We start from the raw sequence: 72,089 nt of genomic DNA, 5'->3' as shown, positions 1-72,089 counted from the left end.
CGCACACACTCACTCGCACACACTCGCACACAAACTCGCACACACTCACACACACTCACTCATACACACTCGCACACACTCACTCGCACACACTCACACACACTCGCACACAATCGCACCCATTCACTCGAGCACACTCACACACTCGCGCACACTAGCACACACTCGCACGCCCACACTTGCACACTCTCGCACACATTTGCACACACTCACACTCACTCGCACACACTCGCACGCACACACTCACACGCTCGCACAAACTCGCACACACACTCGCACACACTCATACACAATCGCACACACACACTTGCACTCACTCGCACACTCTCGCACACACTCGCACACACTCACTCGCACACACTTGCACACACTCGCACACACTCGCACATACACTCATACACACTCACACACACTCACATGCACACAAACTTGCACACACACTCACACACATTTGCACGCACACACTTGCACGCACACACTCGCACGCACACACACACTCGCAGACACTCGCACACATTCGCACATACTCACTCGCACACACTCGCACACAAACTCACACACACGCACACACTCACACACACTCACTCATACACACTCGCACACACTCACTCGCACACACTCACATACAATCGCACACACTCGCACACACTCACTCAAGCACACTCGCACAAACTCACACGCACACACTCGCACACACTCACATGCACACACTCGCGCACACTCGCACACACTCGCACGCACACACTCGCACACATTCGCACACACTCGCACTCATTTGCACGCACTCGTACGCACACACTGGCACACACTCGCACTCACTCGCACACACACACTCGCACACACTCACACACACTCGCACACACTCGCACGCACACACTCGCACGCACACACTCGCACACACTCACTCGCACACACTTGCACACACTCGCAAACACACACTCGCACACACTCACACACACTCGCACGCACACACACACTCGCACACACACTCGCACACACTCACTCGCACACACTCACTCGCACACACTCGCGCACACACGCACACACACACTCGCGCACACTCGCACGCACACACTCGCACGCATACACTTGCAAACACTCGTACACATGAGCACACACTCACACTCACTCGCACGCTCTCGCACGCACTCGCACGCACACACTCGCACAAACTCGCACACACACTCGCACACACTCACTCGCACACACTTGCACACACTCACACACACACTCGCACACACACACTCGCACACACACTCGCACGCACACACTTGCACACACTCGCACACACTCGCACACACATGCACACACTCGCAAACACACACTCGCACACACTCGCGCACACTCACACACACACTCGCACACACTCGCACACACTTGCACACACTTGCACACACACTCATACACACTCACACACACTCGCACATACAGTCCTACACACTCACACACACAATCGCACACACTCGCACACACACTCGCACACACTCGCACACACACTCGCACACACAGTCCTACACACTCACACACACACTCGCAAACACTCGCACACACACACTCGCACACACTCGCACACACTTGCACACACTTGCACACACACTCATACACACTCACACACACTCGCACATACAGTCCTACACACTCACACACACAATCGCACACACTCGCACACACACTCGCACACACACTCGCACACACTCGCACACACACTCGCACACACAGTCCTACACACTCACACACACACTCGCAAACACTCGCACACACACTCACTCACACGAATACACTCGCGCACACTCGAACACACTCACACACTCGCGCACACTAGCACACACTCGCACGCCCACACTTGCACACTCTCGCACACATTTGCACACACTCACACTCACTCGCACGCACTCGCACGCACACACTTACACACTCGCACAAACTCGCACACACACTCGCACACACTCATACACAATCGCACACACACACTTGCACTTACTCGCACACTCTCGCACACACTCGCACACACTCACTCGCACACACTTGCACACACTCGCACACACACACATACACACTCACACACACTCGCACACACTCGCACATACACTCATACACACTCACACACACTCACATGCACACAAACTTGCACACACACTCACACACATTTGCACGCACACACTCGCACGCACACACACACTCGCAGACACTCGCACACATTCGCACACACTCACTCGTACACACTTGCACACAAACTCACACACACGCACACACTCACACACACTCACTCATACACACTCGCACACACTCACTCGCACACACTCACATACAATCGCACACACTCGCACACACTCACTCAAGCACACTCGCACAAACTCACACGCACACACTCGCACACACTCAAACGCATACACTCGCGTATACTCGCGCACACTCGCACGCACACACTCGCACACATTCGCACACACACTCGCACACACACTCATACACACTCGCACACACTCGCACATGAAGTCCTACACACTCACACACACACTCGCACACACTCACGCACACACACACATTCGCACACACACTCACACACACTCGCACACACTCGCACGCACACACTCACACACACACTCGCACACACACTCGCACACACACTCGCAAACACTCGCACACACTCACTCGCACACATTCGCACACACTCACTCGCACACACTCGCACACAAACTCGCACACACTCACACACACTCACTCATACACACTCGCACACACTCACTCGCACACACTCACACACACTCGCACCCATTCACTCGAGCACACTCGCACACACTCGCACGCACACACTCGCACACACTCGAACACACATTCACACACACTCGCACACACTTGCACACAGTCGCACCCACACACTCGAACACACTTGCACACACTCGCACACACACTCACACACACTCGAACACACATTCACACATACTCGCACACACTTGCACACACTCGCACCCACACACTTGCACACACTTGCACACACTCGCACACACACTCATACACACTCGCACACACTCGCACACACACATGCACACACTCTCGCACACACACTCACACACTCGCACAAGCTCGCACACACTCACACGCACACACTCATACACACTCGCACACACTCACACACACACGCACATACTCACATCCAGTCACTCGAGCACACTCGCACACACTCACACGCACACACTCGCGCACACTCACACGCACTTGCACACACTTGCACACACACTCATACACACTCACACACACTCGCACATACAGTCCTACACACTCACACACACAATCACACACACTCGCACACACACTCGCACATACAGTCCTACACACTCACACACAATCACACACACTCGCACACACACTCGCACACACACTCCCACACACACTCGCACCCACTCACTCGTGCACACTCGTGCACACTCGGGTACATTTGCACAGACACTCGCACACACACTCGCACACACTCACACACACTCGCACACACTCACACACACTCGCACGCACACTCGCACACACACTCACACACACACTCGCACACACTTGCACACATTCGCACACACTCACAAGCACACAAACTCGCACACACTCACACACACTCACTCATACACACTCGCACACACTCACTCGCACACACTCACACACACTCGCACCCATTCACTCGAGCACACTCGCACACACTCGCACGCACACACTCGCACACACTCGAACACACATTCACACACACTCGCACACACTTGCACACAGTCGCACCCACACACTCGAACACACTTGCACACACTCGCACACACACTCACACACACTCGAACACACATTCACACATACTCGCACACACTCGCACACACTCGCACACACTCGCGCACACACTCATACACACTCGCACACACACTCGCACACACCATACACAATCGCACGCACACACTCGAACACACACACTCGCACACATTCGCACACACTCGCACACACTCGCACTCACTCACTCACACTCCCTCGCACACACTTGCACACACTCGCACATACACTCGCACACACTCACACGCACACACTCGCATGCATACACTCGCACACACTCGCACACACACACTCGCACACCCTCGCACTCACTCACTCACACTCCCTCGCACACACTCACACACACGCACACACACACTCGCGCACACTCGCACGCACACACTCGCACGCATACACTCGCAAACACTCGCACACATTTGCACACATTCGCACACACTCACTCGCACACACTCGCACACAAACTCGCACACACGCACACACTCACACACACTCACTCATACACACTCGCACACACTCACACACACACGCACATACTCACACCCAGTCACTCGAGCACACTCGCACACACTCGCACGCACACACTCACGCACACTCACACGCACTTGCACACACTTGCACACACACTCATACACACTCACACACACTCGCACATACAGTCCTACACACTCACACACACAATCACACACACTCGCACACACACTCGCACATACAGTCCTACACACTCACACACAATCACACACACTCGCACACACACTCGCACACACACTCGCACACACACTCGCACCCACTCACTCGTGCACACTCGTGCACACTCGGGTACATTTGCACACACACTCGCACACACACTCGCACACACTCACACACACTCGCACACACTCACACACACTCACACGCACACTCGCACACACACTCACACACACACTCGCACACACTTGCACACATTCGCACACACTCACAAGCACACAAACTCGCACACACTCACACACACTCACTCATACATACTCGCACACACTCGCACACACTCGCACACACTCGCGCACACACTCATACACACTCGCACACACACTCGCACACACCATACACAATCGCACGCACACACTCGAACACACACACTCGCACACATTCGCACACACTCGCACACACTCGCACTCACTCACTCACACTCCCTCGCACACACTTGCACACACTCGCACATACACTCGCACACACTCACACGCACACACTCGCATGCATACACTCGCACACACTCGCACACACACACTCGCACACCCTCGCACTCACTCACTCACACTCCCTCGCACACACTCACACACACGCACACACACACTCGCGCACACTCGCACGCACACACTCGCACGCATACACTCGCAAACACTCGCACACATTTGCACACATTCGCACACACTCACTCGCACACACTCGCACACAAACTCGCACACACGCACACACTCACACACACTCACTCATACACACTCGCACACACTCACACACACACGCACATACTCACACCCAGTCACTCGAGCACACTCGCACACACTCGCACGCACACACTCGCGCACACTCACACGCACTTGCACACACTTGCACACACACTCATACACACTCACACACACTCGCACATACAGTCCTACACACTCACACACACAATCACACACACTCGCACACACACTCGCACATACAGTCCTACACACTCACACACAATCACACACACTCGCACACACACTCGCACACACACTCGCACACACACTCGCACCCACTCACTCGTGCACACTCGTGCACACTCGGGTACATTTGCACACACACTCGCACACACACTCGCACACACTCACACACACTCGCACACACTCACACACACTCACATGCACACTCGCACACACACTCACACACACACTCGCACACACTTGCACACATTCGCACACACTCACAAGCACACAAACTCGCACACACTCACACACACTCACTCATACATACTCGCACACACTCGCACACACTCGCACACACTCGCGCACACACTCATACACACTCGCACACACACTCGCACACACCATACACAATCGCACGCACACACTCGAACACACACACTCGCACACATTCGCACACACTCGCACACACTCGCACTCACTCACTCACACTCCCTCGCACACACTTGCACACACTCGCACATACACTCGCACACACTCACACGCACACACTCGCATGCATACACTCGCACACACTCGCACACACACACTCGCACACCCTCGCACTCACTCACTCACACTCCCTCGCACACACTCGCACACACGCACACACACACTCGTGCACACTCGCACGCACACACTCGCACGCATACACTCGCAAACACTCGCACACATTTGCACACATTCGCACACACTCACTCGCACACACTCGCACACAAACTCGCGCACACGCACACACTCACACACACTCACTCATACACACTCGCACACACTCACACACACACGCACATACTCACACCCAGTCACTCGAGCACACTCGCACACACTCGCACGCACACACTCACGCACACTCACACACACTTGCACACACTTGCACACACACTCATACACACTCACACACACTCGCACATACAGTCCTACACACTCACACACACAATCACACACACTCGCACACACACTCGCACATACAGTCCTACACACCACACACAATCACACACACTCGCACACACACTCGCACACACACTCGCACACACTCGCACACACTCACTCACACACACACTCGCACACACATACTCTTACACAATCGAACACACTCGCACATACACACTCGCAAACACTCGCACATACAGTCCTACACACTCACACACACACTCGCACACACTCACACACACTCGCACACACACTCACACACAATCGCACACACACACTTGCACACACTTGAACACACTCGCACACACTCACACACACTTGCACACACTCGCACACACAATCATACACACTCGCACACACTCGCACACACACGCACACACTCTCACACACTCGCAAACACTCGCATTCATTTGCACGCACACACTGGCACACACTCACACACTCGCACACACACTCGCACACACTCGCACACACACTCGTACACACACGCACACACTCGCACACACTCGAACACACTCGAACACACACACTCGCACACACAGTCCTACACACTCACACACACACTCGCAAACACTCGCACACACACACTCACTCACACGCATACACTCGCGCACACTCACACACTCGCGCACACTAGCACGCCCACACTTGCACACTCTCGCACACATTTGCACACACTCACACTCACTCACACTCTCTCGCACGCACTCGCACGCACACACTCACACGCTCTCACAAACTCGCACACACACTCGCTCACACTCACTCGCACACACTTGCACACACTCGCACACACACACTCGCACACACTCACACACACACACTCGCACACACACTCGCACACACACACTCGCACACACTCGCACACACTCGCACACACTCGCACACACATGCACACACTCGCAAACACACGTTCGCACACACTCGCGCACACTCACACACACACACTCGCACACACTTGCACACACTTGCACACACACTCATACACACTCACACACATTCGCACATACAGTCCTACACACTCACACACACAATTGCACACACTCGCACACACACTCGCACACACACTCGCACACACTCGCACACACACTCGCACACACACACTCGCACACACTCACTCTTACACAATTGAACACACTCGCACACACAAACTCGCACACACACTCACACAATCTCGCACACACACTCGCACACACTCACACACACTCGAACACACTCGCACACACTCGCACATACAGTCCTACACACACACACTCGCACACACACTCGCACACACACTCACACACAATCGCACACACACTTGCACACACTCGAACACACTCACACACACTCACACACACTTGCACACACTCACACACACTCTTACACACACGCACACACTCGCGCACACTCGCATTCATTTGCACGCACACACTGGCACACACTCACACACACTCGCACACTCACTCGCACACACTTGCACACACACTCATACACACACGCACACACTCGCACACATGTGCACACACTCGAACACACTCGAACACACACACTCGCACACACTCACACACACAGTCCTACACACTCACACACACACTCGCAAACACTCGTGCACACTCACACACACACTCACTCACACGAATACACTCGCGCACACTCGCACACACTCACACACTCGCGCACACTAGCACACACTCGCACGCCCACACTTGCACACTCTCGCACACATTTGCACACACTCACACTCACTCGCACGCACACACTCACACGCTCGCACAAACTCGCACACACACTCGCACACACTCATACACAATTGCACACACACACTTGCACTCACTCGCACACTCTCGCACACACTCACACACACTCACTCGCACACACTTGCACACACTCGCACACACACACATACACACTCACACACACTCGCACACACTCGCACACACTCGCACATACACTCATACACACTCGCACACACTCACATGCACACAAACTTGCACACACACTCACACACATTTGCACGCACACACTCGCACGCACACACTCGCACGCACACACTTGCACACATTCGCACATACTCACTCGCACACACTCGCACACAAACTCACACACACGCACACACTCACACACACTCACTCATACACACTCGCACACACTCACTCGCAAACACTCACATACAATCGCACACACTCGCACACACTCACTCAAGCACACTCGCACAAACTCACACGCACACACTCGCACACACTCACACGCACACACTCGCGCACACTCGCACACACTCGCACGCACACACTCGCACACATTCGCACACACTCGCACTCATTTGCACGCACTCGTACGCACACACTGGCACACACTCGCACTCACTCGCACACACACACTCGCACACACTCACACACACTCGCACACACTCGCACGCACACACTCGCACGCACACACTCGCACACACTCACTCGCACACACTCACTCGCACACACTTGCACACACTCGCAAACACACACTCGCACACACTCACACACACTCGCACTCGCACGCACACACACACTCGCACACACACTCGCACACACTCACTCGCACACACTCACTCGCACACACTTGCACACACTCGCACACACTCGCACACACGCACACACACACTCGCGCACACTCGCACGCACACACTCGCACGCATACACTTGCAAACACTCGTACACATTTGCACACATTCGCACACACTCACTCGCACACACTCGCACACAAACTCGCACACACGCACACACTCACACACACTCACTCATACACACTCGCACACACTAACACACACTCGCACATACTCACACCCAGTCACTCGAGCACACTCGCACACACTCGCACGCACACACTCACACGCACTTGCACACACTTGCACAGACACTCATACACACTCACACACACTCGCACATACAGTCCTACACACTCACACACAATCACACACACTCGCACATACAGTCCTACACACTCACACACACAATCACACACACTCGCACACACACTCGCACACACACTCGCACACACACTCGCACACACTCACTCACACACACACTCGCACACACTCACTCTTACACAATCGAACACACTCGCACACACACACTCGCACACACAATCGCACACACTCGCACACACTCACACACACTCAAACACACTCGCACACACTCGCAAACACTCGCACATACAGTCCTACACACTCACACACACACACTCGCACACACTCACGCACACTCGCACACACACTCACACACAATCGCACACACACACTTGCACACACTTGAACACACTCGCACACACTCACACACACTTGCACACACAATCATACACACTCGCACACACTGGCACACACTCGCACACACACTCGCACACACTCGCACACACACTCATACACACACGCACACACTCGCACACACGTGCACACACTCGAACACACTCGAACACACACACTCGCACACACAGTCCTACACACTCACACACACACTCGCAAACACTCGCACACACTCACACACACACTCACTCACATGCATACACTCGCGCACACTCACACACTCACACACTCGCGCACACTAGCACACACTCGCACGCCCACACTTGCACACTCTCGCACACATTTGCACACACTCACACTCACTCGCACGCTCTCGCACGCACTCGCACGCACACACTCGCACAAACTCGCACACACACTCGCACACACTCACTCGCACACACTTGCACACACTCGCACACACACTCGCACACACACACTCGCACACACACTCGCACGCACACACTTGCACACACTCGCACACACTCGCACACACATGCACACACTCGCAAACACACACTCGCACACACTCGCGCACACTCACACACACACTCGCACACACTTGCACACACTTGCACACACACTCATACACACTCACACACACTCGCACATACAGTCCTACACACTCACACACAATCGCACACACTCGCACACACACTCGCACACACTCGCACACACACTCGCACACACACTCGCACACACTCGCACACACACACTCGCACACACTTGCACACACTTGCACACACACTCATACACACTCACACACACTCGCACATACAGTCCTACACACTCACACACACAATCGCACACACTCACACACACTTGCACACACAATCATACACACTCGCACACACTGGCACACACTCGCACACACACTCGCACAACCTCGCACACACACTCATACACACACACACACACTCGCACACACGTGCACACACTCGAACACACTCGAACACAAACACTCGCACACACAGTCCTACACACTCACACACACACTCGCAAACACTCGCACACACTCACACACACACTCACTCACATGCATACACTCGCACACACTCACACACTCACACACTCGCGCACACTAGCACACACTCGCACGCCCACACTTGCAAACTCTCGCACACATTTGCACACACTCACACTCACTCGCACGCTCTCGCACGCACTCGCACGCACACACTCGCACAAACTCGCACACACACTCGCACACACTCACTCGCACACACTTGCACACACTCGCACACACACTCGCACACACACACTCGCACGCACACACTTGCACACACTCGCACACACTCGCACACACATGCACACACTCGCAAACACACACTCGCACACACTCGCGCACACTCACACACACACACTCGCACACACTCGCACATACTTGCACACACTTGCACACACACTCATACACACTCACACACACTCGCACATACAGTCCTACACACTCACACACACAATCGCACACACTCGCACACACACTCGCACACACACTCGCACACACTCGCACACACACTCGCACACACACTCGCACACACACTCGCACACACTCGCACACACACTCGCACACACACACTCGCACACACTTGCACACACTTGCACACACACTCATACACACTCACACACACTCGCACATACAGTCCTACACACTCACACACACAATCGCACACACTCGCACACACACTCGCACACACACTCGCACACACTCGCACACACACTCGCACACACAGTCCTACACACTCACACACACACTCGGAAACACTCGCACACACTCACACACACACTCACTCACACGAATACACTCGCGCACACTCGAACACACTCACACACTCGCGCACACTAGCACACACTCGCACGCCCACACTTGCACACTCTCGCACACATTTGCACACACTCACACTCACTCGCACGCACTCGCACGCACACACTTACACACTCGCACAAACTCGCACACACACTCGCACACACTCATACACAATCGCACACACACACTTGCACTTACTCGCACACTCTCGCACACACTCACTCGCACACACTTGCACACACTCGCACACACACACATACACACTCACACACACTCGCACACACTCGCACATACACTCATACACACTCACACACACTCACATGCACACAAACTTGCACACACACTCACACACTCGCACGCACACACTCGCACACACTCGCACGCACACACTCGCACGCACACACACACTCGCAGACACTCGCACACATTCGCACACACTCACTCATACACACTCGCACACAAACTCACACACACGCACACACTCACACACACTCACTCATACACACTCGCACACACTCACTCGCACACACTCACATACAATCGCACACACTCGCACACACTCACTCAAGCACACTCGCACAAACTCACACGCACACACTCAAACGCACACACTCGCGTACACTCGCGCACACTCGCACGCACACACTCGCACACATTCGCACACACACTCGCACACACACTCATACACACTCGCACACACTCGCACATACAGTCCTACACACTCACACACACACTCGCACACACACACTCGCACACACACTCGCACGCACACACTTGCACACACTCGCACACACTCGCACACACATGCACACACTCGCAAACACACACTCGCACACACTCGCGCACACTCACACACACACACTCGCACACACTCGCACACACTTGCACACACTTGCACACACACTCATACACACTCACACACACTCGCACATACAGTCCTACACACTCACACACACAATCGCACACACTCGCACACACACTCGCACACACACTCGCACACACTCGCACACACACTCGCACACACTCGCACACACACTCGCACACACACACTCGCACACACTCGCACACACTTGCACACACTTGCACACACACTCATACACACTCACACACACTCGCACATACAGTCCTACACACTCACACACACAATCGCACACACTCACACACACTTGCACACACAATCATACACACTCGCACACACTGGCACACACTCGCACACACACTCGCACACACACTCGCACACACACTCATACACACACGCACACACTCGCACACACGTGCACACACTCGAACACACTCGAACACCCACACTCGCACACACAGTCCTACACACTCACACACACACTCGCAAACACTCGCACACACTCACACACACACTCACTCACATGCATACACTCGCGCACACTCACACACTCACACACTCGCGCACACTAGCACACACTCGCACGCCCACACTTGCACACTCTCGCACACATTTGCACACACTCACACTCACTCGCACGCACTCGCACGCACTCGCACGCACACACTCGCACAAACTCGCACACACACTCGCACACACTCACTCGCACACACTTGCACACACTCGCACACACACTCGCACACACACACTCGCACACACACTCGCACGCACACACTTGCACACACTCGCACACACTCGCACACACATGCACACACTCGCAAACACACACTCGCACACACTCGCGCACACTCACACACACACACTCGCACACACTCGCACACACTTGCACACACTTGCACACACACTCATACACACTCACACACACTCGCACATACAGTCCTACACACTCACACACACAATCGCACACACTCGCACACACACTCGCACACACTCGCACACACACTGGCACACACACTCGCACACACACTCGCACACACTCGCACACACACTCGCACACACACACTCGCACACACTCGCACACACTTGCACACACTTGCACACACACTCATACACACTCGCACATACAGTCCTACACACTCACACACACAATCGCACACACTCGCACACACACTCGCACACACACTCGCACACACACTCGCACACGCTCGCACACACTCGCACACACAGTCCTACACACTCACACACACACTCGCAAACACTCGCACACACTCACACACACACTCACTCACACGAATACACTCGCGCACACTCGAACACACTCACACACTCGCACACACTAGCACACACTCGCACGCCCACACTTGCACACTCTCGCACACATTTGCACACACTCACACTCACTCGCACGCACTCGCACGCACACACTTACACACTCGCACAAACTCGCACACACTCTCGCACACACTCATACACAATCGCACACACACACTTGCACTCACTCGCACACACTTGCACACACTCGCACATACACACATACACACTCACACACACTCGCATACACTCGCACATACACTCATACACACTCACACACACTCACATGCACACAAACTTGCACACACACTCACACACTCGCACGCACACACTCGCACACACTCGCACGCACACACTCGCACGCACACACACACTCGCACACATTCGCACACACTCACTCGTACACACTCGCACACAAACTCACACACACGCACACACTCACACACACTCACTCATACACACTCGCACACACTCACTCGCACACACTCACATACAATCGCACACACTCGCACACACTCACTCAAGCACACTCGCACAAACTCACACGCACACACTCGCACACACTCAAACGCACACACTCGCGTACACTCGCGCACACTCGCACGCACACACTCGCACACATTCGCACACACACTCGCACACACACTCATACACACTCGCACACACTCGCACATACAGTCCTACACACTCACACACACACTCGCACACACTCACGCACACACACACATTCGCACACACACTCACACACACTCGCACGCACACACTCGCACACACACTCGCACACACACTCGCACACACACTCGCAAACACTCGCACACACTCACTCGCACACATTCGCACACACTCACTCGCACACACTCGCACACAAACTCGCACACACTCACACACACTCACTCATACACACTCGCACACACTCACTCGCACACACTCACACACACTCGCACACAATCGCAACCATTCACTCGAGCACACTCACACACTCGCGCACACTAGCACACACTCGCACGCCCACACTTGCACACTCTCGCACACATTTGCACACACTCACACTCACTCGCACACACTCGCAGGCACACACTCACACGCTCGCACAAACTCGCACACACACTCGCACACACTCATACACAATCGCACACACACACTTGCACTCACTCGCACACTCTCGCACACACTCGCACACACTCACTCGCACACACTTGCACACACTCGCACACACTCGCACATACACTCATACACACTCACACACACTCACATGCACACAAACTTGCACACACACTCACACACATTTGCACGCACACACTCGCACGCACACACTCGCACGCACACACACACTCGCAGACACTCGCACACATTCGCACATACTCACTCGCACACACTCGCACACAAACTCACACACACGCACACACTCACATACACTCACTCATACACACTCGCACACACTCACTCGCACACACTCACATACAATCGCACACACTCGCACACACTCACTCAAGCACACTCGCACAAACTCACACGCACACACTCGCACACACTCACATGCACACACTCGCGCACACTCGCACACACTCGCACGCACACACTCGCACACATTCGCACACACTCGCACTCATTTGCACGCACTCGTACGCACACACTGGCACACACTCGCACTCACTCGCACACACACACTCGCACACACTCACACACACTCGCACACACTCGCACGCACACACTCGCACGCACACACTCGCACACACTCACTCGCACACACTCACTCGCACACACTTGCACACACTCGCAAACACACACTCGCACACACTCACACACACTCGCACTCGCACGCACACACACACTCGCACACACACTCGCACACACTCACTCGCACACACTCACTCGCACACACTCACTCGCACACACTTGCACACACTCGCGCACACACGCACACACACACTCGCGCACACTAGCACGCACACACTCGCACGCATACACTTGCAAACACTCGTACACATTTGCACACATTCGCACACACTCACTCGCACACACTCACACACAAACTCGCACACACACACACACTCACACACACTCACTCATACACACTCGCACACACTCACACACACTCGCACATACTCACACCCAGTCACTCGAGCACACTCGCACACACTCGCACGCACACACTCACACGCACTTGCACACACTTGCACAGACACTCATACACACTCACACACACTCGCACATACAGTCCTACACACTCACACACAATCACACACACTCGCACATACAGTCCTACACACTCACACACACAATCACACACACTCGCACACACACTCGCACACACACTCGCACACACACTCGCACACACTCGCACACACTCACTCACACACACACTCGCACACACTCACTCTTACACAATCAAACACACTCGCACACACACACTCGCACACACACTCGCACACACTCGCACACACTCACACACACTCGAACACACTCGCACACACTCGCAAACACTCGCACATACAGTCCTACACACTCACACACACACACTCGCACACACTCACGCACACTCGCACACACACTCACACACAATCGCACACACACACTTGCACACACTTGAACACACTCGCACACACTCACACACACTTGCACACACAATCATACACACTCGCACACACTGGCACACACTCGCACACACACTCGCACACACACTCGCACGCACTCGCACACACACTCATACACACACGCACACACTCGCACACATGTGCACACACTCGAACACACTCGAACACACACACTCGCACACACAGTCCTACACACTCACACACACACTCGCAAACACTCGCACACACTCACACACACACTCACTCACATGCATACACTCGCGCACACTCACACACTCACACACTCGCGCACACTAGCACACACTCGCACGCCCACACTTGCACACTCTCGCACACATTTGCACACACTCACACTCACTCGCACGCTCTCGCACGCACTCGCACGCACACACTCGCACAAACTCGCACACACACTCGCACACACTCACTCGCACACACTTGCACACACTCGCACACACACTCGCACACACACTCGCACGCACACACTTACACACACTCGCACACACTCGCACACACATGCACACACTCGCAAACTCACACTCGCACACACTCGCGCACACTCACACACACACTCGCACACACTCGCACACACTTGCACACACTTGACACACACTCATACACACTCACACACACTCGCACATACAGTCCTACACACTCACACACACAATCGCACACACTCGCACACACACTCGCACACACACTCGCACACACTCGCACACACACTCGCACACACAGTCCTACACACTCACACACACACTCGCAAACACTCGCACACACACACTCGCACACACTCGCACACACTTGCACACACTTGCACACACACTCATACACACTCACACACACTCGCACATACAGTCCTACACACTCACACACACAATCGCACACACTCGCACACACACTCGCACACACACTCGCACACACACTCGCACACACACTCGCACACACAGTCCTACACACTCACACACACACTCGCAAACACTCGCACACACACTCACTCACACGAATACACTCGCGCACACTCGAACACACTCACACACTCGCGCACACTAGCACACACTCGCACGCCCACACTTGCACACTCTCGCACACATTTGCACACACTCACACTCACTCGCACGCACTCGCACGCACACACTTACACACTCGCACAAACTCGCACACACACTCGCACACACTCATACACAATCGCACACACACACTTGCACTTACTCGCACACTCTCGCACACACTCGCACACACTCACTCGCACACACTTGCACACACTCGCACACACACACATACACACTCACACACACTCGCACACACTCGCACATACACTCATACACACTCACACACACTCACATGCACACAAACTTGCACACACACTCACACACTCGCACGCACACACTCACACACACTCGCACGCACACACTCGCACGCACACACACACTCGCAGACACTCGCACACATTCGCACACACTCACTCGTACACACTCGCACACAAACTCACACACACGCACACACTCACACACACTCACTCATACACACTCGCACACACTCACTCGCACACACTCACATACAATCGCACACACTCGCACACACTCACTCAAGCACACTCGCACAAACTCACACGCACACACTCGCACACACTCAAACGCACACACTCGCACACATTCGCACACACACTCATACACACTCGCACACACTCGCACATACAGTCCTACACACTCACACACACACTCGCACACACTCACGCACACACACACATTCGCACACACACTCACACACACTCGCACACACTCGCACGCACACACTCACACACACACTCGCACACACACTCGCACACACACTCGCAAACACTCGCACACACTCACTCGCACACATTCGCACACACTCACTCGCACACACTCACACACAAACTCGCACACACTCACACACACTCACTCATACACACTCGCACACACTCACTCGCACACACTCACACACACTCGCACCCATTCACTCGAGCACACTCGCACACACTCGCACGCACACACTCGCACACACTCGAACACACATTCACACACACTCGCACACACTTGCACACAGTCGCACCCACACACTCGAACACACTTGCACACACTCGCACACACACTCACACACACTCGAACACACATTCACACACACTCGCACACACTCGCACCCACACACTTGCACACACTTGCACACACTCGCACACACACTCATACACACTCGCACACACTCGCACACACACATGCACACACTCTCGCACACACACTCACACACTCGCACAAGCTCGCACACACTCACATGCACACACTCGCACACACTCGCACCCACTCACTCGTGCACACTCGTGCACACTCGGGTACATTTGCACACACACTCGCACACACACTCGCACACACTCACACACACTCGCACACACTCACACACACTCGCACGCACACTCGCACACACACTCACACACACACTCGCACACACTTGCACACATTCGCACACACTCACAAGCACACAAACTCGCACACACTCACACACACTCACTCATACATACTCGCACACACTCGCACACACTCGCGCACACACTCATACACACTCGCACAGACACTCGCACACACCATACACAATCGCACACACACACTCGAACACACACACTCGCACACATTCGCACACACTCGCACACACTCGCACTCACTCACTCAGACTCCCTCGCACACACTTGCACACACTCGCACATACACTCGCACACACTCACACGCACACACTCGCATGCATACACTCGCACACACTCGCACACACACACTCGCACACCCTCGCACTCACTCACTCACACTCCCTCGCACACACTCGCACACACGCACACACACACTCGCGCACACTCGCACGCACACACTCGCACGCATACACTCGCAAACACTCGCACACATTTGCACACATTCGCACACACTCACTCGCACACACTCGCACACAAACTCGCACACACGCACACACTCACACACACTCACTCATACACACTCGCACACACTCACACACACACGCACATACTCACATCCAGTCACTCGAGCACACTCGCACACACTCACACGCACACACTCGCGCACACTCACACGCACTTGCACACACGTGCACACACACTCATACACACTCACACACACTCGCACATACAGTCCTACACACTCACACACACAATCACACACACTCGCACACACACTCGCACATACAGTCCTACACACTCACACACAATCACACACACTCGCACACAAACACGCACACACACTCCCACACACACTCGCACCCACTCACTCGTGCACACTCGTGCACACTCGGGTACATTTGCACAGACACTCGCACACACACTCGCACACACTCACACACACTCGCACACACTCACACACACTCGCACGCACACTCGCACACACACTCACACACACACTCGCACACACTTGCACACATTCGCACACACTCACAAGCACACAAACTCGCACACACTCACACACACTCACTCATACATACTCGCACACACTCGCACACACTCGCACACACTCGCGCACACACTCATACACACTCGCACACACACTCGCACACACCATACACAATCGCACACACACACTCGAACACACACACTCGCACACATTCGCACACACTCGCACACACTCGCACTCACTCACTCACACTCCCTCGCACACACTTGCACACACTCGCACATACACTCGCACACACTCACACGCACACACTCGCATGCATACACTCGCACACACTCGCACACACACACTCGCACACCCTCGCACTCACTCACTCACACTCCCTCGCACACACTCGCACACACGCACACACACACTCGCGCACACTCGCACGCACACACTCACACGCATACACTCGCAAACACTCGCACACATTTGCACACATTCGCACACACTCACTCGCACACACTCGCACACAAACTCGCACACACGCACACACTCACACACACTCACTCATACACACTCGCACACACTCACACACACACGCACATACTCACACCCAGTCACTCGAGCACACTCGCACACACTCGCACGCACACACTCGCGCACACTCACACGCACTTGCACACACTTGCACACACACTCATACACACTCACACACACTCGCACATACAGTTCTACACACTCACACACACAATCACACACACTCGCACACACACTCGCACATACAGTCCTACACACTCACACACAATCACACACACTCGCACACACACTCGCACACACACTCCCACACACACTCGCACACACTCGCACACACACACTCACTCACACACACACTCGCACACACTCTTACACAATCGAACACACTCGCACATACACACTCGCAAACACTCGCACATACAGTCCTACACACTCACACACACACTCGCACACACTCGCACACACACTCACACACAATCGCACACACACACTTGCACACACTTGAACACACTCACACACACTCACACACACTTGCACACACTCGCACACACAATCATACACACTCGCACACACTCGCACACACACGCACACACTCTCGCACACTCGCAAACACTCGCATTCATTTGCACGCACACACTGGCACACACTCACACACTCGCACACACACTCGCACACACTCGCACACACACTCGTACACACACGCACACACTCGCACACACTCGAACACACTCGAACACACACACTCGCACACACAGTCCTACACACTCACACACACACTCGCAAACACTCGCACACACACACTCACTCACACACATACACTCGCGCACACTCACACACTCGCGCACACTAGCACGCCCACACTTGCACACTCTCGCACACATTTGCACACACTCACACTCACTCGCACTCTCTCGCACGCACTCGCACGCACACACTCACACACTCTCACAAACTCGCACACACACTCGCACACACTCACTCGCACACACTTGCACACACTCGCACACACTCGCACACACTCGCACACACATGCACACACTCGCAAACACACATTCGCACACACTCGCGCACACTCACACACACACACTCGCACACACTTGCACACACTTGCACACACACTCATACACACTCACACACACTCGCACATACAGTCCTACACACTCACACACACAATTGCACACACTCGCACACACACTCGCACACACACTCACACACACTCGCACACACACTCGCACACACACACTCGCACACACTCACTCTTACACAATTGAACACACTCGCACACACAAACTCGCACACACACTCACACAATCTCGCACACACACTCGCACACACTCACACACACTCGAACACACTCGCACACACTCGCACATACAGTCCTACACACACACACACTCGCACACACACTCGCACACACTCACGCACACTCGCACACACACTCACACACAATCGCACACACACTTGCACACACTCGAACACACTCACACACACTTGCACACACTCACACACACTCTTACACACACGCACACACTCGCGCACACTCGCATTCATTTGCACGCACACACTGGCACACACTCACACACACTCGCACACACACTCGCACACACTTGCACACACACTCATACACACACGCACACACTCGCACACATGTGCACACACTCGAACACACTCGAACACAAACACTCGCACACACTCGCACACACAGTCGTACACACTCACACACACACTCGCAAACACTCGTGCACACTCACACACACACTCACTCACACGAATACACTCGCGCACACTCGCACACACTCACACACTCGCGCACACTAGCACACACTCGCACGCCCACACTTGCACACTCTCGCACACATTTGCACACACTCACACTCACTCGCACGCACTCGCACGCACACACTCACACGCTCGCACAAACTCGCACACACACTCGCACACACTCATACACAATCGCACACACACACTTGCACTCACTCGCACACTCTCGCACACACTCGCACACACTCACTCGCACACACTTGCACACACTCGCACACACACACATACACACTCACACACACTCGCACACACTCGCACACACTCGCACATACACTCATACACACTCGCACACACTCACATGCACACAAACTTGCACACACACTCACACACATTTGCACGCACACACTCGCACGCACACACTCGCACGCACACACACACTCGCAGACACTCGCACACATTCGCACATACTCACTCGCACACACTCGCACACAAACTCACACACACGCACACACTCACACACACTCACTCATACACACTCGCACACACTCACTCGCACACACTCACATACAATCGCACACACTCGCACACACTCACTCAAGCACACTCGCACAAGCTCACACGCACACACTCGCACACACTCACACGCACACACTCGCGCACACTCGCACACACTCGCACGCACACACTCGCACACATTCGCACACACTCGCACTCATTTGCACGCACTCGTACGCACACACTGGCACACACTCGCACTCACTCGCACACACACACTTGCACACACTCACACACACTCGCACACACTCGCACGCACACACTCGCATGCACACACTCGCACACACTCACTCGCACACACTCACTCGCACACACTTGCACACACTCGCAAACACACACTCGCACACACTCACACACACTCGCACGCACACACACACTCGCACACACACTCGCACACACTCACTCGCACACACTCACTCGCACACACTTGCACACACTCGCACACACTCGCACACACACACACACACACTCGCGCACACTCGCACGCACACACTCGCACGCATACACTTGCAAACACTCGTACACATTTGCACACATTCGCACACACTCACTCGCACACACTCGCACACAAACTCGCACACACGCACACACTCACACACACTCACTCATACACACTCGCACACACTCACACACACTCGCACATACTCACACCCAGTCACTCGAGCACACTCGCACACACTCGCACGCACACACTCACACGCACTTGCACACACTTGCACAGACACTCATACACACTCACACACACTCGCACATACAGTCCTACACACTCACACACAATCACACACACTCGCACATACAGTCCTACACACTCACACACACAATCACACACACTCGCACACACACTCGCACACACACTCGCACACACACTCGCACACACTCACTCACACACACACTCGCACACACTCACTCTTACACAATCGAACACACTCGCACACACACACTCGCACACACACTCGCACACACTCGCACACACTCACACACACTCAAACACACTCGCACACACTCGCAAACACTCGCACATACAGTCCTACACACTCACACACACACACTCGCACACACTCACGCACACTCGCACACACACTCACACACAATCGCACACACACACTTGCACACACTTGAACACACTCGCACACACTCACACACACTTGCACACACAATCATACACACTCGCACACACTGGCACACACTCGCACACACACTCGCACACACTCGCACACACACTCATACACACACGCACACACTCGCACACACGTGCACACACTCGAACACACTCGAACACACACACTCGCACACACAGTCCTACACACTCACACACACACTCGCAAACACTCGAACACACTCACACACACACTCACTCACATGCATACACTCGCGCACACTCACACACTCACACACTCGCGCACACTAGCACACACTCGCACGCCCACACTTGCACACTCTCGCACACATTTGCACACACTCACACTCACTCGCACGCTCTCGCACGCACTCGCACGCACACACTCGCACAAAATCGCACACACACTCGCACACACTCACTCGCACACACTTGCACACACTCGCACACACACTCGCACACACACTCGCACACACACACTTGCACACACTCGCACACACTCGCAAACACACACTCGCACACACTCGCGCACACTCACACACACACTCGCACACACTTGCACACACTTGCACACACACTCATACACACTCACACACACTCGCACATACAGTCCTACACACTCACACACACAATCGCACACACACTCGCACACACACTCGCACACACTCGCACACACACTCGCACACACACTCGCACACACACTCGCACACACACACTCGCACACACTCGCACACACTTGCACACACTTGCACACACACTCATACACACTCACACACACTCGCACATACAGTCCTACACACTCACACACACAATCGCACACACTCACACACACTTGCACACACAATCATACACACTGGCACACACTGGCACACACTCGCACACACACTCGCACACACACTCGCACACACACTCATACACACACGCACACACTCGCACACACGTGCACACACTCGAACACACTCGAACACACACACTCGCACACACAGTCCTACACACTCACACACACACTCGCAAACACTCGCACACACTCACACACACACTCACTCACATGCATACACTCGCGCACACTCACACACTCACACACTCGCGCACACTAGCACACACTCGCACGCCCACACTTGCACACTCTCGCACACATTTGCACACACTCACACACACTCGCACGCTCTCGCACGCACTCACACGCACACACTCGCACAAACTCGCACACACACTCGCACACACTCACTCGCACACACTTGCACACACTCGCACACACACTCGCACACACACTCGCACGCACACACTTGCACACACTCGCACACACTCGCACACACATGCACACACTCGCAAACACACACTCGCACACACTCGCGCACACTCACACACACACTCGCACACACTCGCACACACTTGCACACACTTGCACACACACTCATACACACTCACACACACTCGCACATACAGTCCTACACACTCACACACAGAATCGCACACACTCGCACACACACTCGCACACACACTCGCACACACTCGCACACACACTCGCACACACAGTCCTACACACTCACACACACACTCGCAAACACTCGCACACACACACTCGCACACACTCGCACACACTTGCACACACACTCATACACACTCACACACACTCGCACATACAGTCCTACACACTCACACACACAATCGCACACACTCGCACACACACTCGCACACACACTCGCACACACTTGCACACACACTCGCACACACACTCGCACACACACACTCGCACACACTCGCACACACTTGCACACACTTGCACACACACTCATACACACTCACACACACTCGCACATACAGTCCTACACACTCACACACACAATCGCACACACTCACACACACTTGCACACACAATCATACATACTCGCACACACTGGCACACACTCGCACACACACTCGCACACACACTCGCACACACTCGCACACACACTCATACACACACGCACACACTCGCACACACGTGCACACACTCGAACACACTCGAACACCCACACTCGCACACACAGTCCTACACACTCACACACACACTCGCAAACACTCGCACACACTCACACACACACTCACTCACATGCATACACTCGCGCACACTCACACACTCACACACTCGCGCACACTAGCACACACTCGCACGCCCACACTTGCACACTCTCGCACACATTTGCACACACTCACACTCACTCGCACGCTCTCGCACGCACTCGCACGCGCACACTCGCACAAACTCGCACACACACTCGCACACACTCACTCGCACACACTTGCACACACTCGCACACATACTCGCACACACACACTCGCACACACACTCGCACGCACACACTTGCACACACTCGCACACACTCGCACACACATGCACACACTCGCAAACACACACTCGCACACACTCGCGCACACTCACACACACACACTCGCATACACTCGCACACACTTGCACACACTTGCACACACACTCATACACACTCACACACACTCGCACATACAGTCCTACACACTCACACACACAATCGCACACACTCGCACACACACTCGCACACACTCGCACACACACTCGCACACACACTCGCACACACACTCGCACACACTCACACACACACTCGCACACACACACTCGCACACACTCGCACACACTTGCACACACTTGCACACACACTCATACACACTCACACACACTCGCACATACAGTCCTACACACTCACACACACAATCGCACACACTCGCACACACACTCGCACACACACTCGCACACACACTCGCACACACTCGCACACACTCGCACACACAGTCCTACACACTCACACACACACTCGCAAACACTCGCACACACTCACACACACACTCACTCACACGAATACACTCACGCACACTCGAACACACTCACACACTCGCACACACTAGCACACACTCGCACGCCCACACTTGCACACTCTCGCACACATTTGCACACACTCACACTCACTCGCACGCACTCGCACGCACACACTTACACACTCGCACAAACTCGCACACACTCTCGCACACACTCATACACAATCGCACACACACACTTGCACTTACTCGCACACTCTCGCACACACTCACTCGCACACACTTGCACACACTCGCACACACACACACACACACTCACACACACTCGCACACACTCGCACATACACTCATACACACTCACACACACTCACATGCACACAAACTTGCACACACACTCACACACTCGCACGCACACACTCGCACACACTCGCACGCACACACTCGCACGCACACACACACTCGCACACATTCGCACACACTCACTCGTACACACTCGCACACAAACTCACACACACGCACACACTCACACACACTCACTCATACACACTCGCACACACTCACTCGCACACACTCACATACAATCGCACACACTCGCACACACTCACTCAAGCACACTCGCACAAACTCACACGCACACACTCGCACACACTCAAACGCACACACTCGCGTACACTCGCGCACACTCGCACGCACACATTCACACACACACTCGCACACACACTCATACACACTCGCACACACTCGCACATACAGTCCTACACACTCACACACACACTCGCACACACTCACGCACACACACACATTCGCACACACACTCACACACACTCGCACGCACACACTCGCACACACACTCGCACACACACTCGCAAACACTCGCACACACTCACTCGCACACATTCGCACACACTCACTCGCACACACTCGCACACAAACTCGCACACACTCACACACACTCACTCATACACACTCGCACACACTCACTCGCACACACTCACACACACTCGCACACAATCGCACCCATTCACTCGAGCACACTCACACACTCGCGCACACTAGCACACACTCGCACGCCCACACTTGCACACTCTCGCACACATTTGCACACACTCACTCGCACACACTCGCACGCACACACTCACACGCTCGCACAAACTCGCACACACACTCGCACACACTCATACACAATCGCACACACACACTTGCACTCACTCGCACACTCTCGCACACACTCGCACACACTCACTCGCACACACTTGCACACACTCGCACACACTCGCACATACACTCATACACACTCACACACACTCACATGCACACAAACTTGCACACACACTCACACACATTTGCACGCACACACTCGCACGCACACACTCGCACGCACACACACACTCGCAGACACTCGCACACATTCGCACACACACACTTGCACTTACTCGCACACTCTCGCACACACTCACTCGCACACACTTGCACACACTCGCACACACACACATACACACTCACACACACTCGCACACACTCGCACATACACTCATACACACTCACACACACTCACATGCACACAAGCTTGCACACACACTCACACACTCGCACGCACACACTCGCACGCACACACTCGCACGCACACACACACTCGCAGACACTCGCACACATTCGCACACACTCACTCGTACACACTCGCACACAAACTCACACACACGCACACACTCACACACACTCACTCATACACACTCGCACACACTCACTCGCACACACTCACATGCAATCGCACACACTCGCACACACTCACTCAAGCACACTCGCACAAACTCACACGCACACACTCGCACACACTCAAACGCACACACTCGCACACATTTGCACACACACTCATACACACTCGCACACACTCGCACATACAGTCCTACACACTCACACACACACTCGCACACACTCACGCACACACACACATTCGCACACACACTCACACACACTCGCACACACTCGCACGCACACACTCACACACACACTCGCACACACACTCGCACACACACTCGCAAACACTCGCACACACTCACTCGCACACATTCGCACACACTCACTCGCACACACTCACACACAAACTCGCACACACTCACACACACTCACTCATACACACTCGCACACACTCACTCGCACACACTCACACACACTCGCACCCATTCACTCGAGCACACTCGCACACACTCGCACGCACACACTCGCACACACTCGAACACACATTCACACACACTCGCACACACTTGCACACAGTCGCACCCACACACTCGAACACACTTGCACACACTCGCACACACACTCACACACACTCGAACACACATTCACACACACTCGCACACACTCGCACCCACACACTTGCACACACTTGCACACACTCGCACACACACTCATACACACTCGCACACACTCGCACACACACATGCACACACTCTCGCACACACACTCACACACTCGCACAAGCTCGCACACACTCACATGCACACACTCGCACACACTCGCACCCACTCACTCGTGCACACTCGTGCACACTCGGGTACATTTGCACACACACTCGCACACACACTCGCACACACTCACACACACTCGCACACACTCACACACACTCGCACGCACACTCGCACACACACTCACACACACACTCGCACACACTTGCACACATTCGCACACACTCACAAGCACACAAACTCGCACACACTCACACACACTCACTCATACATACTCGCACACACTCGCACACACTCGCGCACACACTCATACACACTCGCACACACACTCGCACACACCATACACAATCGCACACACACACTCGAACACACACACTCGCACACATTCGCACACACTCGCACACACTCGCACTCACTCACTCAGACTCCCTCGCACACACTTGCACACACTCGCACATACACTCGCACACACTCACACGCACACACTCGCATGCATACACTCGCACACACTCGCACACACACACTCGCACACAATCGCACTCACTCACTCACACTCCCTCGCACACACTCGCACACTTGCACACACACACTCGCGCACACTCGCACGCACACACTCGCACGCATACACTCGCAAACACTCGCACACATTTGCACACATTCGCACACACTCACTCGCACACACTCGCACACAAACTCGCACACACGCACACACTCACACACACTCACTCATACACACTCGCACACACTCACACACACACGCACATACTCACATCCAGTCACTCGAGCACACTCGCACACACTCGCACGCACACACTCGCGCACACTCACACGCACTTGCACACACTTGCACACACACTCATACACACTCACACACACTCGCACATACAGTCCTACACACTCACACACACAATCACACACACTCGCACACACACTCGCACATACAGTCCTACACACTCACACACAATCACACACACTCGCACACACACTCGCACCCACTCACTCGTGCACACTCGTGCACACTCGGGTACATTTGCACAGACACTCGCACACACACTCGCACATACAGTCCTACACACTCACACACAATCACACACACTCCCACACACACTCGCACCCACTCACTCGTGCACACTCGTGCACACTCGGGTACATTTGCACAGACACTCGCACACACACTCGCACACACTCACACACACTCGCACACACTCACACACACTCGCACGCACACTCGCACACACACTCACACACACACTCGCACACACTTGCACACATTCGCACACACTCACAAGCACACAAACTCGCACACACTCACACACACTCACTCATACATACTCGCACACACTCGCACACACTCGCACACACTCGCGCACACACTCATACACACTCGCACACACACTCGCACACACCATACACAATCGCACACACACACTCGCACACACTCGCACACATTCGCACACACTCGCACACACTCGCACTCACTCACTCACACTCCCTCGCACACACTTGCACACACTCGCACATACACTCGCACACACTCACACGCACACACTCGCATGCATACACTCGCACACACTCGCACACACACACTCGCACACCCTCGCACTCACTCACTCACACTCCCTCGCACACACTCGCACACACGCACACACACACTCGCGCACACTCACACGCACACACTCGCACGCATACACTCGCAAACACTCGCACACATTTGCACACATTCGCACACACTCACTCGCACACACTCGCACACAAACTCGCACACACGCACACACTCACACACACTCACTCATACAAACTCGCACACACTCACACACACACGCACATACTCACACCCAGTCACTCGAGCACACTCGCACACACTCGCACGCACACACTCGCGCACACTCACACGCACTTGCACACACTTGCACACACACTCATACACACTCACACACACTCGCACATACAGTTCTACACACTCACACACACAATCACACACACTCGCACACACACTCGCACATACAGTCCTACACACTCACACACAATCACACACACTCGCACAGACACTCGCACACACACTCCCACACACACTCGCACACACTCGCACACACTCACTCACACACACACTCGCACACACATACTCTTACACAATCGAACACACTCGCACATACACACTCGCAAACACTCGCACATACAGTCCTACACACTCACACACACACTCGCACACACTCGCACACACACTCACACACAATCGCACACACACACTTGCACACACTTGAACACACTCGCACACACTCACACACACTTGCACACACTCGCACACACAATCATACACACTCGCACACACTCGCACACACACGCACACACTCTCGCACACTCGCAAACACTCGCATTCATTTGCACGCACACACTGGCACACACTCACACACTCGCACACACACTCGCACACACTCGCACACACACTCGTACACACACGCACACACTCGCACACACTCGAACACACTCGAACACACACACTCGCACACACAGTCCTACACACTCACACACACACTCGCAAACACTCGCACACACACACTCACTCACACGCATACACTCGCGCACACTCACACACTCGCGCACACTAGCACGCCCACACTTGCACACTCTCGCACACATTTGCACACACTCACACTCACTCGCACTCTCTCGCACGCACTCGCACGCACACACTCACACACTCTCACAAACTCGCACACACACTCGCACACACTCACTCGCACACACTTGCACACACTCGCACACACACACTCGCACACACTCACACACACACACTCGCACACACACTCGCACGCACACACTCGCACACACTCGCACACACTCGCACACACTCGCACACACATGCACACACTCGCAAACACACATTCGCACACACTCGCGCACACTCACACACACACACTCGCACACACTTGCACACACTTGCACACACACTCATACACACTCACACACACTCGCACATACAGTCCTACACACTCACACACACATATGCACACACTCGCACACACACTCGCACACACACTCGCACACACTCGCACACACACTCGCACACACACACTCGCACACACTCACTCTTACACAATTGAACACACTCGCACACACAAACTCGCACACACACTCACACAATCTCGCACACACACTCGCACACACTCACACACACTCGAACACACTCGCACACACTCGCACATACAGTCCTACACACACACACACTCGCACACACACTCGCACACACTCACGCACACTCGCACACACACTCACACACAATCGCACACACACTTGCACACACTCGAACACACTCACACACACTTGCACACACTCACACACACTCTTACACACAAGCACACACTCGCGCACACTCGCATTCATTTGCACGCACACACTGGCACACACTCACACACACTCGCACACACACTCGCACACACTTGCACACACACTCATACACACACGCACACACTCGCACACATGTGCACACACTCGAACACACTCGAACACAAACACTCGCACACACTCGCACACACAGTCCTACACACTCACACACACACTCGCAAACACTCGTGCACACTCACACACACACTCACTCACACGAATACACTCGCGCACACTCGCACACACTCACACACTCGCGCACACTAGCACACACTCGCACGCCCACACTTGCAAACTCTCGCACACATTTGCACACACTCACACTCACTCGCACGCTCTCGCACGCACTCGCACGCACACACTCGCACAAACTCGCACACACACTCGCACACACTCACTCGCACACACTTGCACACACTCGCACACACACTCGCACACACACACTCGCACGCACACACTTGCACACACTCGCACACACTCGCACACACATGCACACACTCGCAAACACACACTCGCACACACTCGCGCACACTCACACACACACACTCGCACACACTCGCACATACTTGCACACACTTGCACACACACTCATACACACTCACACACACTCGCACATACAGTCCTACACACTCACACACACAATCGCACACACTCGCACACACACTCGCACACACACTCGCACACACTCGCACACACACTCGCACACACACTCGCACACACACTCGCACACACTCGCACACACACTCGCACACACACACACTCGCACACACTTGCACACACTTGCACACACACTCATACACACTCACACACACTCGCACATACAGTCCTACACACTCACACACACAATCGCACACACTCGCACACACACTCGCACACACACTCGCACACACTCGCACACACACTCGCACACACAGTCCTACACACTCACACACACACTCGGAAACACTCGCACACACTCACACACACACTCACTCACACGAATACACTCGCGCACACTCGAACACACTCACACACTCGCGCACACTAGCACACACTCGCACGCCCACACTTGCACACTCTCGCACACATTTGCACACACTCACACTCACTCGCACGCACTCGCACGCACACACTTACACACTCGCACAAACTCGCACACACACTCGCACACACTCATACACAATCGCACACACACACTTGCACTTACTCGCACACTCTCGCACACACTCACTCGCACACACTTGCACACACTCGCACACACACACATACACACTCACACACACTCGCACACACTCGCACATACACTCATACACACTCACACACACTCACATGCACACAAACTTGCACACACACTCACACACTCGCACGCACACACTCGCACACACTCGCACACACACACTCGCACGCAAACTCACACACACGCACACACTCACACACACTCACTCATACACACTCGCACACACTCACTCGCACACACTCACATACAATCGCACACACTCGCACACACTCACTCAAGCACACTCGCACAAACTCACACGCACACACTCAAACGCACACACTCGCGTACACTCGCGCACACTCGCACGCACACACTCGCACACATTCGCACACACACTCGCACACACACTCATACACACTCGCACACACTCGCACATACAGTCCTACACACTCACACACACACTCGCACACACACACTCGCACACACACTCGCACGCACACACTTGCACACACTCGCACACACTCGCACACACATGCACACACTCGCAAACACACACTCGCACACACTCGCGCACACTCACACACACACACTCGCACACACTCGCACACACTTGCACACACTTGCACACACACTCATACACACTCACACACACTCGCACATACAGTCCTACACACTCACACACACAATCGCACACACTCGCACACACACTCGCACACACACTCGCACACACTCGCACACACACTCGCACACACTCGCACACACACTCGCACACACTCGCACACACTTGCACACACTTGCACACACACTCATACACACTCACACACACTCGCACATACAGTCCTACACACTCACACACACAATCGCACACACTCACACACACTTGCACACACAATCATACACACTCGCACACACTGGCACACACTCGCACACACACTCGCACACACACTCGCACACACTCGCACACACACTCATACACACACGCACACACTCGCACACACGTGCACACACTTGAACACACTCGAACACCCACACTCGCACACACAGTCCTACACACTCACACACACACTCGCAAACACTCGCACACACTCACACACACACTCACTCACATGCATACACTCGCGCACACTCACACACTCACACACTCGCGCACACTAGCACACACTCGCACGCCCACACTTGCACACTCTCGCACACATTTGCACACACTCACACTCACTCGCACGCTCTCGCACGCACTCGCACGCACACACTCGCACAAACTCGCACACACACTCGCACACACTCACTCGCACACACTTGCACACACTCGCACACACACTCGCACACACACACTCGCACACACACTCGCACGCACACACTTGCACACACTCGCACACACTCGCACACACATGCACACACTCGCAAACACACACTCGCACACACTCGCGCACACTCACACACACACACTCGCACACACTCGCACACACTTGCACACACTTGCACACACACTCATACACACTCACACACACTCGCACATACAGTCCTACACACTCACACACACAATCGCACACACTCGCACACACACTCGCACACACTCGCACACACACTGGCACACACACTCGCACACACACTCGCACACGCTCGCACACACACTCGCACACACACACTCGCACACACTCGCACACACTTGCACACACTTGCACACACACTCATACACACTCGCACATACAGTCCTACACACTCACACACACAATCGCACACACTCGCACACACACTCGCACACACACTCGCACACACACTCGCACACACTCGCACACACTCGCACACACAGTCCTACACACTCACACACACACTCGCAAACACTCGCACACACTCACACACACACTCACTCACACGAATACACTCGCGCACACTCGAACACACTCACACACTCGCACACACTAGCACACACTCGCACGCCCACACTTGCACCCTCTCGCACACATTTGCACACACTCACACTCACTCGCACGCACTCGCACGCACACACTTACACACTCGCACAAACTCGCACACACTCTCGCACACACTCATACACAATCGCACACACACACTTGCACTTACTCGCACACTCTCGCACACACTCACTCGCACACACTTGCACACACTCGCACACACACACATACACACTCACACACACTCGCATACACTCGCACATACACTCATACACACTCACACACACTCACATGCACACAAACTTGCACACACACTCACACACTCGCACGCACACACTCGCACACACTCGCACGCACACACTCGCACGCACACACACACTCGCACACATTCGCACACACTCACTCGTACACACTCGCACACAAACTCACACACACGCACACACTCACACACACTCACTCATACACACTCGCACACACTCACTCGCACACACTCACATACAATCGCACACACTCGCACACACTCACTCAAGCACACTCGCACAAACTCACACGCACACACTCGCACACACTCAAACGCACACACTCGCGTACACTCGCGCACACTCGCACGCACACACTCGCACACATTCGCACACACACTCGCACACACACTCATACACACTCGCACACACTCGCACATACAGTCCTACACACTCACACACACACTCGCACACACTCACGCACACACACACATTCGCACACACACTCACACACACTCGCACGCACACACTCGCACACACACTCGCACACACACTCGCACACACACTCGCAAACACTCGCACACACTCACTCGCACACATTCGCACACACTCACTCGCACACACTCGCACACAAACTCGCACACACTCACACACACTCACTCATACACACTCGCACACACTCACTCGCACACACTCACACACACTCGCACACAATCGCAACCATTCACTCGAGCACACTCACACACTCGCGCACACTAGCACACACTCGCACGCCCACACTTGCACACTCTCGCACACATTTGCACACACTCACACTCACTCGCACACACTCGCAGGCACACACTCACACGCTCGCACAAACTCGCACACACACTCGCACACACTCATACACAATCGCACACACACACTTGCACTCACTCGCACACTCTCGCACACACTCGCACACACTCACTCGCACACACTTGCACACACTCGCACACACTCGCACATACACTCATACACACTCACACACACTCACATGCACACAAACTTGCACACACACTCACACACATTTGCACGCACACACTCGCACGCACACACTCGCACGCACACACACACTCGCAGACACTCGCACACATTCGCACATACTCACTCGCACACACTCGCACACAAACTCACACACACGCACACACTCACATACACTCACTCATACACACTCGCACACACTCACTCGCACACACTCACATACAATCGCACACACTCGCACACACTCACTCAAGCACACTCGCACAAACTCACACGCACACACTCGCACACACTCACATGCACACACTCGCGCACACTCGCACACACTCGCACGCACACACTCGCACACATTCGCACACACTCGCACTCATTTGCACGCACTCGTACGCACACACTGGCACACACTCGCACTCACTCGCACACACACACTCGCACACACTCACACACACTCGCACACACTCGCACGCACACACTCGCACGCACACACTCGCACACACTCACTCGCACACACTCACTCGCACACACTTGCACACACTCGCAAACACACACTCGCACACACTCACACACACTCGCACTCGCACGCACACACACACTCGCACACACACTCGCACACACTCACTCGCACACACTCACTCGCACACACTCACTCGCACACACTTGCACACACTCGCGCACACACGCACACACACACTCGCGCACACTCGCACGCACACACTCGCACGCATACACTTGCAAACACTCGTACACATTTGCACACATTCGCACACACTCACTCGCACACACTCGCACACAAACTCGCACACACACACACACTCACACACACTCACTCATACACACTCGCACACACTCACACACACTCGCACATACTCACACCCAGTCACTCGAGCACACTCGCACACACTCGCACGCACACACTCACACGCACTTGCACACACTTGCACAGACACTCATACACACTCACACACACTCGCACATACAGTCCTACACACTCACACACAATCACACACACTCGCACATACAGTCCTACACACTCACACACACAATCACACACACTCGCACACACACTCGCACACACACTCGCACACACACTCGCACACACTCGCACACACTCACTCACACACACACTCGCACACACTCACTCTTACACAATCAAACACACTCGCACACACACACTCGCACACACACTCGCACACACTCGCACACACTCACACACACTCGAACACACTCGCACACACTCGCAAACACTCGCACATACAGTCCTACACACTCACACACACACACTCGCACACACTCACGCACACTCGCACACACACTCACACACAATCGCACACACACACTTGCACACACTTGAACACACTCGCACACACTCACACACACTTGCACACACAATCATACACACTCGCACACACTGGCACACACTCGCACACACACTCGCACACACACTCGCACACACTCGCACACACACTCATACACACACGCACACACTCGCACACATGTGCACACACTCGAACACACTCGAACACACACACTCGCACACACAGTCCTACACACTCACACACACACTCGCAAACACTCGCACACACTCACACACACACTCACTCACATGCATACACTCGCGCACACTCACACACTCACACACTCGCGCACACTAGCACACACTCGCACGCCCACACTTGCACACTCTCGCACACATTTGCACACACTCACACTCACTCGCACGCTCTCGCACGCACTCGCATGCACACACTCGCACAAACTCGCACACACACTCGCACACACTCACTCGCACACACTTGCACACACTCGCACACACACTCGCACACACACTCGCACGCACACACTTGCACACACTCGCACACACATGCACACACTCGCAAACACACACTCGCACACACTCGCGCACACTCACACACACACTCGCACACACTCGCACACACTTGCACACACTTGACACACACTCATACACACTCACACACACTCGCACATACAGTCCTACACACTCACACACACAATCGCACACACTCGCACACACACTCGCACACACACTCGCACACACTCGCACACACACTCGCACACACAGTCCTACACACTCACACACACACTCGCAAACACTCGCACACACACACTCGCACACACTCGCACACACTTGCACACACTTGCACACACACTCATACACACTCACACACACTCGCACATACAGTCCTACACACTCACACACACAATCGCACACACTCGCACACACACTCGCACACACACTCGCACACACACTCGCACACACACTCGCACACACAGTCCTACACACTCACACACACACTCGCAAACACTCGCACACACACTCACTCACACGAATACACTCGCGCACACTCGAACACACTCACACACTCGCGCACACTAGCACACACTCGCACGCCCACACTTGCACACTCTCGCACACATTTGCACACACTCACACTCACTCGCACGCACTCGCACGCACACACTTACACACTCGCACAAACTCGCACACACACTCGCACACACTCATACACAATCGCACACACACACTTGCACTTACTCGCACACTCTCGCACACACTCGCACACACTCACTCGCACACACTTGCACACACTCGCACACACACACATACACACTCACACACACTCGCACACACTCGCACATACACTCATACACACTCACACACACTCACATGCACACAAACTTGCACACACACTCACACACTCGCACGCACACACTCACACACACTCGCACGCACACACTCGCACGCACACACACACTCGCAGACACTCGCACACATTCGCACACACTCACTCGTACACACTCGCACACAAACTCACACACACGCACACACTCACACACACTCACTCATACACACTCGCACACACTCACTCGCACACACTCACATACAATCGCACACACTCGCACACACTCACTCAAGCACACTCGCACAAACTCACACGCACACACTCGCACACACTCAAACGCACACACTCGCACACATTCGCACACACACTCATACACACTCGCACACACTCGCACATACAGTCCTACACACTCACACACACACTCGCACACACTCACGCACACACACACATTCGCACACACACTCACACACACTCGCACACACTCGCACGCACACACTCACACACACACTCGCACACACACTCGCACACACACTCGCAAACACTCGCACACACTCACTCGCACACATTCGCACACACTCACTCGCACACACTCACACACAAACTCGCACACACTCACACACACTCACTCATACACACTCGCACACACTCACTCGCACACACTCACACACACTCGCACCCATTCACTCGAGCACACTCGCACACACTCGCACGCACACACTCGCACACACTCGAACACACATTCACACACACTCGCACACAGTCGCACCCACACACTCGAACACACTTGCACACACTCGCACACACACTCACACACACTCGAACACACATTCACACACACTCGCACACACTCGCACCCACACACTTGCACACACTTGCACACACTCGCACACACACTCATACACACTCGCACACACTCGCACACACACATGCACACACACTCACACACTCGCACAAGCTCGCACACACTCACATGCACACACTCGCACACACTCGCACCCACTCACTCGTGCACACTCGTGCACACTCGGGTACATTTGCACACACACTCGCACACACACTCGCACACACTCACACACACTCGCACACACTCACACACACTCGCACGCACACTCGCACACACACTCACACACACACTCGCACACACTTGCACACATTCGCACACACTCACAAGCACACAAACTCGCACACACTCACACACACTCACTCATACATACTCGCACACACTCGCACACACTCGCGCACACACTCATACACACTCGCACAGACACTCGCACACACCATACACAATCGCACACACACACTCGAACACACACACTCGCACACATTCGCACACACTCGCACACACTCGCACTCACTCACTCAGACTCCCTCGCACACACTTGCACACACTCGCACATACACTCGCACACACTCAAACGCACACACTCGCATGCATACACTCGCACACACTCGCACACACACACTCGCACACCCTCGCACTCACTCACTCACACTCCCTCGCACACACTCGCACACACGCACACACACACTCGCGCACACTCGCACGCACACACTCGCACGCATACACTCGCAAACACTCGCACACATTTGCACACATTCGCACACACTCACTCGCACACACTCGCACACAAACTCGCACACACGCACACACTCACACACACTCACTCATACACACTCGCACACACTCACACACACACGCACATACTCACATCCAGTCACTCGAGCACACTCGCACACACTCACACGCACACACTCGCGCACACTCACACGCACTTGCACACACTTGCACACACACTCATACACACTCACACACACTCGCACATACAGTCCTACACACTCACACACACAATCACACACACTCGCACACACACTCGCACATACAGTCCTACACACTCACACACAATCACACACACTCGCACACACACTCGCACACACACTCCCACACACACTCGCACCCACTCACTCGTGCACACTCGTGCACACTCGGGTACATTTGCACAGACACTCGCACACACACTCGCACACACTCACACACACTCGCACACACTCACACACACTCGCACGCACACTCGCACACACACTCACACACACACTCGCACACACTTGCACACATTCGCACACACTCACAAGCACACAAACTCGCACACACTCACACACACTCACTCATACATACTCGCACACACTCGCACACACTCGCACACACTCGCGCACACACTCATACACACTCGCACACACACTCGCACACACCATACACAATCGCACACACACACTCGAACACACACACTCGCACACATTCGCACACACTCGCACACACTCGCACTCACTCACTCACACTCCCTCGCACACACTTGCACACACTCGCACATACACTCGCACACACTCACACGCACACACTCGCATGCATACACTCGCACACACTCGCACACACACACTCGCACACCCTCGCACTCACTCACTCACACTCCCTCGCACACACTCGCACACACGCACACACACACTCGCGCACACTCGCACGCACACACTCGCACGCATACACTCGCAAACACTCGCACACATTTGCACACATTCGCACACACTCACTCGCACACACTCGCACACAAACTCGCACACACGCACACACTCACACACACTCACTCATACACACTCGCACACACTCACACACACACGCACATACTCACACCCAGTCACTCGAGCACACTCGCACACACTCGCACGCACACACTCGCGCACACTCACACGCACTTGCACACACTTGCACACACACTCATACACACTCACACACACTCGCACATACAGTTCTACACACTCACACACACAATCACACACACTCGCACACACACTCGCACATACAGTCCTACACACTCACACACAATCACACACACTCGCACACACACTCGCACACACACTCCCACACACACTCGCACACACTCGCACACACTCACTCACACACACACTCGCACACACATACTCTTACACAATCGAACACACTCGCACATACACACTCGCAAACACTCACACGCACTTGCACACACTTGCACACACACTCATACACACTCACACACACTCGCACATACAGTTCTACACACTCACACACACAATCACACACACTCGCACACACACTCGCACATACAGTCCTACACACTCACACACAATCACACACACTCGCACACACACTCGCACACACACTCCCACACACACTCGCACACACTCGCACACACTCACTCACACACACACTCGCACACACATACTCTTACACAATCGAACACACTCGCACATACACACTCGCAAACACTCGCACATACAGTCCTACACACTCACACACACACTCGCACACACTCGCACACACACTCACACACAATCGCACACACACACTTGCACACACTTGAACACACTCACACACACTCACACACACTTGCACACACTCGCACACACAATCATACACACTCGCACACACTCGCACACACACGCACACACTCTCGCACACTCGCAAACACTCGCATTCATTTGCACGCACACACTGGCACACACTCACACACTCGCACACACACTCGCACACACTCGCACACACACTCGTACACACACGCACACACTCGCACACACTCGAACACACACACTCGCACACACAGTCCTACACACTCACACACACACTCGCAAACACTCGCACACACACACTCACTCACACACATACACTCGCACACACTCACACACTCGCGCACACTAGCACGCCCACACTTGCACACTCTCGCACACATTTGCACACACTCACACTCACTCGCACTCTCTCGCACGCACTCGCACGCACACACTCACACACTCTCACAAACTCGCACACACACTCGCACACACTCACTCGCACACACTTGCACACACTCGCACACACTCGCACACACTCGCACACACTCGCACACACATGCACACACTCGCAAACACACATTCGCACACACTCGCGCACACTCACACACACACACTCGCACACACTTGCACACACTTGCACACACACTCATACACACTCACACACACTCGCACATACAGTCCTACACACTCACACACACAATTGCACACACTCGCACACACACTCGCACACACACTCACACACACTCGCACACACACTCGCACACACACACTCGCACACACTCACTCTTACACAATTGAACACACTCGCACACACAAACTCGCACACACACTCACACAATCTCGCACACACACTCGCACACACTCACACACACTCGAACACACTCGCACACACTCGCACATACAGTCCTACACACACACACACTCGCACACACACTCGCACACACTCACGCACACTCGCACACACACTCACACACAATCGCACACACACTTGCACACACTCGAACACACTCACACACACTTGCACACACTCACACACACTCTTACACACACGCACACACTCGCGCACACTCGCATTCATTTGCACGCACACACTGGCACACACTCACACACACTCGCACACACACTCGCACACACTTGCACACACACTCATACACACACGCACACACTCGCACACATGTGCACACACTCGAACACACTCGAACACAAACACTCGCACACACTCGCACACACAGTCGTACACACTCACACACACACTCGCAAACACTCGTGCACACTCACACACACACTCACTCACACGAATACACTCGCGCACACTCGCACACACTCACACACTCGCGCACACTAGCACACACTCGCACGCCCACACTTGCACACTCTCGCACACATTTGCACACACTCACACTCACTCGCACGCACTCACACGCACACACTCACACGCTCGCACAAACTCGCACACACACTCGCACACACTCATACACAATCGCACACACACACTTGCACTCACTCGCACACTCTCGCACACACTCGCACACACTCACTCGCACACACTTGCACACACTCGCACACACACACATACACACTCACACACACTCGCACACACTCGCACACACTCGCACATACACTCATACACACTCGCACACACTCACATGCACACAAACTTGCACACACACTCACACACATTTGCACGCACACACTCGCACGCACACACTCGCACGCACACACACACTCGCAGACACTCGCACACATTCGCACATACTCACTCGCACACACTCGCACACAAACTCACACACACGCACACACTCACACACACTCACTCATACACACTCGCACACACTCACTCGCACACACTCACATACAATCGCACACACTCGCACACACTCACTCAAGCACACTCGCACAAGCTCACACGCACACACTCGCACACACTCACACGCACACACTCGCGCACACTCGCACACACTCGCACGCACACACTCGCACACATTCGCACACACTCGCACTCATTTGCACGCACTCGTACGCACACACTGGCACACACTCGCACTCACTCGCACACACACACTTGCACACACTCACACACACTCGCACACACTCGCACGCACACACTCGCACGCACACACTCGCACACACTCACTCGCACACACTCACTCGCACACACTTGCACACACTCGCAAACACACACTCGCACACACTCACACACACTCGCACTCGCACGCACACACACACTCGCACACACACTCGCACACACTCACTCGCACACACTCACTCGCACACACTTGCACACACTCGCACACACTCGCACACACACACACACACACTCGCGCACACTCGCACGCACACACTCGCACGCATACACTTGCAAACACTCGTACACATTTGCACACATTCGCACACACTCACTCGCACACACTCGCACACAAACTCGCACACACGCACACACTCACACACACTCACTCATACACACTCGCACACACTCACACACACTCGCACATACTCACACCCAGTCACTCGAGCACACTCGCACACACTCGCACGCACACACTCACACGCACTTGCACACACTTGCACAGACACTCATACACACTCACACACACTCGCACATACAGTCCTACACACTCACACACAATCACACACACTCGCACATACAGTCCTACACACTCACACACACAATCACACACACTCGCACACACACTCGCACACACACTCGCACACACACTCGCACACACTCACTCACACACACACTCGCACACACTCACTCTTACACAATCGAACACACTCGCACACACACACTCGCACACACACTCGCACACACTCGCACACACTCACACACACTCAAACACACTCGCACACACTCGCAAACACTCGCACATACAGTCCTACACACTCACACACACACACTCGCACACACTCACGCACACTCGCACACACACTCACACACAATCGCACACACACACTTGCACACACTTGAACACACTCGCACACACTCACACACACTTGCACACACAATCATACACACTCGCACACACTGGCACACACTCGCACACACACTCGCACACACTCGCACACACACTCATACACACACGCACACACTCGCACACACGTGCACACACTCGAACACACTCGAACACACACACTCGCACACACAGTCCTACACACTCACACACACACTCGCAAACACTCGAACACACTCACACACACACTCACTCACATGCATACACTCGCGCACACTCACACACTCACACACTCGCGCACACTAGCACACACTCGCACGCCCACACTTGCACACTCTCGCACACATTTGCACACACTCACACTCACTCGCACGCTCTCGCACGCACTCGCACGCACACACTCGCACAAAATCGCACACACACTCGCACACACTCACTCGCACACACTTGCACACACTCGCACACACACTCGCACACACACTCGCACACACACACTTGCACACACTCGCACACACTCGCAAACACACACTCGCACACACTCGCGCACACTCACACACACACTCGCACACACTTGCACACACTTGCACACACACTCATACACACTCACACACACTCGCACATACAGTCCTACACACTCACACACACAATCGCACACACACTCGCACACACACTCGCACACACTCGCACACACACTCGCACACACACTCGCACACACACTCGCACACACACACTCGCACACACTCGCACACACTTGCACACACTTGCACACACACTCATACACACTCACACACACTCGCACATACAGTCCTACACACTCACACACACAATCGCACACACTCACACACACTTGCACACACAATCATACACACTGGCACACACTGGCACACACTCGCACACACACTCGCACACACACTCGCACACACACTCATACACACACGCACACACTCGCACACACGTGCACACACTCGAACACACTCGAACACACACACTCGCACACACAGTCCTACACACTCACACACACACTCGCAAACACTCGCACACACTCACACACACACTCACTCACATGCATACACTCGCGCACACTCACACACTCACACACTCGCGCACACTAGCACACACTCGCACGCCCACACTTGCACACTCCCGCACACATTTGCACACACTCACACACACTCGCACGCTCTCGCACGCACTCACACGCACACACTCGCACAAACTCGCACACACACTCGCACACACTCACTCGCACACACTTGCACACACTCGCACACACACTCGCACACACACTCGCACGCACACACTTGCACACACTCGCACACACTCGCACACACATGCACACACTCGCAAACACACACTCGCACACACTCGCGCACACTCACACACACACTCGCACACACTTGCACACACTTGCACACACACTCATACACACTCACACACACTCGCACATACAGTCCTACACACTCACACACAGAATCGCACACACTCGCACACACACTCGCACACACACTCGCACACACTCGCACACACACTCGCACACACAGTCCTACACACTCACACACACACTCGCAAACACTCGCACACACACACTCGCACACACTCGCACACACTTGCACACACACTCATACACACTCACACACACTCGCACATACAGTCCTACACACTCACACACACAATCGCACACACTCGCACACACACTCGCACACACACTCGCACACACTTGCACACACACTCGCACACACACTCGCACACACACACTCGCACACACTCGCACACACTTGCACACACTTGCACACACACTCATACACACTCACACACACTCGCACATACAGTCCTACACACTCACACACACAATCGCACACACTCACACACACTTGCACACACAATCATACACACTCGCACACACTGGCACACACTCGCACACACACTCGCACACACACTCGCACACACTCGCACACACACTCATACACACACGCACACACTCGCACACACGTGCACACACTCGAACACACTCGAACACCCACACTCGCACACACAGTCCTACACACTCACACACACACTCGCAAACACTCGCACACACTCACACACACACTCACTCACATGCATACACTCGCGCACACTCACACACTCACACACTCGCGCACACTAGCACACACTCGCACGCCCACACTTGCACACTCTCGCACACATTTGCACACACTCACACTCACTCGCACGCTCTCGCACGCACTCGCACGCGCACACTCGCACAAACTCGCACACACACTCGCACACACTCACTCGCACACACTTGCACACACTCGCACACATACTCGCACACACACACTCGCACACACACTCGCACGCACACACTTGCACACACTCGCACACACTCGCACACACATGCACACACTCGCAAACACACACTCGCACACACTCGCGCACACTCACACACACACTCGCATACACTCGCACACACTTGCACACACTTGCACACACACTCATACACACTCACACACACTCGCACATACAGTCCTACACACTCACACACACAATCGCACACACTCGCACACACACTCGCACACACACTCGCACACACACTCGCACACACTCGCACACACTCGCACACACAGTCCTACACACTCACACACACACTCGCAAACACTCGCACACACTCACACACACACTCACTCACACGAATACACTCGCGCACACTCGAACACACTCACACACTCGCACACACTAGCACACACTCGCACGCCCACACTTGCACACTCTCGCACACATTTGCACACACTCACACTCACTCGCACGCACTCGCACGCACACACTTACACACTCGCACAAACTCGCACACACTCTCGCACACACTCATACACAATCGCACACACACACTTGCACTTACTCGCACACTCTCGCACACACTCACTCGCACACACTTGCACACACTCGCACACACACACACACACACTCACACACACTCGCACACACTCGCACATACACTCATACACACTCACACACACTCACATGCACACAAACTTGCACACACACTCACACACTCGCACGCACACACTCGCACACACTCGCACGCACACACTCGCACGCACACACACACTCGCACACATTCGCACACACTCACTCGTACACACTCGCACACAAACTCACACACACGCACACACTCACACACACTCACTCATACACACTCGCACACACTCACTCGCACACACTCACATACAATCGCACACACTCGCACACACTCACTCAAGCACACTCGCACAAACTCACACGCACACACTCGCACACACTCAAACGCACACACTCGCGTACACTCGCGCACACTCGCACGCACACATTCACACACACACTCGCACACACACTCATACACACTCGCACACACTCGCACATACAGTCCTACACACTCACACACACACTCGCACACACTCACGCACACACACACATTCGCACACACACTCACACACACTCGCACGCACACACTCGCACACACACTCGCACACACACTCGCAAACACTCGCACACACTCACTCGCACACATTCGCACACACTCACTCGCACACACTCGCACACAAACTCGCACACACTCACACACACTCACTCATACACACTCGCACACACTCACTCGCACACACTCACACACACTCGCACACAATCGCACCCATTCACTCGAGCACACTCACACACTCGCGCACACTAGCACACACTCGCACGCCCACACTTGCACACTCTCGCACACATTTGCACACACTCACTCGCACACACTCGCACGCACACACTCACACGCTCGCACAAACTCGCACACACACTCGCACACACTCATACACAATCGCACACACACACTTGCACTCACTCGCACACTCTCGCACACACTCGCACACACTCACTCGCACACACTTGCACACACTCGCACACACTCGCACATACACTCATACACACTCACACACACTCACATGCACACAAACTTGCACACACACTCACACACATTTGCACGCACACACTCGCACGCACACACTCGCACGCACACACACACTCGCAGACACTCGCACACATTCGCACACACACACTTGCACTTACTCGCACACTCTCGCACACACTCACTCGCACACACTTGCACACACTCGCACACACACACATACACACTCACACACACTCGCACACACTCGCACATACACTCATACACACTCACACACACTCACATGCACACAAACTTGCACACACACTCACACACTCGCACGCACACACTCGCACACACTCGCACGCACACACTCGCACGCACACACACTCGCAGACACTCGCACACATTCGCACACACTCACTCGTACACACTCGCACACAAACTCACACACACGCACACACTCACACACACTCACTCATACACACTCGCACACACTCACTCGCACACACTCACATACAATCGCACACACTCGCACACACTCACTCAAGCACACTCGCACAAACTCACACGCACACACTCGCACACACTCAAACGCACACACTCGCACACATTTGCACACACACTCATACACACTCGCACACACTCGCACATACAGTCCTACACACTCACACACACACTCACGCACACACACACATTCGCACACACACTCACACACACTCGCACACACTCGCACGCACACACTCGCACACACACTCGCACACACACTCGCAAACACTCGCACACACTCACTCGCACACATTCGCACACACTCACTCGCACACACTCACACACAAACTCGCACACACTCACACACACTCACTCATACACACTCGCACACACTCACTCGCACACACTCACACACACTCGCACCCATTCACTCGAGCACACTCGCACACACTCGCACGCACACACTCGCACACACTCGAACACACATTCACACACACTCGCACACACTTGCACACAGTCGCACCCACACACTCGAACACACTTGCACACACTCGCACACACACTCACACACACTCGAACACACATTCACACACACTCGCACACACTCGCACCCACACACTTGCACACACTTGCACACACTCGCACACACACTCATACACACTCGCACACACTCGCACACACACATGCACACACTCTCGCACACACACTCACACACTCGCACAAGCTCGCACACACTCACATGCACACACTCGCACACACTCGCACCCACTCACTCGTGCACACTCGTGCACACTCGGGTACATTTGCACACACACTCGCACACACACTCGCACACACTCACACACACTCGCACACACTCACACACACTCGCACGCACACTCGCACACACACTCACACACACACTCGCACACACTTGCACACATTCGCACACACTCACAAGCACACAAACTCGCACACACTCACACACACTCACTCATACATACTCGCACACACTCGCACACACTCGCGCACACACTCATACACACTCGCACACACACTCGCACACACCATACACAATCGCACACACACACTCGAACACACACACTCGCACACATTCGCACACACTCGCACACACTCGCACTCACTCACTCAGACTCCCTCGCACACACTTGCACACACTCGCACATACACTCGCACACACTCACACGCACACACTCGCATGCATACACTCGCACACACTCGCACACACACACTCGCACACCCTCGCACTCACTCACTCACACTCCCTCGCACACACTCGCACACACGCACACACACACTCGCGCACACTCGCACGCACACACTCGCACGCATACACTCGCAAACACTCGCACACATTTGCACACATTCGCACACACTCACTCGCACACACTCGCACACAAACTCGCACACACGCACACACTCACACACACTCACTCATACACACTCGCACACACTCACACACACACGCACATACTCACATCCAGTCACTCGAGCACACTCGCACACACTCGCACGCACACACTCGCGCACACTCACACGCACTTGCACACACTTGCACACACACTCATACACACTCACACACACTCGCACATACAGTTCTACACACTCACACACACAATCACACACACTCGCACACACACTCGCACATACAGTCCTACACACTCACACACAATCACACACACTCGCACACACACTCGCACACACACTCCCACACACACTCGCACCCACTCACTCGTGCACACTCGTGCACACTCGGGTACATTTGCACAGACACTCGCACACACACTCGCACACACTCACACACACTCGCACACACTCACACACACTCGCACGCACACTCGCACACACACTCACACACACACTCGCACACACTTGCACACATTCGCACACACTCACAAGCACACAAACTCGCACACACTCACACACACTCACTCATACATACTCGCACACACTCGCACACACTCGCACACACTCGCGCACACACTCATACACACTCGCACACACACTCGCACACACCATACACAATCGCACACACACACTCGAACACACACACTCGCACACATTCGCACACACTCGCACACACTCGCACTCACTCACTCACACTCCCTCGCACACACTTGCACACACTCGCACATACACTCGCACACACTCACACGCACACACTCGCATGCATACACTCGCACACACTCGCACACACACACTCGCACACCCTCGCACTCACTCACTCACACTCCCTCGCACACACTCGCACACACGCACACACACACTCGCGCACACTCGCACGCACACACTCGCACGCATACACTCGCAAACACTCGCACACATTTGCACACATTCGCACACACTCACTCGCACACACTCGCACACAAACTCGCACACACGCACACACTCACACACACTCACTCATACAAACTCGCACACACTCACACACACACGCACATACTCACACCCAGTCACTCGAGCACACTCGCACACACTCGCACGCACACACTCGCGCACACTCACACGCACTTGCACACACTTGCACACACACTCATACACACTCACACACACTCGCACATACAGTTCTACACACTCACACACACAATCACACACACTCGCACACACACTCGCACATACAGTCCTACACACTCACACACAATCACACACACTCGCACAGACACTCGCACACCCACTCCCACACACACTCGCACACACTCGCACACACTCACTCACACACACACTCGCACACACATACTCTTACACAATCGAACACACTCGCACATACACACTCGCAAACACTCGCACATACAGTCCTACACACTCACACACACACTCGCACACACTCGCACACACACTCACACACAATCGCACACACACACTTGCACACACTTGAACACACTCGCACACACTCACACACACTTGCACACACTCGCACACACAATCATACACACTCGCACACACTCGCACACACACGCACACACTCTCGCACACTCGCAAACACTCGCATTCATTTGCACGCACACACTGGCACACACTCACACACTCGCACACACACTCGCACACACTCGCACACACACTCGTACACACACGCACACACTCGCACACACTCGAACACACTCGAACACACACACTCGCACACACAGTCCTACACACTCACACACACACTCGCAAACACTCGCACACACACACTCACTCACACGCATACACTCGCGCACACTCACACACTCGCGCACACTAGCACGCCCACACTTGCACACTCTCGCACACATTTGCACACACTCACACTCACTCGCACTCTCTCGCACGCACTCGCACGCACACACTCACACACTCTCACAAACTCGCACACACACTCGCACACACTCACTCGCACACACTTGCACACACTCGCACACACACACTCGCACACACTCACACACACACACTCGCACACACACTCGCACGCACACACTCGCACACACTCGCACACACTCGCACACACTCGCACACACATGCACACACTCGCAAACACACATTCGCACACACTCGCGCACACTCACACACACACACTCGCACACACTTGCACACACTTGCACACACACTCATACACACTCACACACACTCGCACATACAGTCCTACACACTCACACACACATATGCACACACTCGCACACACACTCGCACACACACTCGCACACACTCGCACACACACTCGCACACACACACTCGCACACACTCACTCTTACACAATTGAACACACTCGCACACACAAACTCGCACACACACTCACACAATCTCGCACACACACTCGCACACACTCACACACACTCGAACACACTCGCACACACTCGCACATACAGTCCTACACACACACACACTCGCACACACACTCGCACACACTCACGCACACTCGCACACACACTCACACACAATCGCACACACACTTGCACACACTCGAACACACTCACACACACTTGCACACACTCACACACACTCTTACACACAAGCACACACTCGCGCACACTCGCATTCATTTGAACGCACACACTGGCACACACTCACACACACTCGCACACACACTCGCACACACTTGCACACACACTCATACACACACGCACACACTCGCACACATGTGCACACACTCGAACACACTCGAACACAAACACTCGCACACATTCGCACACACAGTCCTACACACTCACACACACACTCGCAAACACTCGTGCACACTCACACACACACTCACTCACACGAATACACTCGCGCACACTCGCACACACTCACACACTCGCGCACACTAGCACACACTCGCACGCCCACACTTGCACACTCTCGCACACATTTGCACACACTCACACTCACTCGCACGCACTCGCACGCACACACTCACACGCTCGCACAAACTCGCACACACACTCGCACACACTCATACACAATCGCACACACACACTTGCACTCACTCGCACACTCTCGCACACACTCGCACACACTCACTCGCACACACTTGCACACACTCGCACACACACACATACACACTCACACACACTCGCACACACTCGCACACACTCGCACATACACTCATACACACTCGCACACACTCACATGCACACAAACTTGCACACACACTCACACACATTTGCACGCACACACTCGCACGCACACACTCGCACGCACACACACACTCGCAGACACTCGCACACATTCGCACATACTCACTCGCACACACTCGCACACAAACTCACACACACGCACACACTCACACACACTCACTCATACACACTCGCACACACTCACTCGCACACACTCACATACAATCGCACACACTCGCACACACTCACTCAAGCACACTCGCACAAACTCACACGCACACACTCGCACACACTCACACGCACACACTCGCGCACACTCGCACACACTCGCATGCACACACTCGCACACATTCGCACACACTCGCACTCATTTGCACGCACTCGTACGCACACACTGGCACACACTCGCACTCACTCGCACACACACTTGCACACACTCACACACACTCGCACACACTCGCACGCACACACTCGCACGCACACACTCGCACACACTCACTCGCACACACTCACTCGCACACACTTGCACACACTCGCAAACACACACTCGCACACACTCACACACACTCGCACTCGCACGCACACACACACTCGCACACACACTCGCACACACTCACTCGCACACACTCACTCGCACACACTTGCACACACTCGCACACACTCGCACACACACACACACACACTCGCGCACACTCGCACGCACACACTCGCACGCATACACTTGCAAACACTCGTACACATTTGCACACATTCGCACACACTCACTCACACACACTCGCACACAAACTCGCACACACGCACACACTCACACACACTCACTCATACACACTCGCACACACTCACACACACTCGCACATACTCACACCCAGTCACTCGAGCACACTCGCACACACTCGCACGCACACACTCACACGCACTTGCACACACTTGCACAGACACTCATACACACTCACACACACTCGCACATACAGTCCTACACACTCACACACAATCACACACACTCGCACATACAGTCCTACACACTCACACACACAATCACACACACTCGCACACACACTCGCACACACACTTGCACACACACTCGCACACACTCACTCACACACACACTCGCACACACTCACTCTTACACAATCGAACACACTCGCACACACACACTCGCACACACACTCGCACACACTCGCACACACTCACACACACTCAAACACACTCGCACACACTCGCAAACACTCGCACATACAGTCCTACACACTCACACACACACACTCGCACACACTCACGCACACTCGCACACACACTCACACACAATCGCACACACACACTTGCACACACTTGAACACACTCGCACACACTCACACACACTTGCACACACAATCATACACACTCGCACACACTGGCACACACTCGCACACACACTCGCACACACTCGCACACACACTCATACACACACGCACACACTCGCACACACGTGCACACACTCGAACACACACACTCGCACACACAGTCCTACACACTCACACACACACTCGCAAACACTCGAACACACTCACACACACACTCACTCACATGCATACACTCGCGCACACTCACACACTCACACACTCGCGCACACTAGCACACACTCGCACGCCCACACTTGCACACTCTCGCACACATTTGCACACTCTCGCACACATTTGCACACACTCACACTCACTCGCACGCTCTCGCACGCACTCGCACGCACACACTCGCACAAAATCGCACACACACTCGCACACACTCACTCGCACACACTTGCACACACTCGCACACACACTCGCACACACACACTCGCACACACACTCGCACGCACACACTTGCACACACTCGCACACACTCGCAAACACACACTCGCACACACTCGCGCACACTCACACACACACTCGCACACACTTGCACACACTTGCACACACACTCATACACACTCACACACACTCGCACATACAGTCCTACACACTCACACACACAATCGCACACACACTCGCACACACACTCGCACACACTCGCACACACACTCGCACACACACTCGCACACACACTCGCACACACACACTCGCACACACTCGCACACACTTGCACACACTTGCACACACACTCATACACACTCACACACACTCGCACATACAGTCCTACACACTCACACACACAATCGCACACACTCACACACACTTGCACACACAATCATACACACTGGCACACACTGGCACACACTCGCACACACACTCGCACACACACTCGCACACACACTCATACACACACGCACACACTCGCACACACGTGCACACACTTGAACACACTCGAACACACACACTCGCACACACACTCGCACGCACACACTTGCACACACTCGCACACACTCGCAAACACACACTCGCACACACTCGCGCACACTCACACACACACTCGCACACACTTGCACACACTTGCACACACACTCATACACACTCACACACACTCGCACATACAGTCCTACACACTCACACACACAATCGCACACACACTCGCACACACACTCGCACACACTCGCACACACACTCGCACACACACTCGCACACACACTCGCACACACACACTCGCACACACTCGCACACACTTGCACACACTTGCACACACACTCATACACACTCACACACACTCGCACATACAGTCCTACACACTCACACACACAATCGCACACACTCACACACACTTGCACACACAATCATACACACTGGCACACACTGGCACACACTCGCACACACACTCGCACACACACTCGCACACACACTCATACACACACGCACACACTCGCACACACGTGCACACACTTGAACACACTCGAACACACACACTCGCACACACAGTCCTACACACTCACACACACACTCGCAAACACTCGCACACACTCACACACACACTCACTCACATGCATACACTCGCGCACACTCACACACTCACACACTCGCGCACACTAGCACACACTCGCACGCCCACACTTGCACACTCTCGCACACATTTGCACACACTCACACACACTCGCACGCTCTCGCACGCACTCACACGCACACACTCGCACAAACTCGCACACACACTCGCACACACTCACTCGCACACACTTGCACACACTCGCACACACACTCGCACACACACACTCGCACACACACTCGCACGCACACACTTGCACACACTCGCACACACTCGCACACACATGCACACACTCGCAAACACACACTCGCACACACTCGCGCACACTCACACACACACTCGCACACACTCGCACACACTTGCACACACTTGCACACACACTCATACACACTCACACACACTCGCACATACAGTCCTACACACTCACACACACAATCGCACACACTCGCACACACACTCGCACACACACTCGCACACACTCGCACACACACTCGCACACACAGTCCTACACACTCACACACACACTCGCAAACACTCGCACACACACACTCGCACACACTCGCACACACTTGCACACACTTGCACACACACTCATACACACTCACACACACTCGCACATACAGTCCTACACACTCACACACACAATCGCACACACTCGCACACACACTCGCACACACTCGCACACACACTCGCACACACACTCGCACACACACACTCGCACACACTCGCACACACTTGCACACACTTGCACACACACTCATACACACTCACACACACTCGCACATACAGTCCTACACACTCACACACACAATCGCACACACTCACACACACTTGCACACACAATCATACACACTCGCACACACTGGCACACACTCGCACACACACTCGCACACACACTCGCACACACTCGCACACACACTCATACACACACGCACACACTCGCACACACGTGCACACACTCGAACACACTCGAACACCCACACTCGCACACACAGTCCTACACACTCACACACACACTCGCAAACACTCGCACACACTCACACACACACTCACTCACATGCATACACTCGCGCACACTCACACACTCACACACTCGCGCACACTAGCACACACTTGCACGCCTACACTTGCACACTCTCGCACACATTTGCACACACTCACACTCACTCGCACTCTCTCGCATGCACTCGCACGCGCACACTCGCACAAACTCGCACACACACTCGCACACACTCACTCGCACACACTTGCACACACTCGCACACATACTCGCACACACACACTCGCACACACACTCGCACGCACACACTTGCACACACTCGCACACACTCGCACACACATGCACACACTCGCAAACACACACTCGCACACACTCGCGCACACTCACACACACACACTCGCACACACTCGCACACACTTGCACACACTTGCACACACACTCATACACACTCACACACACTCGCACATACAGTCCTACACACTCACACACACAATCGCACACACTCGCACACACACTCGCACACACTCGCACACACACTCGCACACACACTCGCACACACACTCGCACACACTCGCACACACACTCGCACACACACACTCGCACACACTCGCACACACTTGCACACACTTGCACACACACTCATACACACTCACACACACTCGCACATACAGTCCTACACACTCACACACACAATCGCACACACTCGCACACACACTCGCACACACACTCGCACACACACTCGCACACACTCGCACACACTCGCACACACAGTCCTACACACTCACACACACACTCGCAAACACTCGCACACACTCACACACACACTCACTCACACGAATACACTCGCGCACACTCGAACACACTCACACACTCGCACGCCCACATTTGCACACTCTCGCACACATTTGCACACACTCACACTCACTCGCACGCACTCGCACGCACACACTTACACACTCGCACGCACACACTTACACACTCGCACAAACTCGCACACACTCTCGCACACACTCATACACAATCGCACACACACACTTGCACTTACTCGCACACTCTCGCACACATTCACTCGCACACACTTGCACACACTCGCACACACACACATACACACTCACACACACTCGCACACACTCGCACATACACTCATACACACTCACACACACTCACATGCACACAAACTTGCACACACACTCACACACTCGCACGCACACACTCGCACGCACATACTCGCACGCACACACACACTCGCACACATTCGCACACACTCACTCGTACACACTCGCACACAAACTCACACACACGCACACACTCACACACACTCACTCATACACACTCGCACACACTCACTCGCACACACTCACATACAATCGCACACACTCGCACACACTCACTCAAGCACACTCGCACAAACTCACACGCACACACTCGCACACACTCAAACGCACACACTCGCGTACACTCGCGCACACTCGCACGCACACACTCGCACACATTCGCACACACACTCGCACACACACTCATACACACTCGCACACACTCGCACATACAGTCCTACACACTCACACACACACTCGCACACACTCACGCACACACACATTCGCACACACACTCACACACACTCGCACGCACACACTCGCACACACACTCGCACACACACTCGCAAACACTCGCACACACTCACTCGCACACACTTGCACACAAACTCGCACACACTCACACACACTCACTCATACACACTCGCACACACTCACTCGCACACACTCACACACACTCGCACACAATCGCACCCATTCACTCGAGCACACTCACACACTCGCGCACACTAGCACACACTCGCACGCCCACACTTGCACACTCTCGCACACATTTGCACACACTCACACTCACTCGCACACACTCGCACGCACACACTCACACGCTCGCACAAACTCGCACACACACTCGCACACACTCATACACAATCGCACACACACACTTGCACTCACTCGCACACTCTCGCACACACTCGCACACACTCACTCGCACACACTTGCACACACTCGCACACACTCGCACATACACTCATACACACTCACACACACTCACATGCACACAAACTTGCACACACACTCACACACATTTGCACGCACACACTCGCACGCACACACTCGCACGCACACACACACTCGCAGACACTCGCACACATTCGCACATACTCACTCGCACACACTCGCACACAAACTCACACACACGCACACACTCACATACACTCACTCATACACACTCGCACACACTCACTCGCACACACTCACATACAATCGCACACACTCGCACACACTCACTCAAGCACACTCGCACAAACTCACACGCACACACTCGCACACACTCACATGCACACACTCGCGCACACTCGCACACACTCGCACGCACACACTCGCACACATTCGCACACACTCGCACTCATTTGCACGCACTCGTACGCACACACTGGCACACACTCGCACTCACTCGCACACACACACTCGCACACACTCACACACACTCGCACACACTCGCACTCACACACTCGCACGCACACACTCGCACACACTCACTCGCACACACTCACTCGCACACACTTGCACACACTCGCAAACACACACTCGCACACACTCACACACACTCGCACTCGCACGCACACACACACTCGCACACACACTCGCACACACTCACTCGCACACACTCACTCGCACACACTTGCACACACTCGCGCACACACGCACACACACACTCGCGCACACTCGCACGCACACACTCGCACGCATACACTTGCAAACACTCGTACACATTTGCACACATTCGCACACACTCACTCGCACACACTCGCACACAAACTCGCACACACGCACACACTCACACACACTCACTCATACACACTCGCACACACTCACACACACTCGCACATACTCACACCCAGTCACTCGAGCACACTCGCACACACTCGCACGCACACACTCACACGCACTTGCACACACTTGCACAGACACTCATACACACTCACACACACTCGCACATACAGTCCTACACACTCACACACAATCACACACACTCGCACATACAGTCCTACACACTCACACACACAATCACACACACTCGCACACACACTCGCACACACACTCGCACACACACTCGCACACACTCGCACACACTCACTCACACACACACTCGCACACACTCACTCTTACACAATCGAACACACTCGCACACACACACTCGCACACACACTCGCACACACTCGCACACACTCACACACACTCGAACACACTCGCACACACTCGCAAACACTCGCACATACAGTCCTACACACTCACACACACACACTCGCACACACTCACGCACACTCGCACACACACTCACACACAATCGCACACACACACTTGCACACACTTGAACACACTCGCACACACTTGAACACACTCGCACACACTCACACACACTTGCACACACAATCATACACACTCGCACACACTGGCACACACTCGCACACACACTCGCACACACACTCGCACACACTCGCACACACACTCATACACACACGCACACACTCGCACACATGTGCACACACTCGAACACACTCGAACACACACACTCGCACACACAGTCCTACACACTCACACACACACTCGCAAACACTCGCACACACTCACACACACACTCACTCACATGCATACACTCGCGCACACTCACACACTCACACACTCGCGCACACTAGCACACACTCGCACGCCCACACTTGCACACTCTCGCACACATTTGCACACACTCACACTCACTCGCACGCTCTCGCACGCACACACTCGCACAAACTCGCACACACACTCGCACACACTCACTCGCACACACTTGCACACACTCGCACACAAACTCGCACACACACACTCGCACACACACTCGCACGCACACACTTGCACACACTCGCACACACTCGCACACACATGCACACACTCGCAAACACACACTCGCACACACTCGCGCACACTCACACACACACTCGCACACACTCGCACACACTTGCACACACTTGCACACACACTCATACACACTCACACACACTCGCACATACAGTCCTACACACTCACACACACAATCGCACACACTCGCACACACACTCGCACACACACTCGCACACACTCGCACACACACTCGCAAACACAGTCCTACACACTCACACACACACTCGCAAACACTCGCACACACACACTCGCACACACTCGCACACACTTGCACACACTTGCACACACACTCATACACACTCACACACACTCGCACATACAGTCCTACACACTCACACACACAATCGCACACACTCGCACACACACTCGCACACACACTCGCACACACACTCGCACACACACTCGCACACACAGTCCTACACACTCACACACACACTCGCAAACACTCGCACACACACTCACTCACACGAATACACTCGCGCACACTCGAACACACTCACACACTCGCGCACACTAGCACACACTCGCACGCCCAAACTTGCACACTCTCGCACACATTTGCACACACTCACACTCACTCGCACGCACTCGCACGCACACACTTACACACTCGCACAAACTCGCACACACACTCGCACACACTCATACACAATCGCACACACACACTTGCACTTACTCGCACACTCTCGCACACACTCGCACACACTCACTCGCACACACTTGCACACACTCGCACACACACACATACACACTCACACACACTCGCACACACTCGCACATACACTCATACACACTCACACACACTCACATGCACACAAACTTGCACACACACTCACACACTCGCACGCACACACTCGCACACACTCGCACGCACACACTCGCACGCACACACACACTCGCAGACACTCGCACACATTCGCACACACTCACTCGTACACACTCGCACACAAACTCACACACACGCACACACTCACACACACTCACTCATACACACTCGCACACACTCACTCGCACACACTCACATACAATCGCACACACTCGCACACACTCACTCAAGCACACTCGCAAAAACTCACACGCACACACTCGCACACACTCAAACGCACACACTCGCACACATTCGCACACACACTCATACACACTCGCACACACTCGCACATACAGTCCTACACACTCACACACACACTCGCACACACTCACGCACACACACACATTCGCACACACACTCACACACACTTGCACACACTCGCACGCACACACTCACACACACACTCGCACACACACTCGCACACACACTCGCAAACACTCGCACACACTCACTCGCACACATTCGCACACACTCACTCGCACACACTCGCACACAAACTCGCACACACTCACACACACTCACTCATACACACTCGCACACACTCACTCGCACACACTCACACACACTCGCACCCATTCACTCTAGCACACTCGCACACACTCGCACGCACACACTCGCACACACTCGAACACACATTCACACACACTCGCACACACTTGCAAACAGTCGCACCCACACACTCGAACACACTTGCACACACTCGCACACACACTCACACACACTCGAACACACATTCACACACACTCGCACACACTCGCACCCACACACTTGCACACACTTGCAAACACTCGCACACACACTCATACACACTCGCACACACTCGCACACACACATGCACACACTCTCGCACACACACTCACACACTCGCACAAGCTCGCACACACTCACACGCACACACTCGCACACACTCGCACCCACTCACTCGTGCACACTCGTGCACACTCGGGTACATTTGCACACACACTCGCACACACACTCGCACACACTCACACACACTCGCACACACTCACACACACTCGCACGCACACTCGCACACACACTCACACACACACTCGCACACACTTGCACACATTCGCACACACTCACAAGCACACAAACTCGCACACACTCACACACACTCACTCATACATACTCGCACACACTCGCACACACTCGCGCACACACTCATACACACTCGCACACACACTCGCACACACCATACACAATCGCACACACACACTCGAACACACACACTCGCACACATTCGCACACACTCGTACACACTCGCACTCACTCACTAAGACTCCCTCGCACACACTTGCACACACTCGCACATACACTCGCACACACTCACACGCACACACTCGCATGCATACACTCGCACACACTCGCACACACACACTCGCACACCCTCGCACTCACTCACTCACACTCCCTCGCACACACTCGCACACACGCACACACACACTCGCGCACACTCGCACACAAACACTCGCACGCATACACTCGCAAACACTCGCACACATTTGCACACATTCGCACACACTCACTCGCACACACTCGCACACAAACTCGCACACACGCACACACTCACACACACTCACTCATACACACACACGCACATACTCACATCCAGTCACTCGAGCACACTCGCACACACTCGCACGCACACACTCGCGCACACTCACACGCACTTGCACACACTTGCACACACACTCATACACACTCACACACACTCGCACATACAGTCCTACACACTCACACACACAATCACACACACTCGCACACACACTCGCACATACAGTCCTACACACTCACACACACAATCACACACACTCGCACACACACTCGCACACACACTCCCACACCCACTCGCACCCACTCACTCGTGCACACTCGTGCACACTCGGGTACATTTGCACAGACACTCGCACACTCGCACACACTCACACACACTCGCACACACTCACACACACTCGCACGCACACTCGCACACACACTCACACACACACTCGCACACACTTGCACACATTCGCACACACTCACAAGCACACAAACTCGCACACACTCACACACACTCACTCATACATACTCGCACACACTCGCACACACTCGCACACACTCGCGCACACACTCATACACACTCGCACACACACTCGCACACACCATACACAATCGCACACACACACTCGAACACACACACTCGCACACATTCGCACACACTCGCACACACTCGCACTCACTCACTCACACTCCCTCGCACACACTTGCACACACTCGCACATACACTCGCACACACTCACACGCACACACTCGCATGCATACACTCGCACACACTCGCACACACACACTCGCACACCCTCGCACTCACTCACTCACACTCCCTCGCACACACTCGCACACACGCACACACACACTCGCGCACACTCGCACGCACACACTCGCACGCATACACTCGCAAACACTCGCACACATTTGCACACATTCGCACACACTCACTCGCACACACTCGCACACAAACTCGCACACACGCACACATTCACACACACTCACTCATACACACTCGCACACACTCACACACACACGCACATACTCACACCCAGTCACTCGAGCACACTCGCACACACTCGCACGCACACACTCGCGCACACTCACACGCACTTGCACACACTTGCACACACACTCATACACACTCACACACACTCGCACATACAGTTCTACACACTCACACACACAATCACACACACTCGCACACACACTCGCACATACAGTCCTACACACTCACACACAATCACACACACTCGCACACACACTCGCACACACACTCCCACACACACTCGCACCCACTCACTCGTGCACACTCGTGCACACTCGGGTACATTTGCACAGACACTCGCACACACACTCGCACACACTCACACACACACGCACATACTCACACCCAGTCACTCGAGCACACTCGCACACACTCGCACGCACACACTCGCGCACACTCACACGCACTTGCACACACTTGCACACACACTCATACACACTCACACACACTCGCACATACAGTTCTACACACTCACACACACAATCACACACACTCGCACACACACTCGCACATACAGTCCTACACACTCACACACAATCACACACACTCGCACACACACTCGCACACACACTCCCACACACACTCGCACACACTCGCACACACTCACTCACACACACACTCGCACACACATACTCTTACACAATCGAACACACTCGCACATACACACTCGCAAACACTCGCACATACAGTCCTACACACTCACACACACACTCGCACACACTCGCACACACACTCACACACAATCGCACACACACACTTGCACACACTTGAACACACTCGCACACACTCACACACTTGCACACACTCGCACACACAATCATACACACTCGCACACACACGCACACACTCTCGCACACTCGCAAACACTCGCATTCATTTGCACGCACACACTGGCACACACTCACACACTCGCACACACACTCGCACACACTCGCACACACACTCGTACACACACGCACACACTCGCACACACTCGAACACACTCGAACACACACACTCGCACACACAGTCCTACACACTCACACACACACTCGCAAACACTCGCACACACACACTCACTCACACGCATACACTCGCGCACACTCACACACTCGCGCACACTAGCACGCCCACACTTGCACACTCTCGCACACATTTGCACACACTCACACTCACTCGCACTCTCTCGCACGCACTCGCACGCACACACTCACACACTCTCACAAACTCGCACACACACTCGCACACACTCACTCGCACACACTTGCACACACTCGCACACACACACTCGCACACACTCACACACACACACTCGCACACACACTCGCACGCACACACTCGCACACACTCGCACACACTCGCACACACTCGCACACACATGCACACACTCGCAAACACACATTCGCACACACTCACGCACACTCACACACACACACTCGCACACACTTGCACACACTTGCACACACACTCATACACACTCACACACACTCGCACATACAGTCCTACACACTCACACACACAATTGCACACACTCGCACACACACTCGCACACACACTCGCACACACTCGCACACACACTCGCACACACACACTCGCACACACTCACTCTTACACAATTGAACACACTCGCACACACAAACTCGCACACACACTCACATAATCTCGCACACACACTCGCACACACTCACACACACTCGAACACACTCGCACACACTCGCACATACAGTCCTACACACACACACTCGCACACACACTCGCACACACTCACGCACACTCGCACACACACTCACACACAATCGCACACACACTTGCACACACTCGAACACACTCACACACACTTGCACACACTCACACACACTCTTACACACACGCACACACTCGCGCACACTCGCATTCATTTGCACGCACACACTGGCACACACTCACACACACTCGCACACACACTCGCACACACTTGCACACACACTCATACACACACGCACACACTCGCACACATGTGCACACACTCGAACACACTCGAACACAAACACTCACACACACTCGCACACACAGTCCTACACACTCACACACACACTCGCAAACACTCGTGCACACTCACACACACACTCACTCACACGAATACACTCGCGCACACTCGCACACACTCACACACTCGCGCACACTAGCACACACTCGCACGTCCACACTTGCACACTCTCGCACACATTTGCACACACTCACACTCACTCGCACGCACTCGCACGCACACACTCACACGCTCGCACAACCTCGCACACACACTCGCACACACTCATACACAATCGCACACACACACTTGCACTCACTCGCACACTCTTGCACACACTCGCACACACTCACTCGCACACACTTGCACACACTCGCACACACACACATACACACTCACACACACTCGCACACACTCGCACATACACTCATACACACTCGCACACACTCACATGCACACAAACTTGCACACACACTCACACACATTTGCACGCACACACTCGCACGCACACACTCGCACGCACACACACACTCGCAGACACTCGCACACATTCGCACATACTCACTCGCACACACTCGCACACAAACTCACACACACGCACACACTCACACACACTCACTCATACACACTCGCACACACTCACTCGCACACACTCACATACAATCGCACACACTCGCACACACTCGCACACAAACTCACACACACGCACACACTCACACACACTCACTCATACACACTCGCACACACTCACTCGCACACACTCACATACAATCGCACACACTCGCACACACTCACTCAAGCACACTCGCACAAACTCACACGCACACACTCGCACACACTCACACGCACACACTCGCGCACACTCGCACACACTCGCACGCACACACTCGCACACATTCGCACACACTCGCACTCATTTGCACGCACTCGTACGCACACACTGGCACACACTCGCACTCACTCGCACACACACACTCGCACACACTCACACACACTCGCACACACTCGCACGCACACACTCGCACGCACACACTCGCACACACTCACTCGCACACACTCACTCGCACACACTTGCACACACTCGCAAACACACACTCGCACACACTCACACACACTCGCACTCGCACGCACACACACACTCGCACACACACTCGCACACACTCACTCGCACACACTCACTCGCACACACTTGCACACACTCGCACACACTCGCACACACGCACACACACACTCGCGCACACTCGCACGCACACACTCGCACGCATACACTTGCAAACACTCGTACACATTTGCACACATTCGCACACACTCACTCGCACACACTCGCACACAAACTCGCACACACGCACACACTCACACACACTCACTCATACACACTCGCACACACTCACACACACTCGCACATACTCACACCCAGTCACTCGAGCACACTCGCACACACTCGCACGCACACACTCACACGCACTTGCACACACTTGCACAGACACTCATACACACTCACACACACTCGCACATACAGTCCTACACACTCACACACAATCACACACACTCGCACATACAGTCCTACACACTCACACACACAATCACACACACTCGCACACACACTCGCACACACACTCGCACACACACTCGCACACACTCACTCACACACACACTCGCACACACTCACTCTTACACAATCGAACACACTCGCACACACTCGCACACACTCACACACACTCAAACACACTCGCACACACTCGCAAACACTCGCACATACAGTCCTACACACTCACACACACACACTCGCACACACTCACGCACACTCGCACACACACTCACACACAATCGCACACACACACTTGCACACACTTGAACACACTCGCACACACTCACACACACTTGCACACACAATCATACACACTCGCACACACTGGCACACACTCGCACACACACTCGCACACACTCGCACACACACTCATACACACACGCACACAATCGCACACACGTGCACACACTCGAACACACTCGAACACACACACTCGCACACACAGTCCTACACACTCACACACACACTCGCAAACACTCGAACACACTCACACACACACTCACTCACATGCATACACTCGCGCACACTCACACACTCACACACTCGCGCACACTAGCACACACTCGCACGCCCACACTTGCACACTCTCGCACACATTTGCACACACTCACACTCACTCGCACGCTCTCGCACGCACTCGCACGCACACACACACTCGCAGACACTCGCACACATTCGCACATACTCACTCGCACACACTCGCACACAAACTCACACACACGCACACACTCACACACACTCACTCATACACACTCGCACACACTCACTCGCACACACTCACATACAATCGCACACACTCGCACACACTCGCACACAAACTCACACACACGCACACACTCACACACACTCACTCATACACACTCGCACACACTCACTCGCACACACTCACATACAATCGCACACACTCGCACACACTCACTCAAGCACACTCGCACAAACTCACACGCACACACTCGCACACACTCACACGCACACACTCGCGCACACTCGCACACACTCGCACGCACACACTCGCACACATTCGCACACACTCGCACTCATTTGCACGCACTCGTACGCACACACTGGCACACACTCGCACTCACTCGCACACACACACTCGCACACACTCACACACACTCGCACACACTCGCACGCACACACTCGCACGCACACACTCGCACACACTCACTCGCACACACTCACTCGCACACACTTGCACACACTCGCAAACACACACTCGCACACACTCACACACACTCGCACTCGCACGCACACACACACTCGCACACACACTCGCACACACTCACTCGCACACACTCACTCGCACACACTTGCACACACTCGCACACACTCGCACACACGCACACACACACTCGCGCACACTCGCACGCACACACTCGCACGCATACACTTGCAAACACTCGTACACATTTGCACACATTCGCACACACTCACTCGCACACACTCGCACACAAACTCGCACACACGCACACACTCACACACACTCACTCATACACACTCGCACACACTCACACACACTCGCACATACTCACACCCAGTCACTCGAGCACACTCGCACACACTCGCACGCACACACTCACACGCACTTGCACACACTTGCACAGACACTCATACACACTCACACACACTCGCACATACAGTCCTACACACTCACACACAATCACACACACTCGCACATACAGTCCTACACACTCACACACACAATCACACACACTCGCACACACACTCGCACACACACTCGCACACACACTCGCACACACTCACTCACACACACACTCGCACACACTCACTCTTACACAATCGAACACACTCGCACACACACACTCGCACACACACTCGCACACACTCGCACACACTCACACACACTCAAACACACTCGCACACACTCGCAAACACTCGCACATACAGTCCTACACACTCACACACACACACTCGCACACACTCACGCACACTCGCACACACACTCACACACAATCGCACACACACACTTGCACACACTTGAACACACTCGCACACACTCACACACACTTGCACACACAATCATACACACTCGCACACACTGGCACACACTCGCACACACACTCGCACACACTCGCACACACACTCATACACACACGCACACAATCGCACACACGTGCACACACTCGAACACACTCGAACACACACACTCGCACACACAGTCCTACACACTCACACACACACTCGCAAACACTCGAACACACTCACACACACACTCACTCACATGCATACACTCGCGCACACTCACACACTCACACACTCGCGCACACTAGCACACACTCGCACGCCCACACTTGCACACTCTCGCACACATTTGCACACACTCACACTCACTCGCACGCTCTCGCACGCACTCGCACGCACACACTCGCACAAACTCGCACACACACTCGCACACACTCACTCGCACACACTTGCACACACTCGCACACACACTCGCACACACACACTCGCACACACACTCGCACGCACACACTTGCACACACTCGCACACACTCGCACACACATGCACACACTCGCAAACACACACTCGCACACACTCGCGCACACTCACACACACTCGCACACACTTGCACACACACTCATACACACTCACACACACTCGCACATACAGTCCTACACACTCACACACACAATCGCACACACACTC

The sequence above is a fragment of the Phyllobates terribilis genome, unplaced genomic scaffold (genome assembly GCF_046119375.1).
Source record: "Phyllobates terribilis strain yellow unplaced genomic scaffold, ASM4611937v1 Scaffold_126__1_contigs__length_5098115, whole genome shotgun sequence".
Taxonomy (NCBI): domain Eukaryota; kingdom Metazoa; phylum Chordata; class Amphibia; order Anura; family Dendrobatidae; genus Phyllobates; species Phyllobates terribilis.
The sequence above is the reverse complement of the archived record's forward strand: the minus strand, read 5'-3'. Positions refer to the sequence as shown.